Source organism: Phasianus colchicus, chromosome 3 (assembly GCF_987193195.1).
Source record: "Phasianus colchicus chromosome 3, bPhaCol1.hap1.1, whole genome shotgun sequence".
NCBI lineage: Eukaryota > Metazoa > Chordata > Aves > Galliformes > Phasianidae > Phasianus > Phasianus colchicus.
Window position 1 is genome coordinate 24,926,027 of NC_143438.1, and position 66,138 is coordinate 24,992,164.

At 39.0% G+C, this 66,138-nt stretch overlaps 1 protein-coding gene across 1 annotated transcript; it reads left to right on the plus strand.

Moving 5' to 3' along the window:
* Positions 1-16,414: 16,414 nt before the first annotated feature.
* DAP (death associated protein) lies at positions 16,415-59,932 on the plus strand. The gene is made up of 4 exons (XM_031589219.2): positions 16,415-16,580; positions 23,643-23,739; positions 55,989-56,031; positions 57,676-59,932. The coding sequence occupies exons 1-4, from the start codon at positions 16,526-16,528 to the stop codon at positions 57,793-57,795; spliced, it is 315 nt and encodes a 104-aa protein (XP_031445079.1). The 5' UTR covers positions 16,415-16,525; the 3' UTR covers positions 57,796-59,932.
* The last annotated feature ends 6,206 nt before the right edge of the window (positions 59,933-66,138 follow it).

A 66,138-nucleotide genomic window follows, 5' to 3' on the forward strand; every position in this document is an offset into this window, starting at 1 on the left:
ACCCATACAATTTCTTTTGCTTTTCCATTCTGTTTTTATCCAGAACTATTGAAGCGTTTTGCAAATATTTACTAGTTTTACATCCATATGTTTCTGAGATATGAGTAAATGCAGACATGCTTACCGTAAAGCCAATTTACCTGGGAAGCTGAGAAGGAAAGTGAAATAGCTCTGTAACAGTTTCACACCAACTATAACAGTCACCCTGGTCAGAAGAGCACACCACCAAGCACATCTTACCATTTCGCTAATGAAGGGGAACACATATCCTTCTTTAGTTGCAGGTGATGACATGCCCACCATCTGGCCCATGCCTCTGACAGGTAAATATGAACCATGGGACATGATGGACACAAACAGGCAAGGAAAATCTCAAAAATATCTCTGGCACACATCAGCTACCTCTGCTACTCTGAGAATGAAGTAGGACTTGTGTTGTTTATTTGGCTAGAGACAGTTTCTTTGCTTTATGCTTCCCCTGTGACCAGAACAAGATTTGCTGGGACCCTATGCAACTTTCCAGGAATCATGAAATCAAAGCAATCTGAAGTAACAGATCTGACTCCCAGTTTCCACTACATGTATTTTCAGTGTATGAAAGCCAGATACAAAAGAGTGGTCTGGGCTTTTCTTTTTCTATTTTATTTTCTCTCTTTTGTTCTGGAATGTAATCCGACCTCTGAGGAATTGTTAACTTGGATATTAGCTGTTTCCCCAGCTGTTTGTGCTTAGGAAAAGTTTGTAAAATACAGACTGTGCCTTCTAAGGCATCTGAGAAAGAATGTGAAATTCCACAGCAGTGAAGAAAATATAAAATACCTGTTGAGCCACTGAAGCTCTGCAAGTCATTGTAGCAAGTTTTCACAAAACTAAGGTCTGCTTCAAGCAAGGAAGTGTTACGATATTTCATTCAGTGACAGACTAAGAAAACCTATCTGACTGGCTAAAATCTGTCTCCCTCTTTCACTATTCTACTTCTCATTTTGTCAGGAAAAAAAAAAAATTGGTAAAAAGAATCGAAAGAGCTGCTAAAACAGGAAATAATATTTCAGACGTATGATTCTCTGAGCTCTCCCCAGCACCAGCATCTTAGGCAATGGCTCATCACATAACATTTGCTTTATTTTCTCTTTAACAGTAGGATATTTCCAAATTTGTGCATTCCATCTGTATCCATTTTCACAATGACTGAACAAATGCAATTAGTCTGCAGTCAGCCATGTAATGGTCTCCTACTACTACCACTATGTATTTTTAGTCCATGGATTCTCTTATTTCTCAGCTATGCCTCTTTCTTCTCCTAGCTTACATTTATTATCTGAGCTGCTTCACTGCCATTCTCTGTCATGGAAGACATATATGCTTCATTCTTTCATATTTCTCTCATGGTTACCACCATTAGTACATACAGACTGTTGAAAAATCAGAATATTTTCCAGGAAATTATTGCAAGATTTGCCCATTGTTTCTTCTCAAGCTCTGAACTTTTTGTTATTTCCTAATCTACCCACCCAGAATGCCTTCCATTGATTACTACACTTTTATAAAGATGTCTGACTTCTGGAGAACATAAGCCTGAAGATCACCTTATTGACCAAGAAGTTGCATTTCCTTTTCCCACAACAGATTATCAATGAGTCTTTCACCTCACAGCAAGAAGTAACATGGATTTTTCTAAATCCAGATAGCATTTCTATTACATGCTGAGCAGAGAAGGAAGGAGCATAACTCTATGTATGCTCTTCTTTGCCCATAAGATGGCAACTTAGCAGCCTTTCTTACTGCTTTAATACATCAAAAACAACATCTGAATCTTTCTTCATCTTATCTGTGTTAAACATGTTCCCTGAATTGGTCGTTTGGTTCCTTCATCAAGCAATATGTCATAAATTTATGTGTATGATGATCTTGGCTTTCTTTAATGCTGCTTGTTGAATGGCCCTTTCTGTCTTTCAGACTGCCTTCTATTACTGATTCATAGAATCACAGAATGGTTTGGGTTGGAAGGGATCTTTAGGATCTTCCAGTTCCAACCCCCTGATATAGGCAGAGATACCTCCCCCTAGACCAGGTAGCTCAGAACCCCATCCAGCCTGGCCTTGAGTGCTTCCAGGGAGGGGGCATCCAAAATTTGTCTGATTTCATGCTGTGTATGTGGAATTTCCTGTTTGTTTGTTTTCCACAAAGCAGTCAACCTTTCTTAATTCTTGCTCCTTTTCTTGAGGTACTTATGTGAAAAAATGACGATTCCCCAGTTGCAACCTCTTCACTGTGAAGTACTTTGTTGTTCTTGTATCAGATTTGTCTTTACTGTGGACAGCGCATGTATTTATAGTTTTGTTTATAACAACAAAAAATCCCGATTCACTTTAAACCAAGTTTTAAACCAATTTTGCTCAACTAATTCAAACTCTTATGTTGAGTTTCTTACTTGGTATTTAAAAAATAAATTGAATTAAAAAAAAAAAAAAATTAAAAAAGAGAGCTCAGCTGAATGCCCGGGCAATTTATTTAAAAGTGCATCCTAAATAAATTGGTGTAACTTTCTTGTATAGAAAAAACTTTGAAATACAAACAGTAAGATAAAAAAAGTACATACAGTCCGCTAGAGCATTTTTTCTTCTATGCTTTCAGTTCCCTGTCTTTTCCACTTCTGTCTTCTGTCTCTGATTGCTAGTACATTTTTTCAGTTGTTCCCAAAACAGAAACATGCATAAAATTCACTGCAGCTTCTGGGGACTTTACTAATCTCCAGAAATGTTCTTGTGCTCAAACCAGTGGCTGTTTCCCCTTTTACCCTGTTTTTTTCCACACTATCTCTGTGGATTGCACTGGCTCTGGTGCATTTTTGAACATTTAGTTTACAGTACCTATCTTCAAAAATATAACCAACTTCCAATTGGTAAAAATGATAGGAATATCTTCCAAATATATATATGGAGAGACACATATATGTATACTTATGTATATAAATGTACATATATACACATCCCTATCTTTTAGTTGAGAAAGAACCATTAAAAGAAATATACTAACAGTGAATAGAAAATGAAATGTATTTCTACCTCTGGGTTTGCCTGAGTTATACTCAGAGGCAGGATAAACTGTAGAAGTTAAATAAATACAGCAAGCCTGAATCTTTCATTACCTATGTAATGAAAGATAGAGAATAGCCAAGCATAGCAGCAGTGATTTTATCTTTTAAAAGTCCAAAATCTTCAGCTTGGAAATACTTCCTTTGCTTCCTTTTGAACAGGCTCAGAAATCTTTTCTGCCTTCATCTCTCTTTTTTCTCAGGAAAAAGAAAAAAAAAGAAAAAATAGAAAAGAAATTATTCTGGTTTCTCAGTCAGCCTATTTTCAATAAGTATTTCAGTTTGTACCTCAGCTCAGGTTCATATGTATGAAGCACGTATTCATACATGATTGAATGTTGTTCTTTTTTTGTTTTTTGTTTTCCCTTTTGCATAGACATATTTACTACTACATCTCTTTCCCTTTGATATCAGATTAGTGAGCCTACATTAATTATTCATTCTTCTAGGCGACAAATGCTCTGTGTTCAATAGTTGACTGGCCTGGTTCTTTAAGCTCAATAGAGATGTTAGTTTTAGCTATTTCAGGGAGGACAAAGGAGAAAAAATACCTCTGCAAGAGTTCAAATATTTATAACAGATCATTTTCCTACTGCTTCTCATAGTGCTGCGTGCCTTTCATTTTATGAAAGTCGACATTTAAAAAATCCTTTTATTCAGTGTTAGGCAATATTCTCACACTCAAATTGGCAGAATTCTTAGGTGAAGCAGTCTCACCCCTATTCTTCTGCTTCCCTCACTTGCACCAGAAAATTCTTCTTTCACTTATATATTGTACAGGCTCCAGGAAGCAAAAATGCATTGGGATTTGGGCATAACAAGAATATTCCAGGAAACTGGTTCCAAAAATAGCTGCACCTATGGAATTAAGTGCGGAATTAAGTGTGGTTATTTACCACAAAAGCATCCTTAAATCAAACCAACAAGCAGTAAAAGGAATTAAAAATGTTTGTCTGAAATTTTAAATAGGTGGTTGCAGAATTTTGTGAAGTCAAGCAAAAAGGAAGTGGAAGATGCATGCAGATCTCTGATCATTATTTATGTTGCCTTTAAAGTTTCTTCTTACACATTACAATGAAGCTGAGAGACTGTTAAAAATTCAGATCGTCTTGGCTGAGGATCCAGGCTTCAAATGGAAGAGGATTTTCACTCAGGGAAGAATGTTACCCTTTATACTAAGTTCCATCAAAATACATTTTAAGAATTCATTCAAAATCAAATTTCTATTGCTACAAAATTTTGAACCTTAACCTCTTAGGTGAAAAGTGATGCTTCACTTTGGATCTTCCTTTGACTATTAATCACTCTTGCCTCCTTGAAAACCATGACTTTTATTTGGCAAAACATAGTCAACACTTTGGCTTCAGTTTTAGCAAACTGTTATCAGCTAACTCGTATAACATTCTTCCTACCTGATCAAAACCAAAACACTTCTGAAAATCACTGTTAAGTATCTCTTTCATCAGAAGCTTTTATTTCCCATAAGGTTTCACCCATGATTTATACAAGCATAACAATTGACTATGCCATATCTGGCTATCAGATGTGATTACAGACATGCAACTGAGCTCTATATGGGATATCTGAGGAGAAGCCCCAGCTGACTACTACATTTGCAGGATGGTGTTTGATTCATTTTTGGTCCATGTTCCAGCTAACTAGGTTTAGTGCAGGGTACAGATTCTCACCCAGCACTTCTCAGTAGCGCCCCAGGTGCATTGGTACAGAGATGCTCTCTAGGCACGGGCTCCATTTGCTACAGTTCCAGCATTTTACAAGATGTTCAGCGTAAAGCCCCATTTAGCTGAGAGGACAGCAGAGATGACCAGATAGGACAAAGGATGTGGGTAGCAGGCCACAAGAGAACACTCCATCAGATGGTGTGGAAGCACTCGTGGATTATGTGAGATTTTTTTGTTTGGGATTTTTCATTTTGTTTTTTTCCCTACTGGCTTAGATGTCGTGAGGCATGAGAAGGTCCCATGAAACTAAAAAGCATCTAGATTTTTTCCATATAAATTTCATTAGCTGAGGGAAGATTGATACTGCAGGACTTTCTTCCAGGGTCGTTTCTGAAGGATGAGTAGTAGATTATGTGTGCAGAAAGCAGGCAAAATGACAAGTATTCAACTGATATATGGAACCGAGCAGAGTAAAGCAATGGCACATTTTTTCCAGAACAGTCTGTTGGTGGAGGGATTTCCATCACATGTTCAGAGCTAGTAGCAATATGAAGGACTGGCTAATCTTCTAGAAAGACAACATTTGGAACAGGAACATATAGAGCTATTTTCATTGCTGCATTGCGAAAAGATAGCAACAAAGCAGAGAAAGGATAAACCAGAGCTAACAGGAAACGTTACAGACACAAGAGGCAGGCCAGATAGTCTTCTGAAGGATGGGCTTTTAACATGTGATTGAGTTTAGACAAGAATTAACTGCTGACAAGAGGACAGAATAGTGAAGTGTGACTTGTGGCTGTTGATAATGACAGCAAAAGGGACAGATCAGCAGGTTTCAGACAATAAGTCTGTATTGACAAGTAATGAGGAAAGGTATAAAGGGACGCTTCTTTATGCCATTCTGTTTTGATGTAGAATACTGTCTTTCTGACAGCTTATAAACGTTTGTGCTGTCATGTGAGATGCGGGTTTGGAAACTACAGCTACATCTGTGCCAAGGAAAAGAACAAGAAGAACAATAAGTAGCAGATGAAAAGGGCAAGGAAGGAACACTAATCCTTGGATAGAAAGAGAAGGCTGTGTAGGGAGCCAGGACTTTTCCAGTTAATCTGCTCAGTTTAAGGATGACCATATGAGACAATATTTCTAGCAGAGTTGTCCTTGAGGGGGAATCAGGAATACTGCAACAGCCAAGAATTTAAAATCAGTGAAGAAATGGCCTATCAAGAAATAATAAATGAGGTGGCTGCAAGGAGGATGATGAGTCCCTTTACTCCTCTAGGACAGGTATTGACAAAAGGATGTGATGAATTCAGAATGGTCCATTCAACCCCCCTCTCTTATCCTTGCAGTCCATAAATGATGGTAGTGACCCTCGATTAGTTCTTTGACATACATTTTCTTTGACCTAACAGCATCAGTCATTCTTTCCTATAGCCTTGTAACACGACTTGCAAATTGTGACACAAAATTGGTATTTCAGCTACTACCAGTTCACCATCACAGCTGCAATTCGCAGGGATTCAAGATCCAGAGACAATATTTCTTCAAGAAGGCAATGTCAATAGGCTACTCTGTGGTCAGTGCAGTTTCTCATAATTCATCAAAAAGCAGCATAAGCAGTGAAATGGGAAGTGGAATGCCTCTGTTAGCTTACTGTCCTGAGAACATTGCTGGAAAGGGAGGAAAGGACAAACAACAGTGCACAACTATATGGTGGCAGATTATGGTAGCAGGGAGGCAAGGAGTTCTACGGATATGTAAGAAAATAAAGGATTTCTGTGTAGAAGCTGCCATGAGAAGGCAAATAAGGCAGAAACCTATACAGGAGCAACTCCTCCCCCAAGAGGAGTGGATGAAAATCAGAAAGATAAGAGTTGAGAAGGATCAAGTGTTCCTGGGAGACACTTAGATCTTGCATGCATAGTGGTGGCAATTGCACAATAGCACTGTGCGCTAAACACTGCAAAACTTGATGTCTGTATATGAAAGAGATGCATCCGTTAATGAGCAACATGATTTGCCACAGCACATTAACTTGGAGGGAGTTTGTTGTGCAGTGCTGATTACATTACATCTTATTCCAAATGAGGACATTGGAGGCCTGAGTAAATGAATCTGAGACAATTAATTTCAATTTCAGGACAACAGGTTGGTTTTGGAAACTATCTCCTCAGGCAGCCAATTGCTCAGGGCAATGCCTTTTTGCTATGGATCCTGAGTATAGTCAAGGGAAGGCAGATCTATTTTCTACCAGAGATACTGAGGGCCTATAAAAGCACGTTCTGATGAGTTTTTGAGGTTCTCAGGGAAGATAAATCTGGAGAAAAATGTCCTCTGCAATGCTTATAGGCAGCATAATATGGGTTTCCTCACTGAGTAGGACCTGGCAACGTCCACTAAAGAAGTCAGTTGGTAGCTGCTGCTCTGAATACAGAGTTGATGGATTTCATGTATACAGTGGGAGTCCCACCTTGGGCTGAGACTGAGATGGTCAAACTTATGTTTCTTAGAAACAAATGGAGAATACATGCCTAGCTATGGACGTTTTGTAGAGTGTCACTGATTAGGCTGCACACTTTTGTCTTCAGAAATGGCTATTAGTTACGTAGTATGTGATGCACACTGAAGTGTATGTATCTTATTATTATTTTGGTGTTTTGAGAAGAAACTGAAGTGATCCTGATACGACATTACAACTGGTCTATCCATACCTGCAATAAATGTAGCAAACATATATCTATAAATTCTAGTTTTTTTATATATAAAAATGTGTTTACACGCAGTCTGATGACAGATATCATCACACTATGTGTCAGACTCTGCATTTAGCAGCTTACAGAATTTTTCTATCAAATTATTGTTAGATTAAACAGAGACTTTATGGTGAAGTTCCTTTTACCAGAAGGCATAATCCCAAACAGTTCTCTTTCTTCTTTTCCTGAGCTCTTATTGCTGGTCAGAACATCATGGACATTCTTTTACTCTGTTCAGGCCAAATGCCCTGGCTGTGTCCACTCACAGCCACTTGCCCACCCCCAGCCTACTTTCTACAGGGAGTAGAGTGAAAAAAAGAGAAAGCCTCTATGCTGTGCAAGCACTGCTCAGCAACAGCTAAAATAGTGGTGTGTTAACGATAATATTTTTGTCACAAATCCAAAACACAGCACCATAGGAAGAGAATTAACTCCATTCCTTCCAAACCTGAGACAAGCATGAAACAATATAATTCTGTTTATAATTTGATCAATGCTCACATAAGAGAACTCCGGAACATCAAACTAGACTTCTGTGGTCAGTATAAAAATTGTAATAATAGCAACAAAAATAATTTATATTATGTAGTTGGAGCAACTGGAAAAAAATGAAAATTAATAAACAAAATGAATCTTTGTGCAAAGAAAAATAAAATATAAATGCATACATTAAACATTTCATCCCTCCCTTCCACCATTGTTCAAACACTGCAGTTTCCTGCAGAGAGGTTGTAAGACTTTGCAGCCCTAAAGAAATGTGATACTTTGCATTCTTTTCATGTAAGAAGAAAAAGAACTAAAAAGATAACAGGAGAAAGAATGTGTTAGTCTCATACCCTTGAGCTGTGATGAAATACCAGTCTACTTGCATTTAATTATGTTCAGGTTATAACAAAGTATTCAGCAGAAAACATCAATAAGAATGTTGACATATCAGACTCCTTCTAATAAGAATGAAGTACAATTATGGCTGGAAATCTAGCATCTAGGATTTAACTGAAAAGGAAAATTTTGCTGTTTATCAATTTGTTCTCTCTATAAGGTTAACCAGTGTTTCTAAAGGAAAATTATTGGCTTGTTTAACAACCAAGTTATGTGTTAAGATCTGTTTAAGGATTAAAAAAACCCAGTACATTTCTCTAGAGAAAGACGTGCTGGGACTAAATATATACTCCAATATATTATCTGTTGTTGTCTATTAGTTAATGCTCTCTGGAAGGAATGGAAATAAATATTGCATGGAGCGAAGACACACACTTTGCAACTGATAAATTTGCTGCAGAGTTAACAGAAATTTTAGGTCAACTACCAGGAATCTGAAACTAAGGCTCTTCCAGGAGGTAAAGGGTTTTTTAGAACAGGGCTATCTCTTGGATTAATGGAGTAGAGCTAGATAAAGCCAATGGCAGGTCTCGTGGGAAGCCAAATACCAATTTCTCTAATATCCCTTAGGCGTGGCTGTTTATGCCTAAACTCCACTAGGGTCAGGTACTAAAAGTCAGCACCTCTTGACCTATGATGACTTGGTATTAATGGCACCTCTACCAGTCAAAAGAGAGTTTAGAACCCTACAGTCTTAAATGGTTATTTCCTAGAAGCAAACCCAACAGTCCATAGTTGGGTACACACAAAACTCCCTCTGACACCAAGAACTATTGCTATGAAAGAATAGAAAGAACCTAAAGATATCAAAATAAATGAAGTTTGGTGTTACTTATTGTGGATGTGGCATATGATGCTAAACATGACATATGGACATTAAGCAACTGTCGCTTCTGTAGTGACTATTTATTTCAAGGCTTTCAGTCAAGATTCTCAGTTTTAACATAGCTACAGAAAAAAATCTAATGTTAACTTCATAGAAATCAAACACAGGAAAACAACAACAAAACACCACTCCAATGAGCTTTGAAAAAGGAAGAATTTAAATAAGTTTGACCTTTTTTTCATTTTTACTTTTGAATCAACATGAATTCTTTCCTTTATTGAAATAGTATTGCTTCCTCAGGTTGAAGATTCCAACTCCATTGCAAACTTAGAAAGGCAACTCAAATGAAAACAGAAGAATAGATACATGTTCACACCCAGCATTGAGTAGAAGCCTAATTCTCCTGAGTCTCATCTGGAAATCATACCAGTAGCTCACAGTCCCCATTTCCACTGGCAGTGGTGCTTTCATGTGACTCAGAAAACCTAGAGATTGTGCTCACTCACACTTGTCATCACAGAGCTTGAGCAACAAGGCCCTCTAGCTGGGCGATACTAATGTACCCATTACCTATAATGACAACGTATTGCAATTTCTTTAATAGGTCCAAGACTAATGAGACTTAATGGAGAGAGAACTGTGCCCCTTGGATTCTGTTTTCATCTCTGCTGCTACTCTGAAGTTTGGCTTTGGCTACTTATTTTTACCTCCTTATACTTGTTTTTACCCATTGTAAGGTGGGGGGTAATAAAAATGATGGTCTTTTTGCAGAAGATCTTTGGATTAAAAGACTCCAGAGGAAAGCTTTTACTTTCTCTGTTGTATTGAACATCTTTCTTTCTCTCTCTCTCCTCCTTCCTACTTTACTTTTTTTTTCCTTACCTCCCTTGCCTTGCATTCTCTTCACTCCCCTTCCCCTTTCCTTTTCCCATTTCCTCTCTTTCTCACTTTCCCCTTTCCTATCCCAACCCTTTCCCTTCTTTCTGTCTTCATTTTTCCCCTCTCTTTCTCTTGTTCTCTCTCCTCTCTTTTCCCTTTTGTCCCTTTTCCCTCCTTCTACCATTCCTTACACTGAATCTGTAAATTCCAGTAACAACCTTAAACATCACAACTCTTTTGTAGTATTATCACTGTTAGTGTCCTATGGTAGAACTGAATTGCACTGAATTGGAGAAAGAATGAATGGTGCAATTTTACAGCGCAACATCTGTGGAAACCTACAGAGCTTTATTCACTTTATTTTGCTTTATTTTCCCTTCAGTATTTAACAGTATAGAGGTTTATAAAGATTTCAATGAACATCACTATCTTTTAGCTTAATGTGAGGCTATATTGTGATAGTGGTTTACATTTGGGTTTAAATTAAAGGCACAATTCTCCCATGAGGTCAAAACAAATTTCTACTTCAGTAAAACACAACCTGAAGCTGGTCTTGAAAGAAAAGAAGCATAGTATGCATTATGCCACTCTAGCATGCACTGTGCCAAAAACTTAACAGAATGATATCATAAAAGAACAGTGAGGAGAAGCAAATGTAAAAAGTAGCAATTACATCTAAGACATGGTTGTCCAAACCTTTAGCTTTCCTGGACCACACTGAGTGAAGAGGAATTGTCTTGGGCTATTCTGTCAGGCTGCCTCTCTGCTGCCATCTGTCACAAAGCAACAAAGCGTAACTGAATATTGGCAGGAAGGTTCCACCTCTACTGCCATACCACCAACAGCCACCTCTGACATCATGGGCCAACATCATGAAACAGGAGACATTACTTTAGGAACAGCCCTCATAAAATATATAATACAGTTAGTGTACATACATAACAAAACATTTTAATTTTTAATATATTTTATTAAAACATAAAAAAAAAAAAAGAGCAACAAAAGCATAGAAGTAGTGGAATATGTGACCTTATTTTTTGAAACTAACACACCAGACTGGTTTGATGGTAGTGGTTACAATTCTTAATGAGCTCTCAAGGTGTTTGTCAGAGATTTTTGATGAAATTTTTCTGTACTCCATCGTTGAAAAGAATTGCTCACAAACATGCGTACTGCCAAAAGCAATGACACGAATAAGGCATGACTGTGAGGCAGGGGATGTTCTTCTCTGGTAAGAGGTCTTACAAAAGCCTGGTAAAGAGACATGATCTTTTCTCTGAGCTGAATATCTGACTGCAACTCAGTACATTCCAGTTGAAAATGTGCAGGTTGTGTATTTATGTTGATTGAAAATGGAATTGCAAATAGATGAAAAGGTTATGATTTTTTTTTTTTCAATCTTGAAATATGTTCTCAAGTTCCTTGACCAAAACAGAAAGCATGGTTACATATTTTTTGCTTTTCACAGAACTGTGTTTAGCCAACGTATCAAAATCTATAAACCTATTTGCTATAACTTGAGTTAACATTGCACTGCAACATGTGCCCTGGTTTCATCCCAGATAGGGTCAACATTGCATTGGTGTTTAGTTGTTGGGAAGCGATAGGTGCTCTCCCCTAGCTGGGATGCTTGGTGGGAGGAGTTGTTGCCATGATAGAACAGGGCAGCCACAGTGCAAGCTGTGCCAGGCTGCATGCAGATTATGGACTGCTGGTTGTACATGCATCATTCTAAGATAATTACTTACAGAAAAACAGAATGCTTATGTGAAAACTGCATACAGAACAACTTCTTCACTTGCTAGAAACCCAAATTTGACTGGCATCTCAGCAGTAATCCATCACACAGAAAAAATGACTTCTTGTGCTGATTTCATGTTTGATAACAGCATAGAAGTCTGAACATTTTGACAATATAACAAAAGAGCAACTACATTAGGCTGCAGTGTTCCTTTATGAAAACATTATTCCACATTTCCGATGAGATAGATAGACTGCTGTACACATTTTAGCAAAAACATTTCCAAGAAAATCTAATAAAAAAAGTAAGATAAAAGAGAGTTTGAGTTTTTCAATTACATTATGGTTCAGTTTAGTAACTTATACCACTTATAAATTTCTGTTTGCCCCAGTGGGGACCTATTCTAACTTTAAAGAAAAAGAAATATATAGGCTTCCTTGGAAAACTGAGTTAGTAAATCCAGCAAACAAATAAATTTGTGCTTCTTGTCACAGTAACAGTGTAGCTGCAGTAACAATATGGAATCAATGATATCATCAAGGTATGGAGAAAACAGTGAACAGTGGCATCCCAAGTGATTTTGATCATTGAGTCAATACAGCAAAAGTCAGTAAGGGAAGAGGGGAAAAGCATGCATAACTCATTGCCCCAAATTTGTTAGCTTTTTTTTTTTTTACGTAAACTGCTTTCTCACATCTGTGCATTATAACAAAAACATGTTTTTGAACGGTAGTTCACAAAATCTCTGCAGATTTCCTGAGAAGCTGTAGTCTTAAAAACCTTACCATTTTCTTAATGCACAGTAGCAGTGGACAAACCTCATATGACCATTATTGGGCTTTTAATAAAGACTTCATGTATTTCTACTGAAGTAGAAAAGTGTGGAATTTTCCCATGTTATGACTGTATCAGATGGCAAACCCTTTGTTTTAATTAACAGCTACTGACATATACAAGTAAAAATCTACAAACTCAAAGGTCAAAGGAAAAAAATCCAAAGAAAACCCCTTGTTTTGTTTTGTTGTTTGTTTGTTTGTTTGTTTTGGCCATTTATCAGAAACTATCATGCTATCCTGAAAGTATCATAGAAGATTAGAACTACATGGAGAACTAATATTTTGATTAACTGACTGAACAAAAGAGAAAAATCAGTCAAGTTTCTCAGTGGTCTTTAATCTTTAAAAAAATAGCAAAATCTTAAAACATCAAAATGAAATAGCTCAGCTTTCAAAACAACTGTTTTCAGGTGAAACTATTTTGGATGTATATCAAAGTCAGTGAGTTATTTTCACTGACCTTATACTTATCTAGGAATTGGGCAAAAGCCTATTCAATAAAGAGTCTTGCCCATCCTATAAGTGAAAGCAATTTATCATGCTCCCCAGGGTTTACAGCATACAAGTGCATATGTGTGCTGGAGATGATGGGAGAGGTTCAGAGGGTTCTAGCAAAGTATTTATCTGCCTTTTGAGCACTGAGTGACTCTAGATTGCACTGCTGTAATTTCCCATTGACCCAAACCCAGTAAAGGCTTTTCTACATGTTTTAACATTTTCAGAAAGAACACGAAGCTTTGCTGCAGGCCCAAGTGAAGGCACAACAATTTGTATCCATCTGCTAAGTACTGTGGACTAGTTTCAAAACAGACATAAATAGTGTTCTAATCACAGTTCAACAGACTGCCTATTTTTAAAATAGACTGCTGAACATACGTTGGGCTATAGAGCACACAAATAAGAACCTACTATTATTGTCAGAAGTCTTGTGAAGGGCCAAGTGCAACTGAAAATAGCATCTGTAAGCATGCCTTAGTATGCTCTCCTATCCAATCTCTTCATGTGTTGTTTTTGTTTTAAACTTAGCCTTTAAAATCTGTAAAGGGCTTTTTCCTATTTTTCAATTATTTTTTTAAATGTGGGATGGAACATGGAAAGGTGGGGTTTTGCCTCTACCATTACCAGAAGAGAAGTAGCTTATTTCTGCTTGTTATTTTAGCTAAAATTAGTAGTAGCTGGAAAATGCTCTTTCTTGGCTGCCCTGGATGTTGCTGCAGATGCTTGATATTTCTTTTAGAAACACTTATCGATGAATTGAAGAGGTGTTCTGTGGAACCTTTCACTGAAATGCTCTTATTCTAAAAGAAATGCTGGTCTTCAGAACAGCTCTTATATATTCTAAACAGTCTGATTTATATACTCTTCCCTCACAGTGCCTTTGCACTTCAGTGCCATGTCCTGTGATGGTCTCATTTACTGGTTTTCCAGTTGAGACTTGTCTTTGTTCTAGTTTCTAAGATCTAGATGTCAACACCAGGTACGGCAGACCTGGTGAGGGAAGCTGCCCACATTTTGTAAATGCTTTGACTGTTTCCCTCTGCAGTTGCCCATAGATGTCATACTCTATGCGTTCTGGTAGAAATAACAAGGCTGTTAGAAATGACAGAGACTGACCACTCTCATCTTTTTAATGTCTACTACTAAACTCTATATGCATGTCAGCATAATCAAGAAGGATATTGTTGCTAATATTAGGGCAACATCCTTAGCAGAAGGAATGCCACTACCTTAGATTTGGCAAGAAATCAATTGCTCTGCCAGGGTCCCATCCAGCCTGGCCTTGAACACCTCCAGAGACAACCTCTCTGGGCAGCCTGTTCCAGCACCTCACCACCCTCTCAGTGAAAAATTTCCCCAACATCAAATCTAAATCTCCCTTCTTTTTGTTTAAAACTATTTCCCTCGTCCTATCAGTACCTATCAGTATTACTGATTCTCAGAGGAAAAACAAAAAACAAAAACAAAACAAAAAAACGCATTACTTTGAATTGCTTTTTTTTTGTTTGTTTGTTTGTTTGTTTTTATGTCATAAAGCATGTTATCTTGAATTCCCATTCTATAATAGCTGGTTTACATGAAACCTTCAAAAGCAAAGATTCATACTGACTGCTATAAGCAGCAGTGGGAATTTCAAGCCAAGCATACCTCGAAAAACCAAGAATAACCAAAATGTAATCTTTTCATTCAAATCAAGAGAAAAGTAGATGAGGAAACCTTATAATCTCATTTAGGAGATAATTGTACTCTAGAAAATAAAGAAAATCTGAATAGACTTTGACAGAGACTGGAAGGTGAACTGGAGTAACTCGTATTAGGCTACACAGGTGGCAGAACTGAAAACATAATCTGAAACTTCAAAGTACTGTACATGTAAGAAAATAAAATTACCCAGCAGCAAAATTCAACAACTTATTTACAGCATTTTGACAGCATTTGTTTATTCAGACTATTAAGGATACTGTGTTGTGATTCTATTTTGATCTGTTGCCAAAAAAACCCATGTCATTCCCCATCACTTATGTTTTGGCAATGGTAATATTTGTTAGAAAGATTGACTGCAAGTAAGTAGAGTATGCTACGTCACATAGCTACATTAATTTCCCTGTAACATAACTGGGATGGAGTACTGCTACGGCACTCTTGGGAGGTTCAACCAAAACCATCATAAGCTCAGTTTCTAGGGACTCACATTCAGCTCTACAGGCTTCGGGCACAGTGGCTGGCAAACTGCATAGAGGAAAAGGATCTTGGGTGTTAGTTGATGGCCATCTGAACATGAGCCAGCAGTGTACCCAGGTGGCCAAGAAGGCCGGCCAATGGCATCCTGGCTTGTATTAGTGAAACAGTGTAGTTAGCAGGACCAGGGAGGTGATCATCTCTCTATACTCAGCACTGGTGAGGCTGCACTTTGAGTACTGTGTTCAGTTTTGGGCCCCTCACAAGACATCAAGGCCCTGGAATGTATCCAGAGATGGGCAACGAAGCTGGTGAAGGGTCTGGAGCACAAGTCTTACATGGAACAGGTGAGGGAGCTGGGATTGTTCAGACTGAATGGAGGGTCGGGGAGACCTGTGGCCATGTGAAGTTTGGCCTCTTTTCCCAGGCAACCAGTGACAGGACAAGACGGAGTGTCCTTCAGTTGTGCAAAAGGAGACTGAGGTTGGATATTAGGAAAAAAATTCTCGGATAGAGTGGTGCGGCAGTGGCACAGGCTGCCCAAGGACATGGTGGAGTCGCTCCCCCTGCAGGTGTTCAAGAAACGTGTAGGTGTGGCTCTGAGGGACGTGGTTAGGCGCATGGGCTCTGGGTTGATGGATCGTCTGGATGACCTTAGTGGTCTTTTCCAAACTTAATGATTCTATGCTCCTGTTCCTTATCTCAAATTATGAAAGAGAACCAAACCACCACATAGCGTTTGCAATTTGCTGGTAATGCAGTTGATTGTTACAATTCTTAAAGGCAGCCTGTTGCTGGCACCAGTTGCATAAAACGCCTTCATATTGCTTAGGGGAGAAGAAAAAAAAAAAAACCAAAAAACAACGGGCCGACTTCAGCGCGGCGGTGGTTTGGCAACACGCTCCACGCCGAGGAGCGGAACTTAACGCCCGGGTGCACGCCGTGCTGCGGGTGGAAGTCCGGGCTCTGCGCCACCTCTGCTCCGCGCCGCGCCCCGCGGCCAGAGCAGACAGGGCGGACCCGCGGCCACCCCCACCCTCTCTGGGCGCGTCCTGGCGGCGGCGGGCGGCCACGTTGACAGGGCGGGCGGCAGGCGGTGCTGGCGGCGGGAGCGGGGTGTGGGCGCGCTCGTGCGGGCGCTGTCAGGGTAAACATGTCTTCGCCTCCTAAAGAGAAAGCCGAGACCCGGGCCGGACACCCTCCTGCTGGTACTGCCGCCGGGTCCCGTCTCTCCGCTCTTTTTCTTACGGCCTTCGGGGCGGGCCTCGGGGAGGGCCGGGGCGGCGGCGGTGGAAGAACGGGGAGGCCCGGAGGGACGCACCGCGCCCGGCAACGGGGCGACATCCGGCCGGGTTGGGCCCAGGTGGCCTCTCCCGTGCCCTGGCCCAGCGGGCTCTCCGCGGCAAGGGTGGGGGGGAAGGAGGGAGGCAGGCAGGCGGCTGCTCGGCCCGCGAAGGGCTCCGGCGCCACGTAGCCGCGTAGCCGCGTAGGGAAGTCCGCAGGCAGGAGGTTCAAGGCTGAACCTGTTTGCTCTCCTTGTTTGCCTTTTGAAAAGGTCGCCAGCTCGCCGGTCTCCGTCCCCTGCTGTGTCCTAGGACGTGGAAGCGTGTGTGTGCCCTGTCCGGGTCTCGGCCAGCAGCTTGCCATTCGTTCCCGAGCCGTTCGCTGGCTTTCTGGCAGCTTTCCTTCCTCAGCGACAGAGGCTGCTCTTCCCCTGTGCCTTCCTCTTATTCATTCTTAGCTGAAAAGCTCTCTGCTTGCACATGCTTTCAGGCCTGGTCGCTGCTGCTTTTGACACTTTCACATTCTGACCTGGGTGCTCATCCGTGAGCGTGTGTTGTCCTTGAAAGGTGAAGAAGGTCTGCGAGCAGCCCCGGGACTGACAGAGGTGCCCTGCCTGCACAGGAGGGGGAACAAGCAGCCTGAGTTAATAACAGCATGCCCTGCCATCTGCGAGGCCCTGCATGCCAAGTGGAAATACAAACCAGGAGCTCAGTTTGCTCCTTACATCCTTTTTTTTGTGTGTGTGCACAGTGGTTCTGGTGCTGCATTAGGTTGAGGTGATTGAAGCTACACAGTGATGAGCTTTAGTTCTAGAGATGAGTAGGGAAGGAGGCAGAACAAGACGCTCGCTGGCTGAGGCTGTTCTGGCAGTTTCCACCCAGTGCTGCTTGTTCAAAGCAGAGCAGTGGTGGGGCACAGGCTGAGCTGAGTCATAGCTTTGGTGTTGCATAGATCCGTCACCAACCATGGATGGGAGCTGCTGTGTGCAGCGAGGGCCCATTGCTCATAGTGTTGTTCTTTCACACTCTGCTCATTTTTCTTCATCTTGATTACAATATTAAAATGGGGATTCAGTCATTGCTCCACAGGCTTTTCTTATGTCTTCCAGTGTTTCCTAGTGGAATAGTTTTTCAGGTGTTTCAGTCAGAAATGCTGAAATTCATCAGAGTTCACAGAATGATAGAAAGGTGTGGGTTGGAAGGAACCTTAAAGCTCATCCTGCTCCAGCCCCCTGTCGGGGGCACAGTTTACATCCACCAGATCAGGCTGCCCAGGGTCCCATCCAACCTGGCCTTGAACACCTCCATGGCTAGTTAGATCTCATGGTGAGCTCATTCAAGCAGTGGAAGCTATTGCTCTTGAAATTCTGTCTCCTTGAGATGATGTAAATGAATGTTTGCTTCAGGATAAAAGAAATACCGAGATGTTAGATTGGTGCAACAAGAAGACACACCTAACCCATCAGCAGAAAGGGGAAGAAGGAAGACTGGTAGACATTTCCAGCTAGCTGCCTTGTAGTTATATTTTTTTATATTGTTGCTTATTTGATGGTTTTGTTTCAAAGCCTGTGTTCTGAATCAATGGTTTGTTATTTAAAAATCTCCATAGGCCAGCTTAAAAATAATGATGCACAGTGCAAAACTGTAAATGGAGTACAACAGGTTTTCCTTGCTGTCAGAGTGTTTCAGTATCTTCTCCCTTTGTAAGATGTGCATCCACATATGAGCTGAAGAGCTTGTTCAGCTGTTTACCATTTAAGATCTTTAGCAACCCTGAGGGTGTCCTGTGAGTGTGCACCAATTCAGCTTTGGATGGGGAATGCCAAGTCCCTCTATGAGATGAGGGAAATGGATGTTTTACAGAATCTTCGAGTCATCCCAGGAAGAGGATGGTTCTGAACTGATTGTCAAAGGAGAGTGCTTCTGATGTGTTGTCCTTTGAATGCTTTGAAAATCCATGATGAACATGCTGACTAATGGCAATTCATATTTACTGTAGAGGCTGAAGCTAGGTTTTAATCCTCTATCCCAAGCTGTTTTAGATCCTTGAATAATAATGTAATGCCATATGGCTGTTTGCACAGAGGTTTTAATAAGTCAGGAATTCTTCAAAAATAAAAAATAAAAATGAAAGAATAACCTGTAGGCAATTTGAATAGTGTTCTTAAATAAATAGGCTAGTTCTTAGGCAAGCATTGACTAACAGCTTGAAAGCTTTGTATTTGCTGCGTATGGTTGTATCTGTAATCAATACCATTGAGTATGAATCACATGCATAAAAGTTAGGAAGGATTTGGATCATGAAATTGAAGCTGAATTGACAAACTGATTATATTTCATGTGCACTGTGAGCCCTCGCTGACTGCATGCAGTCTGCTAGCTTCCTCTCTGCATTGATCTTTTCCCATAGGTAAAACAAAAAAGACAAGAAAAACACTTGAAAAAAAGAAAGGATAATGAAATAGAAACCTTAAGACCTCAGGTTGGTAACAGGGTACACGAAGTGGCTTTGAACTCCTTTCTGAAACTTAATAAAGCTTAAGTTGAGGCCCTCATATATATCTGTCAGTGAGATCAATGCGTCTGTAATACAATGCTGTGTAGGTTTGTATGGCTTGCAGCAGCTGAAAAGGGCTGTGTAATTACGCTTTTAGTTGTTCATTTCTTCCAATAACTACTGTGAATGAGTAAAGCAAGGTGATTGTGGTAATAGTTTATTTATGAAGCTTTACAGTGGATTCATGAAAATAGTGATGTGCTTTAGTTCTGCATTAGAAAAAAATAGCTCTAAGCCAGGATTTCTATGAAATTAAGGTATATAATAACTCTTACTTCCATTGTTTTGTCAGACGCTAATGTTTGTTCCCTTAAGCATGCAAAAGGGCTTGCTTAAGGTTTCTCTTGGTCTTGGGTTTTCATACATCTTACGGTAACAGCTTCCATTATACTGATGTGGTTCATGAGAAATAAATTACTAGTATTTAGCACTACACTCAAGGTGAACAGGAAGGAGCTGAAGATCTTGGCTAAGCTGTTGATTTCTAGAGGCTCTGAATGGGATTATTTCACCTGAACCAGAAGGTGTGCCCACAGAGGGCTGCCCTAGGCCATGAAGTTACACACTGCCCATCTGAATGAGCTGTGGTCAGAGCGGTAGCTCAGTTGCAATGTTTCTGCAGGTGCCTGGTGCTTTCTGGCCTGGTGTGATTTATTTTGAAAGTCTAGGAGCATGGCAGTGGGAGGGAAGTTTAAGTAAGAATGCTTGCTGATTCCAGGTCACCTTGAATATGAAGCAGGTTGCTTAGTGCATTTCTGGGAGGTGTCCGGAGTAGCTGTACCCATAAGAAGAATGCAGGCTTCATTCATAGGATAAACAAGGCAGTCCTGTCTGCAGCTCAGAGCAAACCAACTAATAACTAAAAACTATCTCTTATCCAGTAACTGGACAAATGGACCTTTCTGCTCTGATCCCAGAGTTTGCTGGCAGGTGAGCCCTTTTCATTTCACGCTGTGAAAGATGATGGTACCTCATCAACTCCACAGCAGCCATTCCCTGGTCCCCTGCCCTCACAGGGACCCCGTGCCAGCAGCATTGCAGACTGAGGTTTGCAGAATTACCCGTCTCAGTACGGGAAGTGTTTTGTTCCTGATCCCAGGGCGATTGCTGGTACCTTCCTGTTTGGGGCATGTATTCCTGCCAATGTTCTGGAAGGTGGTTTCTCAGTTATTTAAGTCCTTTTTCCACTCTACGAAGAATCTGAGCTCATATTCTATTAAGAATAGTTTTTAACTGACAGAATCACTGTGGAAAGCATTTGTCCAGCCATTGTATTAAAATCTAGGCAAGTAGGAAATAGATGAATCCTCTTAATCCAAGAAAATCTCACAAATTGAGTATTTTTCCTTCAAGTTTGGGCATATAATCATTTCTTCTCTGTCCACGCTGGTGTGTTGCTGGGTTGAAATCTTTTGAAAAGGGAGATGAATTGTGGTGTGAAGATACTCCTTCTCAAGTCTTTTGAAACTAGTTTAGGTATTACTGTGTTGTATCATGGCTGGCATAGATGTAGCTCAGCTGCATGTACAGGAGGCTGGGGTGAATATTTCACTTTTGCTTTCAGAAATTCAAATGATAACTACCTGCAGAAGGAGCTGAATATGTTAGCTGGATATCCTTGCCAATGTCAGCTGAAAGAAAACAAGTGGCTGCCAGACTGATGATATATAAAGGAAGAGAAGAGGTGTTTTAGACCAGCTAAATCCTTGGGTATTGTTACACCTGGTTCTTTATTAGATGTGAAAAGCTGCAGCGTGGAAACATTGTCCAGAAATGCTGTTTGTGACCTGGCAGATGGGTGGTAGCATCCTCTACAAAAAAAGAATTTGAAATGGAGTTAAAAGGGTCTGATTATGCAGTGAGACTAGGTTTAAATGTTACTGTTAAAAGAAATAATGAAGGTAAAGCAGAGTGAGTGCTGCAAGAAAGGATGTTAGGCTTTCAGAAATTTGGTGTCAGCAATTTAGCTGGGTCTTATTCTAGCTTGTAGACTTTGATTAACTAAGTAAAATCATGATGTTAGAGCAAGACAGTGCTTGATAAGACTCAGAGTGTTTACTTTTATGAATAGACTTGAGTTTCTAAGGAGTTTACATCTAGAAAAAATGGAGGATTTTTTATTTTTGTTCATCTTTAACACTACATATATATGTTACCTAATCTTTCTGTTGTTCCCTGTCCCAAGTGAAACATGTCTTACGTGTTAAAATATTTTAGTTCTGTTTTGGAGACAACATAAAAACGGTGAATATGCTGTGTATTTTGTTATTGGACAATAAGTGGACATGGTTTTGAAGGTTTGTAAAAGATATTTTGTTCGTTATTTTTCTGTTGGTTGCTTGTCTTTAATGTCATTTATCAAATCAAAATTATATCTTTCAAATATTACATGAAACTTAAAAATCTATTTAACAAATCCAAGGACCTAATATACACTTTTCCTTGGGGGTGGTTACTGTCTCTGCCTTCCCCAATGTAGGCTGTAAAACTTTAGCGCAGGAGTGTGTGATTCATTGATACTCTGAAGAATTAAGTTAAGAACTAAGAGCTTGCCCTATTCCTAGTCTTCATAGATTCACACTGAGCCACTGAGCCTTAATCTCTGTGAGGTGGGTAGCAAGGAGCTGTCAGAAGTCCCAGCCTGCCCTAACCACAGCAGCAAGCTGCTTCAGCTCCCTTCGAATCACCCATGCACGTGCCCTGGCACTGTGCTCGCAGTGTGCCATCTCTGAAGCTGCCCATGGACCTTCCACTTGTGTAAACAAGGAGAACAAACTAGCCTGTCTGTAGGTTTTCTTGTTGACTGCTGTAGTGGTTACTGATTGGAATGGAACTCTTCCAGTTTGTTGTGATGCATCCTCTTATATCCAGGTAAGGATGCAGGTTGGGCAGAGGATGGCTTGAGAGCAGCCCTGAGGAGAAGGATTTAGGGCTGACAGTCGATGAAAGATTAAGCATGAGCTAGCACTGTGCGCTTGCAGCCCAGAAGGCCAACTGTATCCTGGGTTACACCAAGAGAGGTGCGACCAGCAGGTCAAGGGAGGCAATTCTGGCCTTCTGCTCTGCTCTCATGAGACACCACCTGGAGTACTGTGTCCAGTTCTGGAGACCCCAGCACAAGAAGGACATGGAGCTGTTGGAGTAGTTCCAGAGGAGAGCCACAAAGATGATCAGAGGTGCTGGAGCACCTCCCCTACAGGGATAGGCTGAGAGAGCTGGGGCTCTTCAGAAGAGAAAGCCCTGAGGGACTTTATAGGGGCCTTCCAGTTCCTGAAGGGAACTACAGGAAAGCTGAGAAGGGGCTTTTTTGTAAGGGCACGTAGCAAAAGGATGAGGGGAAATGGTTTTAAACTGGAAGAGGGTAGATTTATACTAGATATCAGGAAGAAATTCTTTACCGTGAGGGTAGTGAGTCACTGGAGCAGGTTGTCCAGTGAGGTTGTGAATGCCCCCTCCCTGGAAGCACTCAAGGCCAGACTGGATGGGGCTTTGAGCAACCTGGCCTGAGGGAGGTGTCACTGCCTGTAGCAGGGGGTTGGGAACTAGGTGATCTTAAAGGTCCCTTCCAATGCATACCATTCTGTGATGATGTCCCATGTTTGATTTAAGCATGCAGAGCAATTGCTGAAGCAGAGAGAAACCTACAGTATTAAAACAGAAAGTCCATCAGAAGAACCCAGTATGTTGCTCTCCTTAGTTGCTGCAGTGTTACAGTCTGGGTTTAGATCTTATTTCATATTTCACACGGGTAGGGGAAGATGTGAATGTAAGTGGATTTGCTTTCACTTCTCAATCCGTATTTCAAAGGGATGCATTTCGTGATTATGTCATTACTAAAACTGAAACATGACAAGGATTTGAAATGTGGTAATGATGGCCTTGCAAAGTAAAAAGCTCTATTAATGCAAATTGAGTCTTCCTAAAACTTGCTTTTTACTCTACTGTTTATGATTTTTTTTTAAATAAATATTACCACTATAATATTTGAATTGAATTTCTGACTTAAAGTGACAAATTAGGTTCTTCTGCCCATCTTGTTTTATGGGAGTATTTAAAGTTTGTGGCCTTTAGGATACTATTATGCAAGCCGTTGCCTCAATTTCTTCTGAGTACTACAAGTTAACAGAGGTAGGGGGAGAGTTAAAACAGACTTGAATATTCTGAAACAGTGTTGGAAGCAGGTGGTGAAATGAAATGCGGCTTCTCAGGATGAGCAAAGATGGCATGATGTGAATGAGAATGACAGATGCAGTCCTGAAGTAGATGCTTCTCAGATTTGCTTCTGTTAAAGAGTTTGGGCCCCTTTTTCAAACAGTGGTTGTTATAAGTTACTCTGCAAAATACTGTGTATGGAGAGGTCATCAATAAAGCATTTGTTATTCACTTGTGCTGGTTTAAGTGAGGTTTTGTCTTTCTCATTTCTGTTCCAGTTAAAGCGGGTGGGATGCGGATTGTGCAGAAACACCCACACAGTTCTGACACCAAAGAAGAAAAAGATAAGGATGATCAAGACTGGGAAACCAGCAGGTGAGTGTTTTGGTTTTGTGAATAAGCTGCAGCTAATTTCCATTGCCTTGAACGTTATCAGCAGTTTGTTTTACTTGTAGATAGCAAAGTAGTGGTACAGTTGTTTTTGTATTATAAAATTGATTTTAAGCAAGCAAGTTATGTGCTTTGTGAAGAGAATTGGAAATTCTGGTGTTTTTTCCACACTGAGCCTCCATTAAATGATCAGGTAAGAGAAGGTTAGAGGAAATAAAACACAGCAGTTTGAGTAAGATATCATCTTTCCTAAAAGTCTGAACATCATTTCAGGCTGTGCAGAAACAGAAGCCAGGCACATTTGGACACAAGCTTTAGGTTGTCAGTCTCCATTTGAGATGGTCTTGCTGTGTGCTAATGGAGTCCTTTTGCTGTTCAATTTGTACTTCCTTCTCTGTAAAGCATTTGGCAATATGGTGTCAAGACAAGTAAGAATGAAGTTATTAACATGAGCCACTTTAGGTGGGCTTTCTGCTGTTTTCATGGTGGAAGATATCAAGACAGCTGTTATGTGATAAATCTGCTTAAAAATGCTAAGTAACTGCTGTGTAGAAATGAAAGCAGGAGAGATTCAATGAACTAAGCTGTATGTTTGGAACATTCATACAGACGCTTCCAATTTTTTTTGCTGCTTTCCTTGGCTTGCTCTTTTTTTTGTAGCCAGCACTGTATTTACCTAGAACTCTTATGTACTAGCTATAACTGGTATTGCTTTGTTCTTACAATTTGCTCGCAGCAAAAAATAAAATGAGAGCACTGTTCTTGTGCTTTAGTGAGACTGACTTAAGTAATGTTTATTTAACATCTAAAACAATGGTAAGAAAACATAAGCATTGTAAAAGTGTCTGAATAAAAACTGACTACTGTTGGAAAACTGTTCCAAGTCACACTTTGCATTGGAAAGAAGGAGCGCACTTATGAGAAGGAGAGAATGATTTTAATTGATGTTTTCAAATGAAAGGTTGGAAAACTAAAGTTTCTGCTGTTTCTTTGCTGACCAAATTAGTCACCTTGTTCTTCTTTTTAATGGAGCATAAGTTGGAACAGAGTCTGTATTGCAGTTGAGTTTTGTCTAAAGGAAGGAATTGTGTTTTGTGGCTAATTTAAACTTTGCTTGGGTTTACACGCTTTTATTTATCCTGTGTATTATACCTGCTGTTTCTTCCATTTCCTTGGCATGCCAACATCACAGAGAGGGAATCTCAATAGAGTCCAAATGACAAGGCTTTTATTACTTATTCACTGTACCTCTGATACAGTTTAGTTGTCTGCTTTATTTGTTTCTTTGTACAGGATTGTCATTTTCCCCTGTTAGTCAAATAGTGTAGGGAGAAGTTTACGTTCTACCTTGGTAATTTTAGCTATGTCTGTTTTAGCAAGTAAAGTGGCATGATAGGAGCAAATCTGTAGGTGGAGACATTGTTGAAGACTTAGTGTTCATACTGTGTGTGCGTGTTCTGGAGACTAGTTTGTTTGGTTCTTTGAATGAATGACCAATAAAAGCTGGCATGTGTTAGGTGTATCCTTGGAATAAGTGTTCCAGTTTAGTTTTGTCTGTGAAGAGTCCAGGTTGGGCGCCCATAGATAATCCACAATGCAAAGAACAGTGGGGGCAGTAGAATGATTAGCAGGTTGGGAGGGCAGGTCACCTCCTGGTCTTAGTTAAGATGCTAACATTAATGACATTAATATTGTAAAGCAGGATCAATTTTTACTCTTAAAGGAGAGTAAGAAGTGTGATGTCTTCTGTACCTACTTTATTAACTGGAATTTAGTTAGCTGTTGCACCTCATGAAATCCATTGCCTTAGCAACTTGATCAATTTATTGTCAAAATATGCACTTGGAGCCTGCTCTTTGCTTTGCTTTTGTTTTAGACCATCTGTTATCTGTCTTTCAGGCTCTTGTGCATACTTATTCTTGAGCATGTTTTTTAATACAAATAACACTGGTCTGAATTTCTTTTAACTCTTCCTGTGAAGGAAAGTGGCAGGATGAATATAAGGAGCACACCTAGGTAGAAACCAGCGTGGATTATAAAATTTTAAGTTTCCTATCAGAGCTGGGAAACCTTTCTCTATGAGGGTAAAAAGTTTAATGTTTTAGGTTCCTGTGGGAATGCATCTGCAACTGATGGTTGTACATTCTGTAGATGTGAGCAAGAGGCTGTTCAGCTATAGACAGGATAAGCAAGTTCCACAGGTCATAGTACATAAAGCTGTCAGAATTAAATTAATGTGCCTTGCAGCATGATAGCTGCTTTCCTTCTGGAAGCAATCCCTAATTCTGTGCCTCTGCATCTGGTGCTCCATGGTGACCTTCCAAAACGTTTGGATTTCTAGTGCCAATGGAGAGAGGTTTATCAGCTATGGTACTAGCTTTCTGTTGTGGTTTCTCTGGCATCAATATAGTTTTTGTCAAGAGACATAAAAGTGTCTTTTCACTAAACAGATGTTTTTAACTTTCTACTGTTAAAGTCTTTGCCATTTTAAAACAGCCATTTTAAGGCAGTGTTGTTGATATGATGCAATCTCTACTCCATGTTGCATTCAGAGTAAAAAAAAAAAAAAAAAAAAAGCAAACAGATGTTGAAGCAGTACTTAGCAGGTGTTACCAACAGCTCACAATGATTTAAAATAATAAAACAAAGGAATAATAGTGTGTATGTTCACAGGGAGGCTACAGTGATTTAGCAGTTATTTTAATCTCATTGTAGGTTTAGTTGAGGACAGACTAATGGAACTGGCAGTTAGTTATGGCAGAGGATTTCAAGTTCTCCTAGAATTCCCTGGGAGCTTTTGAGAATGTGTCCTTTCCTAGACTACACATCAGCATGGGAATCTAAATAGTTTAACAAAAAACATTGAGCTAGAGTTTGTAGAAATACTTACGGCTTTGGAGAGGCTAACGTTGTTTTTGTAGTGTGCTTGAGGGATAATGCCTTATGTTAGTATTGCTTGAGTTAGTGTAAGTGAAGCTGATATAGGTAACTGAAGTAATTAACGGTACAGTGACAAAGCTACCTGTAGAATGACATTCGCCAGGTATATCTTTGATAATTCTTTTACTTGGTTGTTCAACACCTTGCAGTCCAGTTACTGTAATTTAGTTTCCAAAATATTTTATTCAGTCCTGCTTCCTACAGTAACAGTTTGACAGTCTACTATTTCATGATTGACTTTTCATCATGGCAGTTTGTGATCTCTTTAATACGTGGTAAGATGGTCTTGTGTTAATTTTAAACTTTTCCTGTAAGATGGTTCTCAGCTTCAAATGGTAATGGTATTACTGTAGTTTTGCTTAAAGAGGAGTGGTTGGTCTGATTCTGTGAAGAAGAGCTTAATGAAGAAGGCAGAAATTGCATTGCTGGATTTAGGTGAACTAAAAAAATTTTGTGCTTGTGAAATCCAAAGCCAGTATTGTCACTGTGGCCTGGATGTCGGTGGTGAACCTGAAGGCGTGGATGAAGTCCTTGGCCTTCTTGTTCTTTAGGACAACAGTGATTTTGATTAGCTTGACTGGAGATAGTACACTGTCTGGATAAGCTTCTGGTCAAACAGCTTATTGCTGTAACTGTTGCAGATGTGTCTTTTTTTTTAATGTTGCAGTGTTGATTTACAGTCATTTTGATTACTGCTGGAAAGTTTTCTGGTACATGATGGAGGTAAAACATACAATTAGAAGTAAGGTTACGAATAGGAACTGTCATTTTTCAGGGAATTTGGAATAAATAGGCTGTTCATAATTCTAAATTTTATTAGAATGCATGTTTAACTGAGATTTGCAATATCATGCTCAGTTCTCTGCCAGAATTCGACTCTAACCCTAATACTGAAGGGCAGATAAATTCAAGTGTTCAGTTTTGCACAAAAGCTCCATTGTCAGTTTAGGACCTCAAGAAGAAGAAATGATAGTAAGATATTGGTATCTAGATAATTAAAAGAAAAAATAAGGCAGATATCTGGCTCATTTTCTTATTTTAACAAGCAATAAGCTGCCAAGGCTTTCTGGACTAAAGATTATTCTCTTTTGTTTCATTTCTGATACAGGGCGGGATAATAACAGTGACTTAATTACTGAATATAAATGCAGTACAGTTTGAATATTTTAGTTAAGTTACACTTTTTTCTTTGAGAAGTGAAAATCTCAGAAGTCTAGACAGTGGCTATGTACTTTCATTCAGAAAAAAATTTGTTTTTCCTTTCCCTCGATTAGCTTTCTTGCAACTAACAATAAATAAGCTGTAGGCAATATTTCTGTTTTCATTTGTCACTGAAGAGTCTTTTGTCACTGAAATTTTTTGCTATGTAATAACCTGCTTTATGCAAACATGATAGAATTTAAAAAGTACAAAGTAATTATACATCTAAGCCATTAGCACAAGTGTGTATGCTTCTTAACACCCTAAGCATAGAAACCCTTGAAATTATTTTTATGTCTTGCATTTCATGCTGTTCTGGTTATTTAGCTGGTGCAGGAACTGTAGAGTTGAGGTCCTCGCCCTTCAACTTGTTCTGCCATACATCATAAACAAGAACTGAAAATGACATCATCTGACATTCAGTTCACTTCGCACACAAGGCTTGTAGGAGGTAACGAACGTCATGGATGAAGATGTTTCAATCAAGTTTGTTCTAATATTGTCTCTTTTAGAGATAATACTTGCTTGATGAAAGAAAATCTTGGTAATTCTAAACAGAGTCAAAAAAGAAAAAAAAAAAAAAGACAATTTATGGATTGTTGAACTTAGAAAGTAAACCCCAAGAATGGGCAGCTCTACTTCCATACGTATTCAGAACAAACAGCGTGTTAATGTTTATCATGTGTAGTTCACCAACACAATCTAAAAGAGATCCTCTTCATCTGTGTTCCTGTATCTGTTTAGTGAAAATGGTGGAAAAGTGAGCATTTAAAAAAATAAAATGGGTGGGGATAGATAAGATACTGTATCATCTGCTTTAGTTTTTGGAGAGGAAGTATTCAACTCTGCATAGGTCAAGGATTGACCCAGACTTTTATGTGGATGGTGCCACTTCTTTGCCTTAATAAGTCCGTTGGGCTATTGTATCACTATAGGTGGCTTTGCAGGAGTAAATTGATAATACTTAAAGGTATCAGTCATCAACATACATACCTTTTTTGTTTGTTTGTTTGTTTTTGGTTTTTTTTTGACAATTCAGTTTTCTTTTACTGCTTTTTGTCTTTTCCCTGCTTTCTTTTTGGGGCCTTATTCTGTTACCTCTCTGAGGTGAGATGCTTTGATACAAAGATTACATCCAAGGAGAGCATTATTTTGGTTGACCATGTGAAAACTGAAACTTAATTAACTGTGTGGATACAGTAGTTGTGACACCTGAGGGTTTTTATTCATGTCTTTGGTTTCTGAGCTCTGATTACTCGGGTATGGAATTTTTGGAGACACTTGTCCTTAGAGGATGAAATGTCTGGGGGAAATGAAATGGAAAAAGCACCCTGGCTGTGAACACCATTCTTGCAGTTTCTGGGAAAAATGCAAACCACAGCTAACATTGGGTGTTATTCTCTTCTTCATATTAGAGTTTGATGTGACTCAGACTTTTTCTTTACTTGGTTAAGTATTTCAAAGACTAAAAGGCAATTTTGCTATCAAAAAGACTGTAAAGATCTGCGATTATACTTTTGTGATATTCTTAAAAAGAGTAAAGAACATCTTATCCCAGTAAGGGAAATAGGTTTCTACTCTCCAGAACATCTTTATTTTTCTGAAAGATTGTGTCGTTTGTGGATTTTTTTCTCTGATCCTCTTCATATTTATTATTTTGGACTTAAATTCACAGTTAGGAGGACAGCTTCTTAAGTGTTACATTCTTCTGCTTTATGTAAGTGATATTTTCCTTAACACATTTTCCCACTTCGTTTTTCATCTTCAGTCTTAATCTTTTGCATAGAGCATTTATGATTAACAGATGCTCAAGCCTAATAAAGTTGAGCTATGCATAATTTAATTACATAAACATAAGTAGTATTAGCAATTTTCAAGCAACTGTTTCAGGAGTATAACTTTTCCTGATGACCAGTCATGCAGAGAAGTAACAAGATAAGGTTCAACACAGGTCATAGCATTATCAAATGCATATATTGTTACAGATTTAGCTGTAACTACCTGCCAACGGTTTATGGGTTGGTTCTGCAAGGGGGCCCACGAACCCATGAGCTGGGAAAAGGGAGAGGGGAAAAGGTTAGGAAGATGGGCCTAAAAACAAAACAGTGGCAGTGATCTGAGGAGAAACAAACTAATTCACTAGAAAAGATTAAAGAAATGCAAAATAACACATGATAATACAATATAACAGGAATTGAAACTAATAAATAAAATGAGAGTGTCCAAAAACCAAAGGCCTTACTCTAGTGCTGAAGGTGAGATATCCAGCCAGAATGAGCAGAAGGGCAAAAAAAGATGGACCTCTCACGATGTGCAAACAGTTCTATCTTTCCATCTGAACAGAAGATGGAAACAGAACAATGCAAAGTGCTCTGGGGTATGTAGTTCTTCTCTTCTGAGAACCAGGTACCTGGAACTATCAACAATCCACAGAACTGGAGCGTTAACTCTAACTCCCAGTGCGCTGCATGATGTTATGATGTGAAATACCAATCACACACAAAAAAAAAAACATAAAACCATGACTTATTTCTAAATGCAGAACTTCTGTAAACCAAGAAAAGTGTTTGTGAATATCTCTGTTTAAGTGAAAACATCTGTACGTGAATGGAAAGGAGAAGCTAGACAAGATTATTGACGATGCATTCTCATACAGGAAGATGCTTCCAGTATTTCTTGATGCTTGAAAGAGTAAGTCGATAAAACCTTCAAAGTGCTACTTATTTTGTTGTATGGCTAACTCTTTTTGTATTCCAAGTATTCTGTGCATGTGTGAAGAGAACTAAGAAAAGATCTGATATTCCACCCCTCAAAGTGAATAGTAGATATACCATCCGCCTCAGTGAGAACCTTGTTCAGTCTCAAAGAAACATATGTTGTCTTACGACATTAACTGGAATGCTGAGTTGATTTGTCAGGCAAGCTGGTGTAAGAAGAAGATTGTAAAGAATGAGTCTGTGTGATGTATTCATATGTATTCTGTGTGGTGAAGGAAGTGAGAAAGCTTAGTCATATGTGAGAGTAAAACGAATGTGAAGGGAAGTAGTATTTTGAGTGACAGAGTTCATGTAGCATGACATTCCATGTCTGTACAAAATGTGAAATCTAAGATAACAGCTTCAGCAGTTATTTTGCATTGTATTTTTCTCTTGGTATCCTAATATAATGCATGAGATAAAGGTTCCTATACTAGCTTGAAGGTAGAAAATAGTGCTGAAAGAGGATGTTATGTGGGTGTTATAATGCATAAAAATCTTTAAATCCAAATAGTATAATCGAATGATTTTCATTATGCCAACTAAGCCCAAATTGTTATTACTTAAGTATTCAGCAATTCTGAGATCCTTCTTAAAGCTGTCTGAATTTCTATTAGAAAAAGCTGCCAAAGAACCAGATGCTACTCATTTATTTAGAATCAAAAACCTATGTTTGAAGTGAAGCCACCATGAGCTAAAAATGAGTGGGAGGTGTGTGAGATTGACACCATGTGTGCCAAGAGGGGATCTAGTTTTTTCAAGTAGCACCTTCCTTTCCGTTGTTTTTTTTTTCTCAGCCTCAACTGTGGTAGGGTCTGAAGCAGCTTAGTATGAAACTAAACTTTAGAATTATCTTTTTTTTTTTTAATTGTCTTTGGGATGAACAGGAAGGGATTTCATGCAGCTGCTCCCAGAACCCTGGTAGTAGAAGCTTGAGACATGTGAGAAAGAATTAAAGACAACACTAAAACACTTATTGCATTATTATCAGAGTTTTATTTAGTCTGCTGTAGCAGTTGGGAGAGCTGTTCCATTGCAGCAGATTACTTGCTTAGAAAGCATTCACTGCAGTAAATTTGCTGCCTTCTGATTTATTGTAACATTTCAGTAATAGCAGCTTGGTTGGAGGCATCCTGTTAAAAAAAACTGCAATTAGCAAAAAAATCTCAGTTCTGATGGGTTTGGGTTTCTCTGGGACTTCCTAGGAATTCCTTAGAATATGTACAACACTGTATATGTATAGGGCTGGGGCTGCTAATGCATTCGTGTGGGAGCTGCTTTTCTTGCTGCAGCGTACAACGAAATTCCAAGGTTTACATGCTGGGAGTTTTCTTTAACATGAAACAGGATAGAAATCTTTTTCCTTCTTAGACTTGTTTAGCTTTAATTACCAAGGATTGCTTCCTGGAAATCAGTTTTGCATAGCAGTATTTGGGTTAGCACCTTAAATCTCCTATAATTTATTTAGATTTGCTTTCATTACCTTTAATCTGCAGCATAAATTTTGTAATTCTGTGTTCTTCAGGCTACAGTCACCTGCATAAGTACAAACTGAGCTTTTGTAACAGATAAGAGTGAAAACAGTCATTGAAGCAAAGAGAAGAAGGTCTTGATTTACACGTTTTTATTTCCTCTTTTTTTTTTTTTTTTTAAGATATGAGTTGCACTGTTAGTTGATGATTCATGATCTGCCAAATCCAACTTGGCTTAAAAGAGCAAAAAAAATCCAACGCTATGTTTTAGCTTTCAAAATATGTAAAGAGAAGGAAATGTAAGAGTGGCTGGAGCAAAGAAAGATACGTCGAGTCTGGCAGGGATTTTGTACAGATCTTTATCTTTTTTTCTCCCAGCTGAAGAGTGAGGAAAACAACCTGGTAAATATAGATTAAAAAACTTAGTTACATGTTAGTCTAACAAGCATAGTCATTGCAAATAAATCCTGCATTGAAACTGATCTGTCTATAGATTGTTGTGAATAAAAGGATGTTTTTGATTTAGAAGTTTTATTTGCTTCTGATTATCCTTCGTGTACTTTGTCTTCCTTTATGTAAATCATTAGAATAGATAAATATCAATGTATACAAAGAAACCTGAAAATCTTTATGCAGAAAACAGGTGCTGTGATTCAGTGTCTGGTTCTTGATGTTCATGACTTTTCCTACTCAGTAGTGAGCTTCTCTTGCCCCCTTACAGCACTCCTGGTGTGATAATTCTTATTTAGGATGCAAGTCTGTGGTCCATCTGCTGCTAGGCTGGAGGTTAGGGAAAGGTTCTTCACCAGCAGGTGATTGGGGAAGAGGTACTTGAAAGCACTTAAAAATTGATAGGTCAAGGTGCAGCATGGAGATGGCACTTTGGTCTGATCTTCTGTTCTCTTTCATGTTCCTTGCAATCTTTAATTGTTCGGTAATACTGCAAAATAGAAGTGATATCATAGAGATTATCAGTAAATCAGGTAGAGGGGAGATGTGAGATGCTTTTATTTTCTCTCTTTCGTAACACAACATTGGAATATCCAGTGAAAATACAAGGTACTGAAAGGAAATATTGAACATGTGGCCTTTCTTAGATGAGCCAGTGGCTCTCTGAACAAGCTGATTTATGTGTGTAGAGAATTTTTTATGATCATATATCACAGCAGTGTGAAAATCTAATAAGGATTCCTTTAATTGCACTGTAGCCTGTATTGCCTCACACACTGAAACACTTTCGAGAGGCTGGCAGTCTGGCTGCTGTCTGAAATATTCATGTGGTTTTTGGCCATCTTTGCTAGATTCCTGTCTCTGGCATGATAGTAGGGAAAGAAAGAAAGGTTGAGTTGGAAACTGTGCTGTGAACAGAATAAGACAACTGGTAAAATGCTTAAATCTCTCTGTTCTGTAGCAATAGCTCTGATTCTGTTAGAAGCTTCACCATGCAGCCCTGGTCATAAGCTAGCACAGTTTAGTGCTAGCTGACAGGTAAAATGAATCAAACGTAGGCTACAGCCAGAATGTGAATTAACCTCTTTCTCTTCCACTAGCAAGGAAGAAGTTGTTACCTGATGTTATTGGAATAGAGTTTGAGCCCTGTGTTTACTCTCCAGGCCAACAGGGGAAATGGTCTAAGTCTTCTGGAATCACAGGTCATAGAATGGTTTGGGTTAGAAAGGACCTCAAGGATCATCAAGTTCCAAACCGCCTGCCACAGGCAAGGATGCTGACCATTTGATCAAGTACAAAATGTAGTACAGATGATAATACAAACCCTCCAAGTCTGTCTTACAACTTTCTTGAGAAGAAAAGCTTTGAGTCTTATGACAGGACAAAGCTGACTATTTTCCTTCTCTCATGTTTCTGTTGATGTGAATAATCCTTTTTCTCTGAGCCTGGTGGTAAGTTAGAAACTGCAAGAGCTGTGTTAATTTATGGTCTCATAACAGTAAACAAAAGCTGTATGTATGCTTAGTTCTGTGAGCAGTTTCTGAAAAACAATTGTTGTGAGATACTGTTGGATTGTGTTCCCACCTGTCTGTGGTCATGACGGTATTACTTGCAATTGTTCTTCTGCCTCAAGGGCCATTTTATGTTTTAGTCACAGGTATCTGCAGTGACTCCTGTTCTGTGTAATTTGTTAACATGTTCCATGAAGGACTAAGCCTCATATTAAGCACAGTAAGCTATCTTTAACTAGGCCTGGTGAAAGAAGAGCCCTACAAGGCAATCAGAATGATGTTATGCTTTTAGGGTAGGCTGAGGTGCAGATGTCCTAGTTTCAGATTATTCTCTTTTTCTCTGTATCTGGCTTTAAACTTAGGACTGTTGCTCCCCAGTGCAGGGTTATCACTGTGGAGGTAGAGATGTCTCTCCTTTGCTGCTGTGTGCTCCATAAGGGACCATGGGGAAGTTGAATCCTGTGCAGAGTTTTACAACTTACTTAGGAAATAAACTTCTGTATCTTCAATATACCAGCGTTCTGTGCAGATCTCTGGTAGTTCTTCCTTAAGTTCATGAACCAGATGCAGGTTTTTGGTTTTCATCTCCAAGTTGTAAATAGTTTTATTGTTTGTTACCTGGCATGCAGAAAGCATAGCTGCTGATCTTGATATTCCTCTATAAAATGTCCTATAATAGTGCTTTGAGGATCTCTGATGTATGCTATGTCTGTTAAGTAGAGAAAGATCAACTTTGCAAGGTACTCTGGAACCTGGTACTTTCTGTCTAAGAGCATAAGGACTGAGCTAAGGTTGATTATATCTACAGGGAGTACTTTAATTATGTTGTTTTCTAATTGGTGTGGAAAAATTTCAGGCAACTGGATAGCTTAAAATATTTTTAAATGACCAAGCAAAAAACTGTGTGATATCAGCACATTTGTCTCAGAAACTTGATGTCATTGCAAGCAAGAACTTTACAGGGTTTAAAAATCTTACAATAGCAGTACATAGATAGTATCATTTATCTATCAGCTGACTTCTTAAAAATAAATAAATAAAAGCGCCTCCATCTGATGTGGGAAAAAGAAACTTCCTTATCAGATTCTTGTATAATTTGCTTGCTGTTGTATATCTGACACCTTTTCCTGAGGCAAGATGAGTCTGTGAATGTGAGGTAACGCGGGCTGATACTGAATTAAAAAGAGGAAGTTTTCAAGGCTAATTTTGCTGGCATTTCTTTTTGTGTGTATTTTCTTTTTTCCTTTCTCCTTTAGATATGTGAAGACTTCTGTCCTTGAGTGTCCTCTGTTTCTGGTAGCTAAAGAGACACTGTCCTCACTGTGTTACTTTGGTTATTGTTCCTTTCCATTGTAGCTGCTTTGTAGATCTCATTTGCAAAAGAGTTGAGGGCAGAGACAGATGAAGAATCTGAGGATAAGCAGTGAAGTATAGAGGATACTGTGTTTATTAAATATCAGTTCCTCAGAGTATATTGTCGTCCTCATTTAGCAGAAGAATATAAGAGAGGTTCAATATTCCATGTATTCAGTATAACTTATTAGCTGCTACATTAGTGAATGATAGAAATACTTAAGTCAAGATCTTGTGTTTTCTTCTTTAGGGAGGGAGAGAAATCTTCATTCTGTATACTGACAGTATAAGGTAGAGGTTTGCTGTGTTCACAGTAAGAATGACAGGAAGAGCAGAATTTGGACGTCAGGGGGAAGTTCTTTACAGAGAGAGTGGTGAGGTACTGGAACAGGCTGCCCAGAGAGGTGGTGGATGCCCCGTCCCTGGAGGTGTTCAAGGGCAGATTGGATGGGGCCCTGGGCAGCCTGGTCTAGCATTAGGTGGGATGGTTGGTGGCCCTGCGTGTGGCAGGGGGGTTGGAGATTCATGATCCTTGAGGTCCCTTCCAACCCTGGCGATTCTGTGATTCTGTAATCACCTAGCAGGAAGAGGCTATTGCAAAAACCGTGCGCTGGATGAAGGAGGTGTTTTGAAAGAGTGGTGTTTTAGTTAACACATGTTCTTTCATCAAGAAACTGCCTGTCAGGTTTAATTTGAAATGAAATTAATTGTTAGTCTGACAGCTTGATGTTCTGGGAAATGCAATAAATACACTGGTACTAAAATTATTTTCAGCTCTATTCTCTAGCCATTGTTGGACTTAATGAGAAAAGAAGAGCTAAAACATGCGTGTTTTTAGGAACTAGTTGTTATAAATTATGCTTGTGTGGAAGTAATGTACAAATCTGTGCTCTTTTAATCAAACACTTTAAAAACTGTTTCATAATCTTTACTAACACAGGCATATGAAGATACTGCTAGTTCTGGTGACTTGTTAGTATGTTTATTCCTATGTTTTTGGTTCTGTTGATATTTTGTTTTCTTCAGTGGTGTATCTGGGACAGTGAGAAATCTGAATTCCCTGAACTATCAATATTTAGAACTAAAGCATTAATTTGCATTTTTGGTCATAAGAGATTTCATTTGAATCACTTGAACTTTAAAGAACTAATTGCAGTTGGATTTAAAAGGACAGCGAGGTCATTTTCTCTGATCAAAGCAAAGGCTGCAAAGAACTGTTTGGCAACTGACACTGTTAAAATCGGAACCAATTGTCTGAATGATCAAAGTTCTGTTGTTACCATTTCACACTAGTCGAGTTCGGCAGTACCTTTCAGGCAGTCATAGAACGCACTTAGTTCTGTCCAAAAAGAAAAGAAGCTTGCCAAAGACTGCTATGAGTCTAGCTTTGTAATTAGAAATACTGTGCTATCTCAGTAAGGTAAGACTTCTGGATTAAGCACTGTCTTTATAGACAGCTGCTTTTACTTTTGCCACCACTTTTTCATCTTTGCTTTGTTCCAGCAGTACACATTTTCTGAGGAAGTGTTATACTCTTATCAACTCTTACCTTGTGATAGTGGGCAAAACTGTACAACAGTACCAGAAAGATTTCTAGCAAAACTTTTAAGTTAACTTGTCATATTTAAAGTAGGCATTTCTTTCTTCCTGAATAATTATTTTTTCCTCTTCACAATCTGCCAACAGAATGGTACTAGTTATGGGCAGCAGAGAAACATGCCATTTCCTGAAGTTGCATTTTGATTCTGCAGCAAGAATTAAATAAGTAGAAGATCCTGGCTGCAGAAATACATAGAGACTAGTGTCTCCAAGCAGTAATTTATCAGTACTGTTTAATAAGGAGAAGAATTAAAGGTCCTGAGGGGATGAGTATCTTTCTGGGACAGGAGTGAGATTCAGGGCATGTGGAAGAAGAGATTGTAATTGTCTGAAAAGATAGTGGGAAAGCAGAGCTGTGTGAATATAAGAGACCTGAACTGTACTAGGTGAGACAGAGAACCTGCTGAGATTTATTTGGAGCTAGATAGAAAGAAGAAACTGAAGGAGGATTTAAAGCAGAGTGGAAGAAGAATTCAAACCTGATGAACAGAAAGGAGCAGAGAAAGGCATGTTTGCTCCTGATTATGCTGTTGCTTTGTGGCCAGGAATAATATACAAAATATTAACAGTGCCCTTACCTCATACATTTGCTGGCCAGAGCAAAGAATGACAGCTTATTGCTATTATCACTTTCCCTCCTGGTGAATTTAAGGATCTTAAAGTGCTCATCACTGTGGTGGTCAGGTTGTGTTGTGTGATCAAATCTGTTTTTCCAGTTTTCTTTTTACTTGGAGAAAACTTGAAGAAAATTCGTGTCATACAAATGTACTATCTAATGACTTGTATGCAACCTTTCAACCTTGTGAAAGTGATCTTCAGGAGAACAACAACAACAAAAAACCTGTCTTCCTTTTATTTATCCTGCTACCAAAGGAATTTTCAAGGAGTAATATTACTGGGTGAAACTAAGCTTAATAAAAATAAATCTTTGAACTTCATTGAGCTTTGGTTTACCAATTTTCTTCTAAAAGTAGTAGGAGATATTGAATATCTGTCTTTTTTTTCAGATCATTATTAGAGGGAAGCATTATTTACGTTTTGGAGATGATTCCAGGTGCTGAAAGCAAAGGCAGTGGTGAAACTTCAGAAAGCTCTCAATTGTGGGTAGCCTGGCTGAATAGAAACAGATGAAGACAGAGAGCTGTTGATGAGATGAATTAAGGGAAGTGATCACAGTATACTTCAGTTATTAGCAGTATTGTTTAAGGTTTGTTATTGATCACTGGAAGCAACTTGTCTGGTGTAGATTGTCTGGTTTACAGTACTATATTTCTATGTTTCTTATAAACTGTGGCATATTACACAGTCCAGAGTCTGGATCATGTAGTATTTCAGGTTCAGGAGGTCCTCAAGATCTCTAGACTAGCCTCAGAGCAGGGTCAACTAATGTAATGACCAGAATACTCAGGCCTTTATCTGCGTTGGTCTTGAAATCCTCCAAAGGTGGAAGCCACAGAATTGGTTGTCCTCAGGGTAAGAAAATTTCTCCTAATAGCCAGTGTGAACCATCCTTGTTTCAGTTTATGCTTATTTTCTCTTACCTTGCCACCATATACCACCATTTAGAGCCTGACTTCATCTAAGATGTCAGAAGACAGCCTCCTTTGTATGTAGTGGTAGGCTCTTGGCCCAAAGCCTTCTTTCCTGCAGTTTGAACAAAGCCAGTTGGCTTGAGCCTTTTCTCACAGGTTGAGTGGTCTGGCACGCTGATCATCTAGGTGGTTCCACTAAGTTCACTCCACTATTTTGATGTCCTCTGTGGGAGGCACAGAACTGGATGCCATATTCCAGATGTGATCCAATGAGCCCTCAGGAGAGGAAGATAATTTCCCGCACAGTCTGCACATCCTTGTGTACTGCTAGGGAATTACTGATTCATGTTCGGTTTGCTGTTCACCAGGACTCTGGGAGAAAAATATTAGCTGTAAAACTTTGATCTCTTCTTCATTAAGTACAACCTGCATTTCATCACTTGGTGTGCTCTGTTTTAGGTTTCTCTCCAGTTTAGCTTCATGTGTGTTTTCCACTCTTTTACAGATCCCAGAATGTCTTTTTTTTTTTTTTTTGTCTTCATCTATTCCTGCCTGACCTGTCAAGATCATATTTTCTGCACTTAGACCTCTTGGGATTTGTCTCTGTAAGGGTATATAGTAGAGACATCACAGAGAAGCAATGATAATAAAGCGTGGCTGGTGTATTATGTTGTTTTGGGAGGATATTGCAGTCTGCTGAAAATGGAGGAAGTCCCATTTAGCCCATGAAGTTTTGAGGACTCCTGTACAGGGTAAACTGCATTTGCTGTGCCTTAATGCGTACCTAGTAGGTATATGCAAGCACAGATGCTTTCAAAGTATAATTTACAAGCACAGATGAAGTATCTAATTAGTCCCTCACTTAACACTGGGAAATTCAGATGAGTTTTTGAGCTCCTTGCCTTTTTTGAGGGGCTTGAAATATTCAGACTTGTCACACGCCTGAAAATTCCTACAAGTCTTGCCTTGTCTGTGTCCTTTGTCCATCATGGGACAGTTGTTATCTGCTGTCACCTTCAGGACCCCTCACGTGTTTTTGCCCCCTCAAAACACTGAAGGGAAAATTCTTGACAAAGGAGCATTAGCTGAGGCTCTCTTCTAAGCAGGGCTACATCCTTTTTTTTTTTTTTTTTTTTTTAAAAATCATCTTCTCCTGTGAGAAGGATTCTACCTACAAGAGGGTGGGTAGCCTTTTTGCTGTGTAGGAAGTCGAGCCCTGGTGGGAACTGTCTCAGTTCTTCTGTCAGTCATGCATGAATATTTCAAGAAGCATCAGGATGAATTTTTTAAAAGTTAAGAGGTAATATGCTTTGACTTCTGTACAGCTAGAGGTGTTCCAGTGAATAATTTCATGTGAATCCCACTGCGTGACTGTTGTGCACTTCTTCAAGGTCCTTACCTTTTTATCTTTTGCTTTCCATTACTTGATGAATTCCAAGAACCATGTGTTGGAAGAAAGCAATCCTCAGCTGAATCTGTACTGATTTTGAAGTATTTGGAAAAAAGCAGGGGTAGTTTATAATGTGTGAGTTGTTTTGTTTTAAATTGAATTTGGAGTATAGTTAATGCAGAGAATGTAAGATTATCATCCCTCTGTTGCAACTAAACAGTTGGGTGACTTAGAGAACACTTCCTGCAGTGGTTAAGGGATTCATCTCACTGATGAAGACATCATCTTGGAAGACGTTCTCAAAGAGAAAGTTGGGTGCACTGCCTGGCCTTACTGTGCTGAACAACCGTGTGGAAATAGGTGGCCAGGGAGCCTTGATTTTGTACGTGAAGATTGAACCAAGTGGAATGAAGCTGGTCCCTAAAAAGTACTTCGGTTCTTCAGAGTTGATAACTAACCTTTTAGTATTGATAACACAGCCTGGTTCTGAGAAACGAGGAAATAAATGATCTCTTAAGACTGACCTGTGTGTGTAGTATTCTTGCCAACTTCTCCTCTGCATCCCAGTAGGAAGCAGTTTACACTATTAAAATATTAGAGGACAGAGGGACTGTGATTTACAGGCTTCTTTACTGTCACTTAAGATTGTGTTATGCCTTCCAGTGACAGTTGCACAGGTGAGCGTTCCATGCAGCTATTAACATGATCAAAATGATTCTTGATTGAAGTGACTAATAATTTTAGGTTCTATGAAGAAAATACTATAGTTGATTTTGTTGTACGGTCTGTCATTTGACCTTCTTAGGATCTGCAGACATATCTCAAGACTGATACCAAGTTTGAATGTTGTGGTGGTGCTGTTTTTTGTTGTGGTTTTGTTTTTTAAATTCCTTCTTGGTTTAACTTTTCAATTCTTGCTACGTTCTTTCCCCACTGGGACAGAATATCCTTCACAAGTACATGCTGGCAGGGTGGTCAGTCCCAGGCTGAACCTTACCTGCTGATCAGGCTAGTGTTGGTCAATCTGTGAAACTTAACAGAGGCAATGGGAATGGACTGAAACATAGGCAATTCTGTCTAAACATTGGGAGGTATTTCTTTGTTGTTCAGGTGACATAGCAGTGGCGCAGGTTTCCCAAGAGAAGCTGTGGAGTCTCCTCTTTTTAGATCTTCAAAAGCTGCCTAGATACAGTCCTGGATAAGCAGCTCTGAGTTGTCCTTGCTTGAGCAGCAGTTTGGACAAGAGGATCTCTAGAGGTCCTTTCCAACTTCATTCCTTTTGTAATTCTGTAATTGATTCCTCCCTTGTTACAACTCTGTAATTTTGTTTTTATTCTTTCAGCATTGTTTGTCTCTCAGATTTGGTGGTTCTTCTAGTTCTCAAAAATAGGCAGAATCAGTGAAGACAGTTTAACTTTATGAACTGTGTAAATACTATGTATGCTTGTATCATTTTAAAGGGATAATATAATCCAAGACAGCAGTTTTAAAGCAATAAAAAGTGTAGTGAACTTTAGTAAGAGTGAGAAGAAGCACTTTCCCTCTTTGTTGTTGTTTGGGAGGAGACACCTAAGCAGCAGTCTGTTAGTCAGGATGGCCCTGCAGAGTTGCATAACGTTTTCAGGGTGAAACCTTGTGTATGCAGCCCCAGAATGTCATTAACTAGGCTACTGGGACCATTGGAAGCCACTTTTTGATTATCTCCAGAACCATGCTGGTCCAAATTGTCTGATTTAATTTCTGATCAACAGGTGTGCCAGTATAAATGGGTGTGTTCACAAAATACACGTGTGTGCAGTGACGTGCTTTTAAAAGCAAGTAAGACGTAGTGATCTTCCAAGTGAAGCTGCAAATTGCCATGGGCATTAGAACTCCAGAGATGTTCTGCCCTGAGCACTGAACCAGTGCAACTCTGTAGTGATGAGTCTGTTATCTGTAACTTGTTGTCTATTAGCATGGCTGGCAGAGCCATAGCTAACAGTGAGGCAAGGCAATAGAGAAGATGGGACAGGGGATGAGGTCACATGAACACACGTATGAGTTGGCCTCTGCTTTCGTTGTCCATTCTGTGCTCAGGATTGTTGCATTTTCTTATCACAGCCAAATTATTCGTAGAAAAGTAATGTTTAGCTGTAGCAAAACAGTTTACATGGACTAGAAACAAAACCAAGGTCAAGTACGTGGTTGTGGACAGTCGGCTCTTTTGCTTTGCCGTCTTTAGTCTGCGCATTCTTGAACGACATCTTTTCATGTTATTCTCCAGGATTATGTGCTGCTTTGATAGTGATTATTCCGGCTAAGTTGCACATTCTACTGAAAATTGAGAAGTGGTTTCTTGGGGTCAAGTACCCTACTTGATTGAGATCCTTCACAGTTTTCAGAGATAGTGTTCCTATTTAAATTAAGTGAAATTGTGAATACCTAATCTATTTGGAAACTATGGCAGGTTATATTAATTCAATAAACCCGGATTCCAAGTCCAAGTTTAGAAACTGCTGCACTGTGTGTGCAATGACTGAGATACTGAATAGGTAAGTATTCCCTAGATATTCCAGAATACATAAATACTGCTAATTTACAGCTTTACATTGCTACGTTAGTATATTGATCTTACTCAAAACCCAACCTACCTGGAATAGTTGAGTCTTGTCATCACGAAGCAGTCTTCCAGAAATTCACAATATGCATGTTGGCTAAAAGATAAGAAATAAATAGTCACACCTGTCAGCCTGGTGCAAGTTCTTAATTGAATTGTTCCTCATGATTACCATACCTAAAAGAAATGGTAATAACAGGTGGTCAAATTGGTTGGTATGTCAAGTGTTAGTGAAATAGCATTAAGTGAAATCAATATGAGAGTCTGAGCATTGATTGGTTGCTGAGAAGGTTATCAGAGCTGCTTGCTCTCATATATGAGATATTACCTTGCAGAGAGATCTGAACTTGTGCCCAGGTATATTTTTCAAATGACTGAGGCTAAAGGTAGATTGAACTTCCTGTTTTCGTGTTTCTGGCAGAAATAGCATCAAGTATGTATTTGTTCCCTTGTATATTGGCGCATACTGTGCTGGATTTTAATGTGCTGTGTGTACCTAGCTATGAGGCACTAGTTGGCTTCCCTTCTCCTGTCACTTGCCAACGGACAGGGTTGTTGTAATGAATTTCCTTTTTGATGTTGTCCTCTGCTATCCTTGTAAGAGATCTCTGCTACCTATCTGGAGGTAAGACAGTTTAATTATTACCTGTGAGATGCTAGTCCTCTCTTCTGACATTTAGGATTTCCAGTCTCTTGTTGCAGAACTCACCAATCCTGTTACTGTGCTTCGGTGATCCTGTTGCAATGAGATGTGCTCTGCAATAACAGCCTGTTAATTGTCTTCCCAGTTGTTTCCTAACAAAGGCACATGTGAGCCTGCAGGTTTCAGCTGTTTTAACAAGAACTGCTTTCTCTGAATGTTTCTTCCTGCCTTGTCACTTACATTGTAACAGGCACTTATCCTTTCACCACTTTCTAGAAAATTATTTTTGATACTTTTTCAGCAGTACTGCCAAAGAAGAGGACTTTTCCACCTCTCTCCCCACCTTTTTTTTTTTTTCATTTTCTTCCTTTCCCTTTTCCCCAGTTTGCTTCGCTCATCTTGCTCTACAGTTCCCTATTCTGTACTAATACCCACTACTTTATAAATAAACAATACGAGCTATCTGGTCGTTGGAAAGAATGGGCTCGGCTCTTTTTATTTCCATCCACAAACAGTGAGTACTTGTCTGAGCCATGGATTGTGCTTGTATCCCCCTGCACTGTTCAATGCTGTTCTTTGCAGCCGAGATTCATCAGTAAAAGAAAAAAAAAAAAACCAACAACAACTTTTTTTTCTTGCTTAAAGCTCTTTTATAGTTTTTTACTTCCCTTGATGTGTTATAGCAATGAATGAGAATCACTGCTGTAAGATTTGTGGATATTTCTTTCTTTGCAACTGGGAGTATCTAGACAAGATCTCTCTGATAGACAAAAACAAAATTAAGCTTCAGTTTGCAGCTGGCCATTATGTAGCAGCAATAGCACTGCTGTCATCTAGGTGCCTAGGGTATGTCTCAATGGACTCCTTCTCTATGAAGATTTTAAATAGATACGACAGGAGCCCAATACCCTCCTGTCAATTTTAATGTCATAGCAGCAAGAATTCAGAGCAAGTATGCACAAGAGAGGTCTGTCATCTCTTCTGAGTATGCGGGTTAATAATGGGAATGCCACATTGGTTAATAGAAAATTTTGCCATAAATACTGACATTGAATATTAGAAAGTGATTTGGTCTTTCGGTAAATTAAGGATTTTCTCTTTACACCTGGTCTTTTTGCTTTTTTTTGTGATGGTAAAGTCACAATGAATGTGTGGGTATTTGACATGGAGTGTGCAAACTTGTTTGCAGGTTGAAAGCAAACAGTTTATAAAATGTAATCTCAGGAAAGAATGCTAAAGGATTAGAAGTGAATACAAAGACAAGCTGTAAAGCTATCAGCTGTTATTGTGGCGGCTTTTCTTCGCTCTTATTTTGGGTTCATAAACATAGCTATCATGTTTTGACTAAAAAAAAAATGATAATCCACATTATTGGGCTTTTTTGTTTGTTTGTTTTAAGATTGACATATTTTATAAATTACTAAGCCAGAATTTAGAGTGTTACTGGGATGTGAGACCTTCCTCAGATGTATGTATTTCCCTCCATTTGATTTCTACTGTCTGTCTCTTAGTGTTCACATTCTTTCATGGTCTGCTTTCCTGATGCAAGCAAGTAAACCATTTGAATACTTTCTTGGTGTTCTTTGACTTAGTCATGTCAGGCCAGGACATCTATAATTTTCTCCCTACGTTTTTTGATTAAGAAGAAGACAGCTAAGATCCAAAGTCGTCCAGTTCCTTTAAAGTATTTTAAGACTTCTCTTTTCCAAGGTTTTCAGCTATTTCTATGATGATCTGAATTCCAAACAGTTTAGCTGAATCAGGCAGTGCCTCATCTTACACTCCAGCCTGCAGCAAAATTTGGTTGCTAGAAATTCCAAATTCCTGTAGTTTTTTCTATTTACACATGAAGTGATTTGCTGTGAGTCAGAGGTGTTTTTTCATGAATGTACCAGACTTGGAGCAATTATTTATATATAAAATTATGACTTAAATTTAAAGTCATCACTCTTCTGAAAATAAACAGTATTTGATAATTTACTTGCTATTGTGCCCAGTTAATGTGCTATTATTCAAAACAAGCAAAATGTACTGGTTTAGGAGCTAGCCCTTGGGATCTAGACTATCAGAGGTAGTTGGAGGTGAAGGAGATGGAGAGGACCTTCTACCAGAATGTACCATTAAAAATTTCCTGTGGTTCCTGCTTCTGCAGATGTTGAGCTCCCTCTAAGTGCTTGCTTTCGTAATGAAAACTAAATAGAGATGTTTCATATGGAATTCTTAAAATAGAGCCAGCATTACTACATAGTAGTTTTAAGTGTAAATCGCAATAGCCTAAAGAGTCTCAGTGGTGGGAAGGACACAAGAAAATGTAACAGAGCTAAGAGGTAAAAAGAATATTTTTGCAGTAGAAGTATCTAAATTTAGAAAATATTTCTTCAAAATGTGAAAACTGAAAAGAATAAGCTGTCAGTCATGACACATTATGAAAAGTCCTGCCCTATAGTATTTACAAATGGGCACATGTGGTTGCCTGGATGGTAGAAGGGTGCACTTATTCTGATAATCACTGTTTCTGCTTTTTAATTATTTGAAAATCTCATTCTGGTGTCATACATTTACATTAATTTTCACAGTGATGTCCTGGGACTCCATTACTCTGTTGACCTGTACAGAGTAAAAATGACATTCTGAATCAGGAGAGACCTCTGCCTTTGGTTATTGATGGACTTCTATAAAAGCTATCTCCTGTCTCATTAGCAAGTGAAACTATAAAATGTCTGTATGTCCAATTAGACACAATATGATAGAAGTGACCCTTTGAAGTGTTCAGAAATGTCAAGAGATCTTCTGAAAAACATTTTTTTTTTTGCTAATTTAATCTATATTGATGCTTAGATAGTTGCAATTTATTTTTTAAATAAGTAGTACATTCTACTTAGGTCAATTGTCCCTGATTTCAAAGGTGAAAAAGCTAATAACTTATTCAGTTAGCTCCCATTATTATATTGTCACTTTTTAGACTATGCAGACAGTAGCCAGAGGTACCACTAGGCTGATGTTTTGGATAAGCTGTGTTCTTGCTGTGGACACCCTTCAGAAACGCAACTGCAGACAGTTGCTCTGGCCAGAACTATGCTGCCAGGTAGTGGATAAGGTAGGAGGAGTCATTTTTACAGTGTTTTTATTTCTCCTGTCCTCTGTGTGAAAAACTGTTTGTTCGAGCAGCATAAAATACTATTACAAACTACTAGTATAAAGCACCAACATTATTTCTGTTGTTTAATAAGTGTAAATTCAGCTGAGACTGTGGATGCTTGTTTTGTTTCCTTTCCTCAAACTGATCTATTTGTTCTGTAAAAAGCAGGCTGAAGAAGCAGAGCTGTGTATGCATCACAAACAGAAGAAGATGTGATCTAACTATGTTATAATGGCTGTTTAATAATGTATGTAGAAACCAATGGAGCCAAGTGGTTATCTGACATCTTGCAGGTTCTGTAATACTTGTTTGAGGAATTGAACTGCTTTAGCTATTTTAGTTAAAGCAATTAAATGCCATTCAAATGTGTGGAGCACCAGGGTGTGACAGACTTAACAGACTAAACTAGAAAATGAGCACTCATTTTTGTTAGATTAACAGAAAAATTGCTGGTAGTATTGACATTCAGGAGATTTTAGTTGCTTTATGGTTTGTACGTCTCATTTAAATGAATGAGTACTACTAGAGAACTATATTCAGATTAAACAGCACGTTGATCTGTCACCCGTTTGCACTGTCACAGATTTTATTATCACTTAAAAAGTGAAACATCTATTTTGTGCTGAGTGGAAGTTTACCATCTAAGAACTACTCTTGAAATCCTCAGACTGCAGTGCTTTAAATCCCATTGCTATTGATTTCTTCAGGGTCATTTCCTGTGTCTTTCCTCAGTATGAAGTTCCAGCCCTGTTGACATTAGTAGAACATTTGCAGTTTATTTTAGTAATATCGAATGTTGACCTTCTGGATTAAACCCTTAAGATAAAAACACAGAAGGAAGAAACAATCTGTTCTGTGTTCAGGTGACTGGATGTTTCTAGATGAAAAATGAAGATTCTGCCTTACCAACTACTGCAACTCAGAGCAGGAATTGTAATAGTAGTAGAGGAGCAAGGCGATTGCTTCCTGGCAGGTCAGAGGAGGTTGCTTGATCTGGAGAGATTCAATTTCTCAAAGTTGGCTTAAACAGAGATATGCCCTTGTCTGAATCAGAGGGCTGGAGCACCTCTTCTATGAGGAGAGGTTGAGGGAACTAGGATTGTTTAGCTTGGAGAAGAGAAGGCTCCAGGGAGACCTCACTGTAGCTTTCCAGTACTTGAAGGGAGTGTATAAACAGGAGGGGGAACTCTAAATCAAATCTAAATCAAAGCTCTAAATGCAAGATCAGGTACTTTTTTTTTTTTTTTTTTTTTTCTGCCTTCTATGGCTGAATTAAGAGGAATTTCAGATTCTGAGATTTGCTAGCTTCTTATTCCTATGACAAGATCTATTCCTCTAGAAATTTCACTTGCCTCTGGAGGGCAAAGAGAATGTGTAAACAACTTCGGAAGGATTTGAACTAAAGTGAGATCCTGGTCAATACACCCAGCTCACACAGTCTTCAGCATGGAATCTAATACTAGAAGAGTGTATTCGTAACCTTCCAAAATGCCCTTGGTTATGCTGCGAGCTTTTCCAGGTAGGAAATGCACAGAAAATTTGTCATGATCTGTTTTGCTGCATGGGGAGTAACAAAATGGCTGATTTTCATCTGTGTTTGCTTTGGAGAGCTTCACACAACAGTGGGGTACAACTGCAGAATGTGAGGTGTAAAGCAGTGTTAAGGCAGCTTCTTGTAATAGTGTCATGGATGTGAAAGAGGATGTATTTATACAAATGGAGACATGTATGTGTATCTGTTGTGTAGTTTGGATTAATAAGAAATGGTATTGCAATTGTTGAAAACAATAGGAAAGTGAAACATGAATGTCTGCTGAACTGGTTAATGGCCTGAGATATATGAAAGCAAGAGTCAGGTATAGATTCCAGTAGCAGTAGCTGGAACATTCTAAGGCACCACCGTGTGTCTGAGACAAACACAGATTCACCAGAGAGATTTTAGCCTTCTCATTAGCTTCTAATCTGTACGTCTCGTTCGTTGCACTGACATCATGTATTCCTAGTACAGTGTCACAGTGTTTCTGTTTCTAATTCCACTCCATCTTTCATGCACTGGGAGGAGGAAGAGAAGCTACAGTAGTGCCACAGCTAGATAATGTGTCCCAGAATCTGAGACAATGCAGTGCAGGCCTGCAGGCCCATGCTCATCATGTTCTTAGAGTGGAAGCATGTTACTGTCATGGGAACATACAGTGAAGTACACTTCAGCATTTGGCTATTGAGGAAGACTTGATCCTCTCCTCTGCACTACCATCTTTGACCATTTTCCAAATGCTCAGAGTCAGCTCTACTAATTCTTTGTTTTAGAGTTTCCTTAGAGTTATGCCACTGTTGAAACTTGCTTTATGTCAGTTTCCACAGCTTTCATTTTTCCACCTGAAGGGCTACAGGTACTAAGTGGGCTAATGCTGCAGCTACTGCCTGTGTGAAGTTTGTCATTGATGTTCACTAAGTGCTACGTAGTTATTGGGATGGCAGGTTTGAACCCTAATAAATGAACCAACAGCTGGGGAATTGTGGTCTATTTTTAAATCCTTGAGTCTGTAGGAAAGCTGAAATGCTTAAATCTTCATTCTGCGGTCAGAAGAAGGCAAGAAAGAGGAATGTACTCTCTGTACAGGCTGTGTAACAGTGCAGATTAGAGATGGGAGATAGCTTTCTTAAATAATTTTCTTTTGTCACTAATGCATGCACTGAAAACAAAGATGAATGAGATGCTGGTGAGATTAATCAGGCCATGTGCTGCAGTGAGTTGACAGTGGATGTAAGAACAATGAAAGTCAATCAGTCTCTATTAAATGTAATGAATAGTGATTTGCTATCTCATTAAAAGATCAGGACACCCAATTTGCTTGTATATGAATGGCGAAACAAGCAGTCATTAAAATGCCCTCATAGGGTATTAAGAGCTACCTTAAAATTTGCTTTCATTTGCCTGTATGGAAAGAGCAACCATTTAGCAGAGTGAAAGCACAGACTACTACAAGGAGAGGAGGAAGTTACTTTTCCAAAAGTAGTGTCTGTATGTGGATGTATACACATTATAAATGTACATTCCTCATTTCATCAAGAGGAAGAAGTGTTGCTTCTACTTGTTCTAGTGTTTGCCACAGCACCTGGATTTTTTTTTGAGGTTCTGTCCTTACAGTACATACACATTAAGCAGAGGTTCAACAGTGCCATCCTGTGGGTGATCCTAAAGGTTTGAAAGTTATGGCAGATAAATAAATGACCTCAGCAGGATAAATTATCATAGAATATCAGATACTGCATGTCCCAGTGCAATCAACTAGCATATTTCCCTCTGGTAGTCAGTCAGGCTAATTATTACTTTTCTGTCCAGAAAATTAATAACCTAAATGCATAATAACCAATTGGAAAGTATCTCAGGCAAGCTGATGAGCAGTGTGCTTGTTAGTCTTTCTCTGTTGCTGAGAAATGTGTTTTTAATCATCTCAGTGTCTTTTTAATCATCTCAGACTTCATTTTCACTGACAATGCCAAAATTAAAGGCAACCATGTAAATTCAGATAAGCACCGCTATGAAGAAGTATCTGAACACTTTTAAAAAGGAATTTAACTGAAACTAAGAACAGTTACCTTTAATGTTTCATAATCAGAATATGAATCCCCAAGTAACCTTGAAGATTAAGCCGGATGGTTTGAGCAGCTCGCCAAAATGTTTTCCACTCCAGAAAGAGAAGGGTAGGATTAAAGGCAGGCATTTTATTGATTGAAAATGATCAGAATATTTGGAGAAATTTCTGTTCATAGAGCGACTGCTTTGGTGGGACAAGGTCTGAAAAAGCAAAAAATTGTCCCTAATGAGGGAACAGTTGGGGTGGATCATCCTATTTCATGTTTTCCACTTTGCTTGCCTAAACAACTTGTTAATTAGAATGTATGATATGTTTTACTTGGAATTTTTTTTTTTTTTTAAACCCAGGAAAGTCATCTTAGCCTAGCTGTATGGCTCCATCCTTTTTAAAGCAGGCTATCCTGTTCAAGTGTTTCCGTATTGGGAATCTTGTGGCTGTGCTCGTACTCTGATTTATAGTTCTCAGATAAATTGTGGATGAATCAGATGCATCAGGAAAATAATTTCTTGTGCTATTTCATTGAAGGCAGGAAGGAAAATGAATTACAGAAGTTTAACCTCTGCGCAGAAGAGGTTTTCTTTGTAGACCTTGTCACGTTGAGGTTAACTTCAGCCACAGAGCATCAGCATTTGTCTAACTTCTACGTGTTTCTATCCTGATATGAACGTGTGTAAGTCACAGAAATACCTAATTCTGATTTTGAATCTTCCTAAATTCTTGATCTTAACATTGTCTTATTTTCAGGAGGTTCTGTGTTTCATTCTGTGACGTTTTAAAGGTGTCTATTGTTATGGGTTTTAAATATTTGTCTTCTGTTTTCTTTAAGTGGCACATTCTACATGCGCTACAAAAAAAGGAAATAATAGGAACAGTGTTCTCCACTCTTCCCTACAGAAATATGGAAATATCTTAACTCTTTCCTCACATAGAAGGTTCTCCATGCTCTCCCATCTTTTTTTTCCATCTTTATTTCTGCTCTGATTTTCCTGGACTACATACAGTATTTTAAACGAGATATGTAGTGAGTTACTATATTTGTGGTTGCTTTTTCCTGTTCTTCATTTGTCTTATCACATTGTTTTGATTTTTCTGATCACCAGTGGATACTGAGCAGTAAGTTTGTACCCTGGCTGGCTGCTGTATGAGCCTGTTCCCTTCCACAAGCTTTTATAATTCATGTGGAAGACAGGACAGATACACATGGTTCTTCCCAGTTAGTCAACTCTAAATATAGGCTCCTGTTCTGAATCACAAGCTGAGTGATGCTCACAGTCCTTCATTCAGATCAGAACTGCCACTTAGCTAGCAAATGGAAGTTGGCCTCAGCTTCACATCCGTCTCATCAGGTAACACTGGGGTAGGTGGGCAATCTAGGTGCTGCAAACAGGGCAGGGGATGTTGGAATGTGCTGCACTCTTTCCTACACTTTGGACCACTCTTAAAAAGCTGAGAATGGAAAAAGCTGTGAATTAAAAAGAGGTGTGTTCTGTATGTGTGTATAGCATATTATATATATATGCTATATACATATGTTTGTAACATATTAGTTAAGGGCTATAAAAATAATAACTTGGAAAGCTGCTTTATTCAATTTCTATATTTAAATGGAGTTGTATAAATGATCATAATCTATGTGTATTTTCTGTGGGCTGTAGGAGATTTTGCTGTAATTCTAATGCCATTGTGTTTGTTTTTACAATATTTTTGTCAGACTTGGGCTCAGCCAATCCCTCTGAGGTGAAGACGTAAGATTCTGGTATTATTAATGCCTCATTTCATCTAGTTAATGATCTTTTCAAGTATTCCATCTTCTTTTTGTGAATTACTTGCAATGTCAAATAAAGGTCTTATTTAAGCTTAATATGAAATAATAAAAATCTTTATTTGAAGACAGTCAAGATAAATGAATCTAGTTGAGATTCTGATGTTAAACAGGTGCAGTTCTTAACAGCATCACACATATAAAATCTGGATAAGTTCTTTAAATGCTGAAATCTTGACAGATGTGTTTCTTTTCTCTCTGTGTTTATAATAAAACAATTAAGTGTTGACTCTGAAAGTATTGACAAATAATAAGCTGTCTTGGCAAGTCTACTGTTGTATTCCTTGTACAATATCAGCTGTGGCTATTATTAAACTAAAAATGAATGTGTGTATTAAATGTGTTAAAAACCCATATGTTTGTAAACAAACACATTCTCTGTCCAAAGTAATGTTTTCTTGCTTTCTTGTGTACTGATGCCTCGATAAAGGAATGCTCTATCTTCAAAACAACATCTGTCAAACCGATTTTCATCAGATTAAGTAGATCCTCAAAGCAACCACTGCAGCTTATGAAATAATAAAAATGTAGGTTGTGCTTTATTTAAAAGGCCAACAGAATCAGAAGTACTTAATAATATTTTACAAATGTAGCAATAATAGCCTGTGTATATTCTCTGTTTTCGTATCTATTTTTGGTAGGCTGTGTGGAATGATAATGAGTGATGTTGAAATTCCACAACTGCAGTAGATGTCCTGGAGTGTGATTATAAAATTACACTCCTGGCAGCTAATCTGTGTCCAGTACAGCCAATGATTTGAGACTCTGGCAGTAGAGATTGAATTTATTGTGAAGTTCATCTGTAAAAAGATTTCTCTCATTAAAAATGAAATTGAAGCTTGAATCAATGACTGATTATCCAGGCCATTCTTTGATCAGTTGGATTCCTCATTAGTATAGATATGTGATGAGATATGCTCTCGCCTGATTCTGGTTCTGTGAATCACCCAAGATAATCAATAATATTAAAATTTTAAAGATTTTTCTGAGACACCATAATCTAATTGAAATAAGGAAATGCCTGCAGCCTTAGCATAGAACATAAATAGAGATATGCTCAATCATTGATGTTTCTGGCCAGTCTGCTGTCTTTTTACTGCTAAGGGATAATTAACATATGAAAATGAATGTAATGGTCAGATAATGTTTTTTCCGTAGGAATGAAACCTGTTTGCCTTTGTGATCAGCTCTCTCAGAGAAGATGCCTCATTACAGTATTTATTTATTGAGTATGGTTACTCAGGTCAACAAGAAAAGAAAAATAGAAATGCTTGAGGTGGTCAGATCAGCATTCCCATTAGTTCTTCACTCTGAAAGCTACAGACCCAGCAAGAATCTGATCAAAAAGCCAGGAAGAGGACAAACAAGGATGGAAATCATAGAATTACTGAATGACTTGAGTTGATGACCTGATGGGACTTGACCTGATGACCTCAGGGATCATTAAATTCCACCCAACCTGCTACAGCCAGGATTGCCAGCCACTAGGTCAAGCACTTGATCAGATTGCCCAGGGTCTCATCGAAACTGGCCTTAAACACTTCCAGTGATGGAGCATCCACAGCTTCCTTAGCAACCTGTTCCAGCATTCAATAAAAAAAACTTCCCCAACATCTAATCTAATCTATTTCTCCCTTCCTTTAGTTTAAAATCATTCCCCCTTGTCCTGTCACTATCAACCTGTGTAAAAAGTTGCTTCAGTCTGTCTTTATAGGGGAGGTGCTCCAGCCCTTGGATCATCTTCTTAGCCCTCCTCTGGACCTTCTCCAACAGATCCACATCTTTCCTGTGTTGGAGACCCCGGACCTGGATGCAGCACTCCAGCTAGGACCTCATGAGGGCAGAGTAGAGGGGGACAAGCACACCCCTGTCTCTGCTGACCACTCCTCTTCTGATGGAACCCAGGGTTCCATTGGCTGTCTGAACTTCAAGAGCGCACTGCTGGCTCACATTGAGTTTTTCATCAACCAGACCCACCTAACTCCTATACAGCAGGGCTGCTCTAAAGGAGTTCTTCCCCCAGTTTGTATACACATCAGGGATTGCCTTGACTCAGGTGCAGAATCTTGCACTTTACTTTATTGAACCTCATTAGCAAACGAAGGTCAAGTTTGCTCCAAGCAAATCTGGATGTAGATACTCTGGTTTCCAAGTAGGTTAAATACCCTTTTTGTCAGCAAATTGCCCTGTGCTGTCCTGAAACAGTCTGTGTTAACTCTGGGACAAGTTTAATGTGAGGCATTTTGGTGGATCTATTTCCTGTCTTACAAGATAATGCAATTAAAGACAGTCCAGGAATCAACTGTGTACAAGTTTAAATATGTTAAGGTTAAATATGATAGAGTTGTAGTTAAATTCTTTGTATCTGAGGAAAAGTTCTTACCAGAAAAATGGTATTACTGATTTTTCTCTTCTTTATAGAGATAGGCCAACTACATCTACTGTACTACCTGAAACATACAACTCTGACAGTCTTTTATTTGTACTTACTATGAAAATGATCCCTAAAGGGCCTTCAGCCTTGTTCCTTAGATAGAAGAATATACAAGTAAGTGAAAAATACCTGCAGAAACACACCAGGTATTCTAACTCTATCCAACTTATTGCATACCCAGTGAACTTAGCACTTGTAAGCTCAGGTTCTTTGATTAATAACAGCTTGACATTTCTAAATAGGAGACCAGAGTTCCTGAGAAGAAAATAAAAATTCGCAGTGGGAAAGGTTCCTTGAAACACCCATTTTGCTACAGCCATTACACTTCAGGGTTTTATTTTTGGCCAAAAGCATGGAACATTTAATTTGTATGGAACCTAGAGCAGATAATACAGTGTGGTGGTAGACAGACAAGCCATAACACATTCTGCATACACAGGCTTTTTTTTTTTTTAAGGAAATGTTGATTTGAAATTCATGCAGCATGCAGGCATAGTGAGCACTCAAATATTATTGTAAGAATATAGGAAAAACCCATCTGATTTGAATTTCTCACTATCTAGCATTGTTAATAATGTGATGTCAAACAAATAACTATTCCTCTGAGTGTGATTAAAGCCAGATCCCATGTATAATTGAAGAACAGCTTGCTACTTGTTTTTTCTCCATTTCTTGTTTGTTTCCTATATAATATCATTGTGTTAGTTTGTGAATGGAACCATCAGCCACTGTAGTACATCTGTATTTTCTGTAAAGAGTTGTTTCTTTCAGTTTATTACTTACCTTACAGTGTTTCTCATCCAGACTGCAGTGTACTAATTGGCTCAGCAAAATCAGGATAAAATGAAAGCATTTTGCTATTGATCTTTGCTTGTTATTAGTTTATACTGGCAGAAAATGAGATCAAAGAAGTGCTAATACAGCTATCAAAATACTTCTTCTCATCACAGGAAATACTACTCATACTCTTAAATGGATGAATTTAAAAGCAGAAATTCCTTTCTGTTTTCTCTTTTTCTAATCATGTCTTGCTAACTTTCTAAAAATTTCAAGCAGAGCAATGATTCTTCAGTAACTGGGCTGTTCAGAGACTCTGGCAGTGCCATGACTTAATCCAGAGATCCATTAATCAGGATATCTAATCCTGTGTGTTGACCAAGCTTCAGAGTCAAATTCTACTGTTGAATCTGGTTCTATTGATGCAAATGTAAGTCTGCAAATGAAAAAGTGGGGCAGGCTTTGTTTTGTTGTTGATTTTTTTTGAACATTTGTTTTAATACAGACATCATTCTCCTTCTGTTGTAAGAGAGTAGATAAATACCCGCTTGAAAGTCTGTGATTTAAAAAGTATTGGGTTTTGTTTTTTTATAAGACTCAGAATCTTGTTTTATTTTCCATGACAGCAGTAGGTTTACTCCAGCTACAGTTTTTGTTGTTTCTTACAGTACAAATATACTAAGTCTAAAGTATACAGCTAGTAGCTGATATATAAAATTTGAGGATTAATAAGCCAATGCAAACAAATCTAGATCCTTAAGATTAAGAAAGGAACACAAAGCATTTGGACTAGCCTTTTACTTCTGTCAATTAACATGAAGTAATAGCAGCTCAAACCTGCAGGTCTGTATCACTGTTCTTGGCTGCAGAAAGTGGTAGTAAAACAAAAGTCATTTGTAGAGGAAATCTTATTTGTAACATTAATTCCAAAAATGCCTTTTTTTTTTTTCCATTGTACATATGATGTGCTTCTCATTTTTATCTTCTGAATAGTACAATTAATCCCTCTTGTTTTTTTCAGCCCACCTAAACCAACAGTGTTCATCTCTGGTGTCATAGCAAGGGTAAGATTACCATTAAATTTATTTTAACCATAGAAAAATGATCGTCAGCTTTTTGGAATTATCACTGATCAGAGCAGAATTAATCTTTTTCCATTTCCCTTTCTCTATTATGAAATAAGTCTTTGTTTTGTGTATTTGTTTATGCCCCTTTGAGCATTCTTCTTGGCTTTTTTTGTGTGAGTGAAATTGAAATTATTTATTGAAAAGGCTTCTACCATTTTTCTTTGAATTTTAGCACTTAAAGCTTATTTGATCTTCTTTTCATATCTAAGCTAGATATTACAGCATTGATTTTCTTCGAAAGCAGTTGCATTTAAGTCTTCTCTATAGCTTGATCTGTAACAGCACTTCTGACAGTGATGGTATGTGTTTGAAGGCATTACACTGCCATGTGTGCCTTGGGGTACATAGATTTGCAACAACAAGCAAGACCTGGAAACCCATACGCTAAATCGCTACTAATAACTATTAGTTTTCTGATCAGTAATTCCTTCCTTGTGCATTGTGGCAGGGGTTTAGTGGGGTGCATAATATGGTTTACCCATCTACTCACAAGTTGTAGAAAAAAATTGCTTTTATGTAATCTGAGACAACAGGGTACAAGGTACCAGAGAAATAAATATGTAAGAAACAAACATCAGCATCAAAGAGAAAGAAGGTGGAAAGTGTCAAGTCTGACAAGAAGAGATCTTTGAAAATTAGAAGGAGCTTGGAATAGCCTACAAACTGAAAAAATTGTTAAGTGCTAACCTGGTGATCAAGACTTAAGAAGTGCTGTCAGAATGGAATGAAGTTGAAGTAGGTTAGAGTGGGATCAGGTGAAAAACAAGCAGTCTGAGGCATCTGCTTTGTACACGACCTCTGTAACATTGTCACCCTCTGAACCAGTGGAATACAGGAATACTGTTCTGCCTCATGTCTGTCCCAGCTTCTAAGCAGGGAAGTTGTGGTGCTGTTCTCTGTCATCGAGGACTGGTAGTACTTTCCCACTACTTCTTGGGGGAAAAAAAAAAAAAAAAACACAAAAAAACAGTACTACCCCTAGAAAAGATATTCTAAGTCAGTTCCATAGGTATTACATGTGAACTGATACTCTAGAACAGTACCAAGGGATTAGCAGACCTTGTTACAAGAGGAAGTTAAAAAGGTAGGCAGCTTGAAGATTTGAGTCAAGAATAGTTTTAGATAGTGCCTTTCTTCCTGCAGAACTAGTGTTACTGCAGTTGGTTTTTCTGTGCAGGTAGATTTTCAGGCTGCCTTGGATTATTTGTAAAACAGTTCCTCTGTTTTATTGCTTTGTGAAAACAAATCAAGTAAATCTGACTATACAGAGCCAGTGGCAGTGACTTGACACAAGGGGCTATTCAGTGGGAAGATAACAAGTTTTGTTCCCCCCCCCCCCCCCCCCCTGTCACTCTAAGATACTGCATTCTTAGGTGTTGTGTATAATTGGAAAAAGTTAGATTTGTGCAAATAAGTTTTGAAGTTGGCTGCAAGAATGGCAAGATGTGTGTATGGCAGGACTTCAGAGGAATAAGCAGCACTGTTTTTCATATTCTCTTCACACTTAAAAAACCTTATGTCCACTTGAACTAGAACATACTTAATATTACTTAAATTTTTCCCAATGTGTTTTTCAAACAGGGTGATAAGGACTTCCCTCCAGCAGCTGCTCAGGTGGCTCATCAGAAACCACATCCTTCAGTGGAAAAGCTTCCTCACCCTCAACATGTCAAACAGCACATCCACCAACCTCGCAAGTGAGCTCACCACAGAAATCTCAGCCAAACTGCCATCAGTGAATATGTTTTTGAGAGAAGACGTTGACCCTTTATAGTTCACACAATCAGATCAATAATACTGACCTCTAAAATCTTATCCTGTTCTGTTCTTTTACTTTAATTCTCAAGGGTTAGGAAGAACAAAGACATTTTTTAGTTGATATACCAAATGAAAAAAGTTTTCCCTTCTAAGTATTTGCTGATCAAGGGTGGATTTTTGATAAGACTGTCTGATTGACAAGATGAAAATTATGATTATGATTAGTGAGCTTAAAACTTGTGCTTTTAGTTATGCATTGCAATAGCAGATAGTTAATGTAGTTTTTATGCTAACCCAGTAGAGAACATTCCCCCTTTGTACTGGTACTTCTGTTATCCGGGGGAGTTTGTTGAGACAGAAATTAGTGTTTGTCTTGAATACAGTCTTGCAGTCTTCAGTATCCTGAGATGTTAAATCACAAGTGGGCAGAAATTCAGCTGACTCTTTTTTACACCGCTTTGCACTCCTAGGCTTGATGAAGTTCTTTTGTGCAAGCTCTGTGTGGGTGTGAAGAAGTAGTCAAGAGTTATAAGCACGCTGCGGCTGTGACCTCACAGGCCTGTTTTTTGTTTGTTTGTTTTTGTTTTGTTTTTTGGATGTGATGATTTCTCAAATCCAGCAACAAGTTGAAGGAATTCAGGACCTTCGAGAACTGAACTTAAACTGGACGAAAATCTGTCTTTTTTACATTACGCTATTACAGCATTTAACTTTATGAGATAAGCTCTGTTATGCATCTTTTTTTAAAATTATTATTAATGAAGGAGAATAAAAGTTACTTTTCATACAGAGCAATCAGATTAGGTTAGGCCACATAATTAAATATGTCAATTACACAGTTTGAAATTAAAAAACAAAAAAAAGCACAAGCTCTAGCCAATTCCTTCTTCATCTTTATAAAACCCAGGAAAGTCATTTTTTAAACATTCCACCTACATTTTAAAAATGTACTTCTGTTTTTAACTGACTAGTACAGGTTATAGTGCCCTGTTGAGTTTATAAAACTTCTAACAGTCTCAAAGAGTGAGTACAGGAGCAAAACACTGTGAAATACAACCCATTTCACAAGTGGAATAACTCATGTCACGTTAGTGAAAGGGACCTGGTATGGCCATCTATACATGGGTTTGAAATGCAAAGTGTGTATTACAAAAGATAGGCGTGGATATATTTATTCTGCACCAAGGAAGGGGACCTATGATTTGTGTATGAAGTCCTTATTTTCAGTTTAATTAGATAACTGTACTTGCCTTAAGGAGTGAGTGTTGTTTATAAGAATTAATCTGCATTAGAATATGCATTTTTAAAAAAATACTCTTTGTTCCTGATGTCGGTACTTCTGAGGCCTTGTTCTTAGTTGCTCATGAGTGTAGAAGTGATTCACACGAATTATTTATCCTTGAGGGTAGAACTGTTGAACCTCATAGAACATATTTATGAGCTAAATCACTAGCAGATTCAGGACAGAGAGACTGTCATCTCATGGATAGTGCAGCCAGTAGTTGTCAGTCTGCTGCATCAGTGTATCAGCTGGTGGTCATGGTCACTCAATGCTGGTAGCTGCTGGTTTAAGAATGGTGGCATTCAGCTCTCCCATTTTCATGTCTACATCTGAAGTAGCATGTAGACTCTAACTGTAGTCAAAACAGTCAATAGAGCATGTTTCAAGACAACCTGATTTGCTCGACTCCATTCATTGACTGTATTGGAAAACTGAAAATACTTCAGAATAGTTGCACACCATTTGGTGGGCTTGGACATCTCTGCCCTTATGCAAGCAACACATTTCCAGCTTTTGAGTTAGCAACAACTGCTCTTGGTTGTTAATGCAATATATATAGCATATATAGACAGTATCAGAAATTTGTCTTTGATTCCTTGAATTGGTATTTAAGTTTGTACAATGAAGTAAGATTCTCAAGATATCTTTAGTCACTTTTAGACTGTGGGATTCGCTATATGATTAGAAAATATCTCTGTATGAAAGCATATTATGTATGGTTGGAAGATATCCATGTTTATGCATAGCTGTCCTTACCAATGCATTATCTTGCAGAAAATAAAGAATCATAATTGATCATTGGGGTTGTCTGATGATATTAATACTTTCAAATATATCACAATCACATACAAGCACAGCTTACTTTCAGATGTTACATGAAATTACTGCAAAAGAATTGTCCTGGAATTGTCAACGTGGCAATAACACAACAATAAAACCTGAGATTGTATATTGGGCTCATTTTTCTGTAAGTACAAAACAAACCAGCAGGGTAACTTCAGCAGGATTTTATTACAGAATGCCAGGTAGTTAAAATTATTAGGAAATTTTATGACATAGTAATGAAATCTTTTGGGTTCTATCAGTTGGAAGGTGAGTTGCTATGAAATTGGAGAGCCCTACTAGGTCTAGGTGAAAGCATAGAATCTAAAGTACAGTAAGGGAAATGAGATTTTCACATTTACTGTTGGTTTTTGAGCTCTAGTCTTCCAGAAAAGAAAATTTTATAACTGGAAAAGTTGACAGGCATCTCATAGCACAGCAGGTAGCACTGCCTAACACAAGCGATTCACAGAAAACTTGAAATAAATCACCATAGGGCTTTTGGAAGCTCTCTGATACTTTTGGCATTCCATGTTTAGTGTATGTGTAATGCGTATGTAGTAAACATACATGATGCCTCAGTAAATACAACAGATTTACTGCCCTGCAAATATTGCTATGTTTTATCCTTAGCCTCAGCAGTCATGTAATGATGCACTACATTATTCAAAAGCTGTTCTCTTTCATTAAAATTTTGAGAAAATACATGAATGCGATGTCTGGCATGCTGTTGATTGAGTTGTCCATAAGTATTTCAAGCCTGTCTTCCGCAGTATAATGCTCTAATGTGATGAAAAGTACAGGAATAATAGCAGAGCAGCACAATCCTAGGCTACAGCAAATGAGAACAAACCCAAACATAGCAGCTGTGTGCACAGAAACAAAAGAAGAAAAACTGCTTACCTCAGGAAAGCCTCCGGAAGGCAGGGATTCCCAGTGAGAGAGTTTTGCCTCAGTTGCCAACCCTTAAATGAGGTCTGGGAAGGGTTAGACCCTGTCTCCACCCCTTCTGGTCACTCAGGCACATTGCATGCAGCTGAGCTTACCTGAGCTGGCCCTGCCTTCCCACCAGGTGCTCAATCACTGGTTCAGGCCATGACTTAGCTGCATGCAGTTATTACTAATTAGTTCATTTACTTCTCCTTTCAACAGTATGATTTACCTGTTTCTCACTGGATGGCCTGAAACAGAAGTCTTGTGCTTTTAGTTGTGGTAGTATGATCACCACATGCTGCTGGCTCTTTAGTGAAAATATTCACAACAGCCTGTTTCATACAAAGGTGAAGGGGGTGGTTTGGATGAAGTTTTAGAATAGCATATTCAGAATATTCACCATCTTCGCAGAGGAGGAAGGTTATGGGTATTGTCAACAACTTCTTGTGTCCTCTTCAGATTTCAGTATATCACATTTAAAATGAAATATAAGTCTAGGCCGATGCCTTTAGGACTAGGATATGTTCATTGCATTTGTGAAAATGTGGGAATGTCCGTAATAGCACATAACTGTTACAGCTGGAATAGATGTTGCAGGCTAGATGCTCCAAGTATGTAAAGAAGGGAATTTCAGTTTGAGTTAAAGTTCTGTGCACGCAAACCTCCTCCCTCATAAGAGAAAGACACTGAAATGTGGTTTTGTCACAGCCAACATTGCTGTTCTGTCAGTAAAAGAGGAATCCATGTTGTGTTGCCTGGAGGAGGCTAGAAGAAGAGGGCTAGAAGAAGAGAGTGAATCAGGTCTACAGTGATAAACCATCATCAGACCTCCTCAACAGAGGGGGTAAAATAATATACATTGTCGCTACAGTCTTGGTAAGTGTGGGTCTGTTTGTATAACATGTAATTATTAAAGGTGTTTAACTTGAAATCCTAATAAACTTTTTTTTCTCTCTTGAAATTTCTTTGTCACACCTCTGGCATGTACAGTTCTGTCTTAGGAAGATGGAAGCTTATATTTTGCTTGTTTCTGTGTTCTTGGGTCTCCTTCAAGAACATGTGTTTGTTGGTTTTCCTCATCCCGCGTTGGAAAAAACAGTATTCACAGAAAGTCTCTTTCTTTGAGTCTTTTTCATAAAATCTTAGCACACGTATTCACACAGGAAACCTCCAGGGAGAGATGGAATGCATTGTATTTTACAAAGCACTCCGTGAATGAAGACTGAGTTTTGTTATACAAAGACTGTTCCCTTTTCTTTCAGGCTGCTGATCTCAGGTGACAACAGGAATACCAATTTCTGAGAACATACTGCTTGGAGCTGGCAGGCATGCATGGATGCTGGCAATTCTTTTTGAAAATGTGCTCCCAACCCGGCCAGGTTGGGACTACTCTCAAACACAAACAGTAAGCCTATTGCAAGCGTAAATCTTGCAAGTGACCTTGAAAGGACTCTCGCAATGTAATCTCTGCTGCCCAGCTTGTGATGGAGTTATTTTTAGAAAATTCTGGTGGCCTGCATTCTGTAGGTCATTCCTCAGCTTCAAGAAAGAAAAGCATTTGTAATCCACAGTGGTTTTAAGGATCATAAAAATTGTTTAGCTGTTAATGAGCCGTGAGCTTTCTCTAACCAGTAGTAAGTACACGTGTATTACCTTGGTTATGTTCTCAACTTGTGCCTAAAGCTAGTTCATTAAGGTGGATTTTGTCCTTCAGTCTGTCTGACACACAGCGTGTTGTGAAAGTGGGTAAAATAACATCAAGACATTTTTGGTACAGACTGTCTCAGGTGTCAGCAGATGCCTGTTGCTCTGTTCAGAAGTACACTGAGGTCACTTTCATACAAAGGAACAAATGCTTTGGAAAGCATAGCAACTGACATGGCTTCAGGTCTAGCGGTGGATTTGGAGGTGTTCTATGGAATAGCTCTTAGAAGATCACTAGAGAAAAGAAACAGTATCGCCTTTCAGAACCAGGTACTGACCATGTCTGTAAGAGCTCAGTGCACTCAGTTTGCACTGCTTTAATTTTAGAGTGCGCAATTGGTTGATGTGTTAATCTACACGGCCTTGACTCTTTTTGCATGGGAGAACTTTGGATGAAGAAAATCTACGAATGCAAAACAAATAAATTCTCTCTGCTACAAAAGCCAGCACTGGGTGCATTTGTATATCGGCTGTGGAATTGAGACTTACTTCAGTTGAAGGGAGATCTAGTTAATATTCTAGTATGTGTGTGTACCTACAATGAAAGACAGTAGTCAGTTTTAGAACTGAAGATCTCATGTTTTATTCATCCAAAGAGCATTAAGCAATGTGAGATCAGATTTCTTGGAACACATAGTTGGGATGAACACCTTTAACATCCTTTTTGCAGGTATCTTTTCACTGCTTTAAATGTGAGTTGCTAATAAAAAAAACTGACATTGGAACCTGATTCCTTACTTAATTCCTATTCTCTGCATAAAATATAAGGAAGATCCAATGCAAGAATTCTTTTCCAGGGCCTGATCTATCACCCAGAACAGAATAAACATCAGCCCACTTCTGATGTGACAGCTGTGACAGCTGGAGGTGTCAGGTACGGAAGGCTGAAACCTTAAACAAGCCTTTCAATTCAGCTTATTATGAGGACATTTGTTAAGCACACAGCCTTGCTTTTCACTGTGCCAAATAGCTCCTAAAACACACACACTGGAAACTTAAGCTTTGTATTACAAGAGCTCTACTTCACATACTAATAGCTGGTTCACCATTAGCCAATTGTTTCCGAGATAAATATTTATGGCAAGTTTAGAGCGTGATCTGACTGTTCATTGTGACTCGTAATATTCCTCTCTCCTGGATTTACACACTTAGTTATTTACAGAATGCAGCCCTTTTGTTCTCTGGTGGTCAGCGCTTTGTGACAGGTGTGACTTTGTTCAAGGGGAGAGGAGTGAAAGGCACAGTCCTCTGCCAGCCTCTGGAGCGGCAAACATAAGAACAGCATCTAAGCAGATCCTTCCTGAGAGACTGACTTCACTTCTGAGCCAAACCAATCCTGGGGGCCAGGCAGGCTGCAGTACGTGACACGTGGGCCTGCCCCATCCTTGTGCAGTTCTCAGGGCCAGGCCATCACTCTGGCATCCTGGGTGAGGCCTCTGGCAAGGGCAGAAGTGGTGAAAAGGTGCCTTCAGGTGTGGGGTGTTGGTGATGGCCAGCGGCACCAGCCCTGAGCACAGAGACTGTCCAGGCTCTGTGTGTGCAGCTGACAGGAGAGGGAGACACAAGTGCTTGGCTCCAGACCTCAGCCTGTGGGTTCCACGCCTCATAGAACCATGGAATCATAGAATTGCTCAGGTTGGAAAAGACCTTAAAGATCATCAAGTCCAACCGCAACCCAACCATACTACTCTAACTCTAACAATCCATGCTAAATCATGGCCCTGAGCACCACATCCAAATGGTGACTCTGTCTTCTGGTGATGTTTGTGAGTGACCATAAGTAAAAGCACGTGTGTCCCTCAATAGGCAACATTGGCAGCAGTGTTTAGGGCATGGTATTGGGGTATGGAATCGGATTTTAAGGGATTGGAATTCCTAGCCCATTTCAGAGGAAGCTTTTGCTGTCTTTCATGAAAGCTGATTTCTTACCAGTAAAATGTGCACAGTTGTTGTTACAATTTAATAGAATTTGCCTGTGAAAACAGATGTGGAAATGCCTTTAAATAGCTCCATGCCCTGACAGCATCCCAGCATTTGCTGCCTAACTCAGTAGGTGTGTTCTCAAGGGAAAAATGCCTATATAATTAACGCTAGCAGAAACACTTTGCAAGTCACCTAGGAAAGGTGTGAGCAGCTCCTGTGTGACTGTGCAGGCAAAGACCTTGCTCCAGATGTATGGGTGCAGCTCAGTGGGAAAGAAGTGCAGCTTTCCCTCCTTTCTGACATGGTGTGCTTCGTGATGTTGTCTTGCAATTGTGAGCAGTGCCAGCAGCACCTTGAGATAAGAGTTTTGTGGGCTGCCTGAAACACCATTTCTGAGAGAAAAGAGAGACTCTTCATGCATCCCAGTGGTGTTGACTCTGAAAGCCAAAGCATCGTTAAAATTGAAGCTGAAGGGAAAGGTAAGAAATAATCAAAATAAAATCCCTGGCTCCAATTCTAACTGCAATGTTTATATGTTCATTTAATTAAATAACTCCAAATAAACCAGATGAGAAGATGCTGTTTCCTCTGGCTTGTGACAGGGCTGGGCCCAGCTGGCTGGGCTGTACCTGGGGCCGAGCTCACTGCCTTCTGCCTCATCCTCACCAGTGACTCTCCCACACTGCACAGAAAGTTTGCTCAGCCTCATCCAAGCACTGCCTGCCTCAGCTGTGCTTATGAAAAACCCCACAGGAGCTGAGGCAAGATGATGCTTGAATATTACATGGCTCTTACAAAGTGATCTTACCCAGACTAGAAGGAGTGAAATATCAGCTTTTGTCCTAAAGCATGTATTGCTGAATGTTTAAAGCACCTTCTGTACTTGTTTCACAAGCCTTATCGCTGGATAGTTGGATTAGTTTTGATAACTGTGGCAAGATAGACCTGCCTGCTGCAGTGGGGGGGGGGCTTTGTGCTGTGGGAGAAGGCAATGCTGTTTGCTTCTGCTCTGCCTTTGGCCTATAAATATGAAGGCTGTTGGGATGGGTGCAAATCCACAATTGCACAAGAACAGTCAAAGTTCATGTCCATACACTAATGTGTTTTTCAAATAACTCTGGTGGGAAATAATCATTGTTAAATTAGGATTTGGCTTCATCTCACGTGCTGCTGCAGCTGGATTGCTGCCTCCATCTTTTCCCTCTTGTCTCTGTGCATTCTGTCATTCTTCCCCTGATTCACTTAAATCCCTTTTAAGTGTCATCTCTGATGTGTCTTCTTGGCTGGCACTCGGCTTTCAGCAGAGTCTAGCTAATGGGAAATGGCAACACAGGGATTTAACGGTATTTGGACTGCAGTGACCTGCCTTTTGCTTTCATGACTTCATAAATCTGGTCAATGGCCCACTAGAATCCCCAAAAGCTAGAGCTATTCAGAATGGTAGGGTGTGATGGTGCTATATGAAGCAGAAGATTTTTAGCCTTGCATTTCTAAGCAAAGTTTTCAGTGTCTCATTTATCTGGGAAAGAAAGTGGTGGTAAGAACAGGACGGAGACGGAATCAGCATACTGCAATTCTGAGGGAAGTACCTGTATCTTTTTTCTCATTAGTTTGAGAGGATG

Bases quoted from the DNA above. Each gene is read 5' to 3' on its own strand.
- DAP (XM_031589219.2), top strand. From the start codon at position 16,526: ATGTCTTCGCCTCCTAAAGAGAAAGCCGAGACCCGGGCCGGACACCCT. The intron at 16,581-23,642 runs GTACTGCCGCCG...TTTCTGTTCCAG, and splicing joins GGCCGGACACCCTCCTGCTG to TTAAAGCGGGTGGGATGCGG. The intron at 23,740-55,988 runs GTGAGTGTTTTG...TGTTTTTTTCAG, and splicing joins CAAGACTGGGAAACCAGCAG to CCCACCTAAACCAACAGTGT.